This window comes from Miniopterus natalensis, assembly GCF_054644295.1.
Source record: "Miniopterus natalensis isolate mMinNat1 chromosome 7 unlocalized genomic scaffold, mMinNat1.hap1 SUPER_7_unloc_1, whole genome shotgun sequence".
NCBI lineage: Eukaryota > Metazoa > Chordata > Mammalia > Chiroptera > Miniopteridae > Miniopterus > Miniopterus natalensis.
The window spans coordinates 1-72,089 of record NW_028269915.1 but is presented as its reverse complement, the minus strand read 5'-3'; the positions used below and the strand labels follow the sequence as shown (position 1 = coordinate 72,089).

The window sequence follows — 72,089 nt, the reverse complement described above, 5'->3', positions numbered from 1 at the left end:
AGGAAATAAACCAAGATAATGATATTTCTACTGTGGGGTGAGAGTGGGGGGAGGCGGGTCTCAGAATCTCCACCCTCTGCTGCAGGGCAGGAGCTGGCAGGTCCTCAGGGGCACTGCAGTGGGGAGTGCAGGGCTGGCAGCGGCTTCCTTTCATTTTCTGCTCTTTCCTCACTGTCCCATTTTGTTTCATGTGCATATTTTATTTTGACAAAGAGACGACATGAGAACGATAACCTCGGTGGATTAAAGGTGACGGAGGACTGAGTGGAAGCTACCCTGCCACTCTCCCGGGACCAAACTGGAATGACAACTAAACTACAGAAAAACCATCCTGAATAACCAACTGCAACTGAAGACGAGCTGGACGGCACCCCCATGACCAAGGAAGAAAAGAGAAGATCGCAGAGACGTGTAGGAAGTGCGGAAGCACGAGAGGGCTGGCTGGGCTCCCACAGGCAGCAGCTGAAGGTCCAGAGGGAGATCTCAGCTGTGGGGGGTTCCCACTGAGGACTCTGGGGCCTCAACCCCTGGTGGGGCTCCCCAGCCCAGAGCACCAGACCTGAGACGGATGCCCACATAACATCTGGCCCTGAAAAGCAGCCGCATTTCTGGCAGGGAGAGATGGCTGGAAATACAGGCCCCCCTCTTCAAGAGCCAACCCACAAAGTTTGGTGTGCAGCCACTCACCTTGGGCTCCAGCAGAGGGAGGGCAGAGTGGACCGTAGCTGTGTGGGAAGAATCTAGGCCGATGGCACCCCTCTGGATTCCGGTGCAGAGCCATTCCCCAGACTACATAGGCAGACACTGACCTGTCCAGCAGGTTTTGCCTGAGGAGGAAGGAATTGCCCCCACCCTGCTAGAAAACCTCTCGCCCTACCCCCCTGGGGTTTCTAAAGCAGGAGGCTCATTAAGAGAATCAGGTTTATCAGCCTGCAGGCAGAGGCAGACCTCAGAGTGCTTTGAGTCTCTGCCTGATCTGCTTCTCAACCTGGGCCTTGCAAAAGCAGACTTAGGTGTGCATCTCGGTCCTGCCAAAACACACTCAGCCCTGAGAGAGGGGACCTCAAGCTGTGGGTTGCTGATAGCTCCAAACAGGATGCTCAAAGCCACTCACAAACAGCATCTGGCATTTGCCTGCATTAGAGACCCTCCAAAAGGACAGCTTGACCCAGCAGGCCAACCTAATGAATAGAAACTTGCCCAAATAGGCAGCTATTAGGGCAAGCTTCAGCTTCTAACAGATCCCATGCAAAACAGGTCCACTGTCCTAAGGGTTTTACCTGTTCCTTTTTGTTTTATACAAACAAAATTTATTTGAAATGCAGATGTCCAAGGCCTATCTCCAGAAATTCTTCAGCTGAATTTGGAGTAATATCCAAGAATATGCATTTTAAACATGTTTAGATATTTATATCTGGATTACTGCCTGAATTTTACAACTGCCTTCTGTTTTGTATTTGCTGAGACACAATGACAAGTAAATGGGCTTGAATTTGGAATGTCAAGATGGATCAGATATATTATATTTGAAGTTAATGTAATACTCAACATAAGATTAGTGGTGTACGCCTCTCTCGTTGCTTTCTATTTGTATAGGGTTAGATATACTTTGTATTTCTCAAGGTACTGCTTCCCATTTTAAGTCTCTTTTTGCACATTAACTCCCTCATATGTGCTGATGTCTATTATGTATTTATTTAACAAACCAATTAAAATCAGTATATTTACTTATTTACTTTATAATCAAACCTCCATTACACCTCTGACTTAGACACTCCAAAATCCTGAGGCTGTGCGTTCCTATTGCCTCCTTCATAAAGTAGTAAACTCCTACCCTATTACTTAATGAAAAAAGAACTTTCCTACATTGAAAAGGGTTATTGGAAACAAGGGGAGAGATGTACAAAATTATATAGCCACAAAGATGACGCAAGAAATTGAGCCAAGAAAGACTTTTACAAATGGATTTGTGCCCCTTTTTTGTGGCTCTTACATTATGATTATTTTCATAAGTGCTAATGAAAAATCTTCACGGAGATGATGGCATCTAACAAAGTCATGACTTCAGGGATGCTTGACCTCCTTCCAGTCAAAAGAAGAAGAAAAAGTTGCCTAACATAAAAAATTACAGGTACTAGTTAACTCCTATGCCCAAGTCCAAATTCAGATGTTGAAAACCCATAGCCCTAAATAAAAATTTATTCACTCTCTCTAGTTTTTCAGCATTGTGCCTAGAAGAGGAAGGTAAGAGAAATGGAAACAGGCATCTAGGATGAAAAAATAATGCAAATTGAAGGGAGATATAAAAATTATCAAACGAAGGCTGAGAAATTCAGGAATATAGTCTTAGATATTTATTGTAATCTCCAAAAATTAAAAGAAGATAAATCCAAAGAACAAAAACCACTTTCTATACAGAATTCACATACAAATACCTAATACAGCGCATACAATTTTTACACAATTAACTTCAAGAGAAGTAAAATTTCAAATGTGAACGCACGTTATAGCTTTAAGCCCAGGCAAGAGCTCCTGTGGACACGTGAGAGTCACGAGGTTTGCCGCGCAGTTTTCAGCTGAACATCAGATCGCCACAGGAAAGCAGGGAGCAGCTGCTAGTATTTGCTCAAGAAGAGCTCCACGGCGTCCCCAAGGCGCCCAGGGTGCCCGTCCGGGGGGCTCCAGCGCGCCCTCCCTCCCGGCCGCGGCGACCCGCACAGGACCTCTGGCGGGCGGGGCTCACCGCCCGAGTTACCTGAGGGCGAACTGCGGCTCCCAGGGCGCCCCGGCCGCCTCCACTCCCGTTCTCGGCGACTTCCTTTTCCCTCAGTCCCGGGTAAATCTCGGCCTCTATGTAACCCGGGGAGGCTCTCAACGGACGGGGCGGGGCCAGTGGCGGCTCAGCCAATCAAGGCCGCTCGCCCGTCTCCACGGCGACCGCGGGGCTCGCTCCCTTCCCAGCTGCTGAGCGTCTCTGCTGAAGGTCGCTTGCGGTTTCTGAACATTGTATAAAAGAATCTAATAAACAAAATAGACTGAAGAAGAAAAAAGATCCAGAGAAACAGAAGCAGGGAACAGTCTGATGAATCTCAGTGGGGAGGCGGGGGTGGGGGAGTGGCTGGGGGGAGATTAATCAAAGACCTTATATGCATAACCTATAGACGCAAGGCAACTGTGTGGTGAAGGACTGGGGGGGCGCGGATGCCGGGTGCAGGGGATCCATGGGGAGAAAAGGGGAGGATATATAATACTTTCAACAATAAAAGTAATTTTTTTTAAAAAAATGAAGACAGCTCAAATAAAGTCAGACCAGCTACCAAAAGCAAAGGAAGGTCCAGGATCCAGGAGACACTCACACAACTTCACCACATGGGCAGGGAACCAGCAGGCTCAATGGCCCTTTCCTGGATCCTAGCACTGGGTCCGAGTCAAAGGGGTGGTCTTGGGGGAGCATCTTTGGAAGCCTAATGACTGCACCAAGTAATGTTAATCTCAGAAATCATTCAAACCTGTGAAGATATTTTGTGAGTTTATTTTAAATGGCATGCAATGAAATCCATTGGTGATAAATTAGGGAGGCAGGAGAAAGCAAAGCAGGGAAACCTCTGTGATTGGATAAAAGGTACAATGATAGACACATACTTCTTTTATGTAGGTGGTTACAGGATAGTTAACAGTCAACAGTTAACAAGATATCAATAACAATGAGAAAATTCCTGGTCTCTGCCCTATTGCATTGAGGGCCTGGAAATTACTTTGTTTTGCAAAGACATGTGTTAGGCGTGCCATCCCAGATGCAAAAGATAACAGGTTAATGTGAAAATTAACCTTTGTCAGTGAAAAATACTGCCTCAGGAAAAGGCTACGAACCATAAGACTCTGATTGCTCAAACCGTATGTCCTCTGGCCACCAGGCCAGTGTCAAGAAACAGCCTGGGAAACGAACAAACCTGAGTTGAGCAATGGGAATGAAAGAGACAAAGTTATGGGATCAGGAAGACTGCTCTCTGACGAGGAGCAGCCCCAAATGGCTTCAATGCCTTTAGTATATAGTAAGTGACAATTGGTAATGAGGTGAGGGTGATACAAAGTAGTGCCTTCAAGGCTGCATAAACACTCTTTCATAGTAAACTCCCTGCCTCCCGTGTGAGCCCAGACCGTGGTAATTTCTTTATCTCCGCTCCTCATGGGAACTTGTGGGGAGGGTTGAGTCCTTGACTTCAAACCCTCAGGTGACATGGGCCATGTCCGGACACGTCACCAGCTCCCAACAGTCCGGGGAAAGGGCTGTTTTACTTTCCCTTCTTGTCCAGGATCGGGAGGGTGAGGCAGTAATTCTAGCTAAAAACAGAATGACTAACTGCAAGAGTAAAACTAAAATAACTATGAACACCTGGCAGTGATGAACTGGCACCAAAGGTACGAGGCATGTCTAACCTCCAGTATCTGCAAGCAGACACTCTCAGGTGACTGACAGTCTCCCTCGTGATGTGCAAGGGCCTCAGAGGGACTCTAGAATACAATTGTAACTAGACTTTGACCCATCTGGGGAGTGCATATAAGGTTTGGTCGCCCAGCATTTCGGTCCTCAGGGTTGTTTTAGACAGCCTGTGAGAGAAACCGAGGCACGTAAACTGAGCGAGGGTGACCATCAGGCTTCGCAGCCTCTGAGCACCTCCTCCACAAGCAGCACACTCTGACCCACCACATTGATCCCCAAGGATTCGGCTTGCAGCCGTGACCCTCGAACCCACACTCTCGCCGTATAATCCTATCACCCATGTGTTGTTACGATTTAATAGGCCTCACCTGCCCAACTGGTCTGTTTAACCTACACTCTCGCTGGTCTCTATGCTCCAGGAACACTGTTGCATTTGTCCCTCAGTTAAAAACTGGACAGGAACCGTTAGACAGGAATCACTTTCTAGGACAGGAAATGGACCCTCCTCTTCTTACCTGTGCCCTAGTGACATTGTAGGGAACATCGCTGGGCTAGCTCTTTATTTTTAATATATTTTTATTGACTTCAAAGAGAGGAAGGGAGAGGGAGAGAGAGCTAGAAACGTCAATGATGAGTCAGTGATCGGCTGCCTCCTGCACACCCCCTGCTGGGGATCAAGCCTGGAACCCGGGCATGTGCCCTGACCGGGAATCTAACCTCAATCTCCTGGATCCTAGGTCGATGCTCAACCACAGAGCCACGCTGGCAGGGCTGGGCTAGCTCTTTAATTGGCAGCTGATAACCTGTATCTGGAGGTGGTGAATGCCGAACTCTTTGCAGGAAAACAATAAAGCCAGTCGTCCTCAACACTGTGGCTTGAAGGACAAGGTTAACTGTGGTCTCTTTCCTCCCTGAATCTTTTCATAGCTATGGAGTTCCCTCTCTCTCCCTCTCCCTCTCCCTCTCTCTCTCCCTCCCTCTCTCTCTCTCCCTCCTCCCCCTCTCCCTCCCCCTCCCCCTCTCCCTCTCCCTCCCTCTCTCTCTCCCCCTCCCCCTCCCCCTCTCCCTCCCTCTCTCTCTCTCTCCCCCTCCCCCTCCCCCTCTCCCTCTCTCTCTCCCTCCCCCTCCCCCTCTCCCTCCCCCTCTCTCTCCCCCTCCCTCTCTCTCCCCCTCCCCCTCTCCCTCCCCCTCTCCCTCTCTCCCCCTCTCTCCCTCTCCCTCTCTCTCTCTCCCTCTCTCCCTCCCTCTCCCTCTCCCTCTCTCCCTCCCTCTCCCTCTCTCTCTCTCTCTCCCTCTCCCTCCCTCTCTCTCTCTCTCCCTCCCTCTCTCCCTCCCTCTCCCTCTCCCTCTCCCTCCCTCTCCCTCTCCCTCTCTCCCTCCCTCTCCCTCTCTCTCTCTCTCTCCCTCTCCCTCTCCCTCTCTCTCTCCCTCTCCCTCCCTCTCTCTCTCTCTCCCCCTCTCCCTCTCCCTCCCCCTCTCTCTCCCCCTCCCCCTCCCCCTCTCCCTCTCCCTCTCCCTCTCTCCCTCTCTCTCTCCAGACCGCCACACTGTGCAGGCATGGGTGAAGTATTTAAGAGCCATTAGGCACTCGCCACTCCCGCAACAGGATGAGTTGGTCATGGACCAGGGAAGTTTGCAGTAGGGACCTCGGTGACTGCAAGACAACGTCCATACACCCAGGAACACTGTGAAATCACACAAGGCCCTTCCCCACAGATTTTCCCTGTTAGGTCACTAGTTCCAATGGAGACAGAGTTTTTTGGGTTGTTGTTTTTTAATATGTATCTTTCTTGATTTCAAAGAGAGGAAGGGAGAGGGAGAGGGAGAGATAGAAACATCAAGGATGACAGACAGTCATTGATCGGCTGCCTCCTGCACACCCCTGACTGGGGATCGAGCCTGCAACTCCGGCATGTGCCCTGAACCAGGAATCAAACTGTGATCTCCTGGATCCTAGGTCGAGGCTCAACCTCTGAGCCACACCCAGCCAGGCTGGGGAGAGAGATCTTTGCCCTTTGGCTGGAAGGATGTTCTTTTCTTCACTTTCTCTTCCTTCCTTTGTGTCTGTAGTTAAACTCAGATGAACTTCTTTGAGCTTCTTGAAATCCTCAATGTAGCGCTAAGGGTTAAGGGTTGAGAGACCCTAGGCTACAGGTAAGGGTCAAAAAAATTAAGAACAGGGGGAAAAATAGATGGCTGTTCTTTAACATTCACGTTTCTGTTGGAGTTGCTTTGTGAGGGTCTCAACAGGACATGATGCTGGATAAATGAGAGCCCAAAATATTCTGACTTGGAAAATGAGGGACACCTGGCGGTTTCTAACCTTCCTAGACAAGGCCCACAGGGCTCACCCCCGGGGCCGGAGGTGCTGTCTCTGCCTGGCTGCCCAGCTCACATGCAGGGAGTATGCCCACCCTCCCTGCGACTGGGCATCTGGGGCTGCTGGGAGGTCTGCCCTCAGGGCACGAGGAAAGCTTCACATCCCCTGTCCCCCTGGGCGAAAGGGACCCTGCCCTGCTGTGGTTCTCAGGCCACAGGACTACTGCGCGGACAGCCCAGAGACTAGCAGGGACGCCTCTGACTCTCGGCTGGGAATTTACATCCTCTGCGGGCATGGACACTATGGTCGGTCCCTCACGGGCATAAACACCTGCAAGTTCATTGGTGACTCTCTTCCCTCCTCCCTCTTCCCTCTGAAACCCGTCGGTCTGACGCTTTATTTCTGAAGCCTTTTTGGACCTGCCTTAGTTAAACATAACTATTACTCACGATGCCACTTCGAGATTTAAAGTTCTCCCAGTGACTCTCCTACTATATTATTTCACCTGTTCTTTGACTATTTGAGCCCCACGCACTATTCTGTCCACGACTTGTCTGGGAGGATGTGCTGACAGTCCCCCGAGTGCAGCGCAGCCTTCACCACACACGACCTGGGCACTGTTCATCCTGAAAGGGGGCTGACAAGGAAGGGCGCCCACGGGCCCAGGAGAAAGTCCGCGTCCTGAGCACAGTCTGGCGGCAGGAAGGCCGGGTCCGCCCTCAGGACCTGCGGGCGCTCGGCTCTCCCAGCTCCTGCGGCGCCCGCGCCTCACCCACGCGGGGGAAACTAGCGGGAGAAACCGGCTGCCGCCGAAGGCTTCTTGACAGGCACTCGCAGGCCCCAGAGCAGCCAATCACCGCGCGGTGGGGCGGGTCCTTCCACAGGATGCGAAGACCCGCCCGCCAGACGCCAGACCGGAGCCAAAGATTCTGACCGCAACTGACTGACAGGCTCCATGCTATGCCCCGCCCTTTCAGCTTCTTCTGACCACCCATTGGCCCGCAGGGCCCTGTGATCGCAGCACTGATTGGTGGCTTTGCCTGACGCCTCTATAAGGCGGGAACCTAGCCCCGGGCGCCCTCACTCCTCCTGAGGGCAGGTAGCGCGAGGGGCTCAGAGAGGGTGCTCGGCCAGGGTGGGCAGCGCAGCAGGAGAGCCGGGACACTGACAGGAAAATGGGGACCTTGCTGTACGAAACCCTTAGCCCGAGGCCTTCGAATTCCAGCCCAAGACCCTAGATGCATCTCCTCCTGAGATGCTCCAAGTCCTCTCAGCATTGAAGGACCCCAAGTCTCCTCACCCAGATAAACACTAAACCCCCCAATGCTCACATCCCCAGACACCCTGAAAACCCCATTCCCCTCAGCCGGGGCACTCTAAATACAGCCCAGAAAGACCAAATCTCCCACAACTCAAACCCTAAATGCCCCCATCCTGGGAACTCAATGTCAGGAAGCCTGAAACCCCTTAATGAGAGACCCCAAATCTCCTCACCCTCAGAGGCCCCAAATCCTGTCACCCCGAACATTCTAAATGTCCTTGACCAGAAAAACCCAGATCTTGTCCAAGTCTCCTCAGGCTGAGAAGTGTCTGCCCCTTGGAGACTGCGCCTCGTTATGCGCAGATTTTTCTAGAATGTCCAGGTGGAATTCCCTCCATTGTCGCCGGCACAGCCCCTCCTAGCTGTCAGCGCGCCTCCAGCCTCGACCCTCAGGACCTCCAGACCCCAACTTTCCCCTCAGGGCCCCTCAGGACCCCACGGTCACCCCCCCCAGGCCCCTCACACACCCCGCCGCGCCCCCCAGGGCCCCTCAGGCGCCCCTGCTGAGCCCCCCAGGGCCCCTCAGAGGCCCATGAGACAGCGAGGCGGGAGCTGCGGGAGCGAGTCTGCTTCCACCGGCGGGTCTGCATGGCCGCGTCCCCGTCCCAGCCGTGCCCTGGTCGCAGCTGGGTCCCACGTCTTCCCCTCTGGACGCCCTGCCCGACGGGGAGACGGGCTGTCACCCTCTCAGCACCTTCTCGTTCCACAGGCACCTTGGCCTCAGGCTCAGGGACTCGGGGTCGCAGCACCATGAACCCCGACGGGCTCGCAGGGGAGCCCTGAGGAAGAAGGGGGAGAGCGGGGTGGAAACCCAAGGTGGGAGCTGGGGGTCCGCGGGGAGCCGGGGAGCAGGGCTGGGTGCCCCTCTCTGCGCATGGGCAGCGCGGAGGCCGGGAGAGCCCCCCAGGGGTCAGGGCCGGGTCAGGTCACGGCGGGGGCACGAGCGCCAGAGCGGCTCAGGAGCCGGGACGCGACGGGCGGGGCGGGGGGCAGAGCGCTTCGTCCCGGCCCCGCAGAGGCCACAGAGGCCTGGCTGCTCCCCGCGCGAGGCGGAGCGAAGGCCCCGCTGCGAGTTCTCCCGCAGGAGTGAGTTGTCGACGGAATCTATTATCGTCTCCAGGCCAGAGCCGCTCTCAGAGACATTTCCGTCTACTTCCCCCGGGAAGAGCGGGCACAGGTGGGAGACGGCAGAACGCGGTGCAGGAACGTGAAGAGGAGCCACGAGGGGCTCCCAGCCTAGGGGACGGCGGTGCTGGGCCGGGGGACCCGGGACACGGCGCACGGGGCTGTCTCTCCTCAGGCGCTCTGCCTGCAGCGCCCTCCCGGGTGGGCACCAGTCCCGGGGATGCTGCTCCTGCGTCGGTGCAGGGCTCGCGCTGGCCGCGCAGAGCTCTCAGCACCTGGTTCTGGACTCTCCGTCCCACCCCCTCCCCTCCCACCCCCATCGCATCCCATCCCCACCGGCTTGGTGGCCTTTGTTCCTCCTTCAAACTCTTCACTTTCAGGACCAAGGTTTTGTTTCCTTCCCGGTCTCAGAGCCCCTCGACCAGCTGTCATGTGTCACCGCAGGCAGGCCACCAAACCCCAGGCGGAGGACCCTGAGGACTGTGGTGAGGAGAGGACCCCGAGGCAGCAAGGTGAGGGGCCTGGAGAACTCAGAGGTGCCCTCCAGGAATGGACCTGGGTTTAGGTCAGGCTGCATCTCAGGAGTTACCAAGGGAACTGTGTTTGCTTGTTCAGCAAACAAGCAAGATGCAAAACTGTTATACAGGAAGGGGCTATTCATATAAACTCTTTAAATGGGTAAAAGAATTATATGTTTTTATTGTCGACACTATTACAGAGGTCCCCATTCCAATATATAGTTATATATGTTGAAAGCACACCCACGCCTTTCTGCCCCCCCTTCTTCCCCCACAGCCTACGTCTCCTAAACACTAAAGGACCCCAGGAGGTTTGCATGAGCATCAGCAGCTTGTTCCTGGATAACCCCCTGAACCTGTCTCCAAGGCCCTTTCTCTGTGAATTGACAATGGGCCAAAGCAGCCCCGCCTAGGCTGATTGCTTTCCTATAACAATGAGCCAAAGCAGCCCAGACTAGGCTCTTCTCCTGCTTCTTCTGTCCTAAGCCCTTCCTTGTTTCACTGTACCCATCTTTAATAAACATACTCTCAAAATAAAAATAAATAGATAGCCCTGGCTGGGTGGGCCAGTCAGTTGGAGCATCCTTCCCTACACCAAAAAGATTGCAGGTTCGATTCTGGGTCAGGGCACAAACCTAGGTTTTGTGTTCGATCCCCAATAGGGGTGCATGCTGATCAATGTTTCTCATATCAGTGTTTCTCTCTCTCTCCCCCTCCTTCCTCTCTCTCTAAAATAAATAAAAACATATCCTTGGTTGAAGGTTAAAAAACAATAATAATAACCCTGACCATTTGCTCAGTGGTTAGAGCATCAGCCATGGACTGAAGGGTCCCAGGTTTGATTCCAGCCAAGGGCAGGTACCTTGCTTCCAGGCTTGATCGCAGGCCCCAGTCAGGTTGCGTGCAGGAGGCAACCAATCAATGTGTCCCTCCCACATAGATGTTTCTCTGTCTCCTTTCCACTCTCTCTGAAAAGCAATGGAAATAATATCCCCAGGTGAGGATTAAAATACAACAATAATAATAGACACAGCGTGGAGGTGCAAGAGGGTATAGGGGGGATAAATGGTGATGGAAAAAATAAAAGAAAGAAAGAATAAATAAATATATATTTATAGATAATTAATAAGCATTAAGTATATAAAATACAAAAGTGAGTAAGAACTAACTAATTCAGGACAGCTGTCATCACAGAGGAGGAAGACCTGGCTGCCTATTAGCTTGCATAGGGACATATGAGAAAAATTAATAATCATGGTGATTAAGGGGGTTGGGCTGTGGGCCTGGGTAGAGAGTAGTTCATCACTTAATCAGGCCTTGATGTCTGCCATGGCATCATTCTGTCAACTTTCATGAAAGTGTGGTCAGTAGGGTCGTCCCGCTTTCATGGGTCTGGGGTTTAAACACCTGAAGTCAAGATGTTATCTCTAACTTACCCAAAACTCTGTGTCTATGGCCAACAGCCCTGAGTCTTTGTTCCTAAGACTGTGTGATGCTTACCAGAATCTAATGATTAACAAAGGGGGTGGACAGCCAGTACATGCAAAGGTGGAAGGACAAGAAAGGAATGAGGCAAAGTAGTCATGGTGCCATTGGACTGGACAAGGCCAGTGTGAATCAAGAAGACAGAAAGGAGAAACAGAGTTTGTGAATGGTTATGTGGCTTTTATTACATTTCTGTCATGAATAGGCCAATTTTTTACATAAACGTAATAGATAACTTATAAACATAGGAGGAAGCAGAGATGATGCTTTGTCTTTTTTTTTTTTTAACATTCTAAAATAAATGATGTCCCCAATAGAATCATAGGCCTTAATGAAACCTCAGAAAACATTTTCCAGTTATCCTTGGACTATCTTTGTATTACTCTCTGATTTAGAATTCTCTGTCTCTCATAAGAATCTCCAGATTTTGGAAAAAATTACCAACCAAAACACTGATTTCTCGTCATCTTTTAGTCAAACCTTCTTGGGCGACCTTCAGAGTAGAACAGAGTAAATACCAGAAGGTGTGTATTTCCCAAATCCTGTTGACAAGAAAATCTTACTCATGGGTGCAATTCAGGTAAGAGTAGGAAAATGCAGAGAGTATCCTAGGAACCGCTGCCTTCCTCTGCTGATCTCCTCAACACAATGTCCGATATTATCATCTTAATAGTTCATGACAACAGCAACAACAGTAGCTACCACTCATTTTATTTTCACAATGTTTCAGACTTTAAGAATTCAACATGAATAAACTCACTTAAACCTTACCCCACTCCGATGAGCTAGGTACTATAACGATCACCGTTTCTGATGAGGAAACCAAGGTTTCAGACATATAGAAATGTTTGATTTTTCTGAGATCGCAGTATCAGTGGTAGTGCAATATAATCCACAGCCTCTTCTCTAAACCACTTACAAGCTCATTAAACCAGTCATACTTCTATACATTTTACCCTGTCTTATTCATATATCACTACATCATTCATCTGACTGGTGATTCCAAACTCAGCTCTTTTCTGCTATGCTTCAGTGAGAGGTGCACTAAGACCCTCTAACTAACAGAAGCTCACTGACGTATAGGCAGTTTGTGCAGTGGGTGGTCCCAGATGAAGGGCACAGGATCCCCAGTATCAGAGCCTCCCACTCTAATAAAAGAAAGCATCTCCCATCCCTGAAAAGCTTCAGGTTTGATGACTGAGGAACAACAAATAAATAATAACGTGACTTAAGGACTTCATCTATGTTACACACTATTCAATAGAAACTTATCCATCTGGAACTGATTTCAAAGGTCCACTCCTGTAGGAGGAAGTACCAGCTTCTTTCTCTGACCTCTAATTAGGCCACTCTCATCTTGTTTAGAACCATTTGTTCAGCCTGCCTGGCTCTGCATTGTGAGCTCTTTGAGAGGCTGATTCTTCTAGAAGTCCCAGGCTCAGCTCAGGGTCCCTGAGGGTCCCCTGAATGTTTGCTGAATGAATGATTTCATATTTACAAATTAAACTAGAGGAAGATCAATGAATACTAAAGATAATTAATGTGCAATTTCAAATATGGAGATGGCTGAGGGGTAAACTGATAAGAAGACTGTAATCTCACAGTCAGTATTAAATAGCTCACGAAACACTTTGGTGTGGACATCATTATATTTCATGTTCACTATAACATTAAGAATTAGCATGCGCCCAGCCGGGCATGGCTCAGTGGTTGAGCGTCGACCTAGGATCCAGGCGATCAGGGTTCGATTCCCGGTCAAGGCACATGCCCGGGTTGCAGGCTCGATCAATGAATCTCTCATCATTGATGTTTCTATCTCTCTCTCCCTCTCCTTTCCTCTCTGAAATCAATAAAGATATATTTTAGAAAAGAAAAAGAAAAAAAGAATTCGCATGTTATCGATCAGGAAACTGAAGAGAACTAGCTAGTGATACAACCTTACTCAAACATAATTGATGGGAGCCAGCTAAACTAATCACAAATATTCTTTCCAAGATACAACAATTTGCAAATTTCAACACCAATTTCTGTATTGTTTAGATATGTTTCTGCCAACAATTTCTTTTTTCTCTCCCCAGTACCCCTCACTTTCACTACTATAGAGAAAACTGAAAGGAAAGAGCCTTAAGGCATGGGTTCCAATCTTGGATTCACTACCCACATGGCCCTTTCTTTTCCCTCTAATATTCATACTTCCCAGGTATTTCCAAGGGTTGTTGAAGTATTGATTAAAGTCATGCATGTAAAATATATCATAAGTCTTAAAGCATTAAGAAATGAATGTTGTCTTTTAACGTGTGACTTTTACATTGCAGGCAATGTCCAGGGCACCATTAAGTAATGATTCCAGTTGGAAGGAATTGTCAGGAACAGCAAATCTGCTGACCACAAGTGGTTCATAGCCGGCCCAGAAACCAGTGTCCCCTCCTGGGGAAGCAAGTACCTCTGGACAGCACTCTAGACCAAAATTGGGTAAGAGAAAATAATTTGGAGGTTTCAGTTCCACTAAGTCCTCTAGAAAGGCTGATAAGTATGGCTTATGTATGTGGGGTAGACTGCAGAGGCCTGGATTGAAGCTGGACTAAGCTGAGACAGAAGGTAGCACTGGAACTTTGGGCAAATCTTATAAACCCTGAGCTCCTGAATGCTCATGTGTAAAGGGAACATAAGGATACATAACCCATATATTGTTTGAGAGCATTACATTATATTTAAAGTAACTGACACATGCAAGTTTTCCAATAAATCCATCTGTGATAATAGCAACCATACTTTCTTGGTGTTGTACGCCCAAGCCTTTACTCAATACCTAACCCATAATGTGCCCTCGATAAATATTTTATGAATGAGTAAAGATTGGGAAAGATTTTCCCTGATAATGGGAAAAATCTAGAAACTAAAATTGAATCCGTCTTTGGTAGTCTTTGTGGAGCCTTAGTCTCTCTTACTTAACAGAGGAAAATACCAAGAGTATATAGAAGAACAGGTAATAATTTTTTTAAAATATATCTTTATTGATTTCAGAGAGAGGAAAGGAGAGGGAGAGAGATAGAAACATCCATGATGAGAGAGTCATTGATTGGCTGTAGCCCGCAACCTGGGCATGTGCCCTGACCGGGAATCGAACCCTGATCGCCTGGATCCTAGGTCGACGCTCAACTGCTGAGCCACACCTGGCTGGGCAGAACAGGTAATAATTTAATGGGAGGAGATTGTGTGTTTTCTGACAAAACAGGGACCAACACTCCACACCCCACCACCCTCTCTCACCTGCTCTTCTCCAACTTAGAATTCAGGAGGAAGGGGATGGAAGTGAAGATGTACAGCTTACAAGAAAGAAAGGGCCACATGTACCAAGAGGTCAGCGAACACCCAGGACGGCGACTACCTCTGTAAATGACCCTCACCAAGAAGCATGTTATATCTTGATACAATAATTTCATCTGGTCATTGGGTGCCCAAATCATTCCTTTCTTCTAGTGACCTGGAGTACAGGATTGAGGCTCAATTATGTGAGTGCCTGGGTTCTCTCTGAAACTCTTTACGTCCAGGAACATGCACTACACCTTTCCTGATCCCTGTTCCTCTTGCTTCCAGATTGTGAGAAGTGTCAGAACTTCTTCATTGACAGCTGTGCTGTGCATGGGCCCCCTATATTTGTAAAAGACAGTGCAGTGGACAAGGGGCACCCCAACCACTCAGCCTTCACTCTGCCCCCTGGGTTGAAAATCAGATTGTGAAGCATCCCCGAGGCTGTGCTTGGAGTGTGGAAAGAGGAATCGGATCTGCCGGTGGGTCTGCACTTTGGCCCTTATGAGGGCCAGATCACAGAAGATGAAGATGCAGCCAACAGTGGATACCCCTGTCCTCTGGCTTCACACATCCCTCCTGTGGTTTGGTGGGACCCCACCTTCTACATGCTAGATCATGGGTGGGCATAATATGGTTAGCTCTGTGTACTGAGTGGAGTTTGTATGAACAGGGAGCTCCTGTTTGAGGATCAGACCGTGAGTGGGAGCAAGGTGGTACAGACACAAAGGAGCGGCTCCTCCCTGTGAGACTCCTGCTCTGACTGAACAAATGGACTCAGACATATAGATTATGAGTCAGAAAAATATCGTGTGGTCACCATCGACAGTTGAATCCCCATGCAGGCTGAAGGAACCCTAGCCCTAATGCTAACAACCCTAAACCTAGCCCTAGCTCTAAACCTAGCCCTCACCCTCGCCCTCGCCCTCACCCTAGCACTAGCCCATTTCAAAGAATGGATGAATGAATTTGTTAGTCTTTTGCCAATATTTCCCAATCCTTAAGTTTTTAAGAGTGACTGTCCTTATTTTACAATTAGTCTTTATAGGGCCACAGGTGTGACTCCAAAATATCCAAACCCACCAAATCTTTTTACCTCCCCAAAACCTCCTCAGTTCCTCAGATTCACATAGATAATTGGCTTTATGAAACCCAGTCCTTGGACCTTTCAAATGCAAATACCTGGTCAAAAACTCTTATCTAGATAATCTTTTAAAATACTAAAATAAAATACAAGTTTCTGGGAGGTGAACCTTTTTGAAAGGAAAGAAAAAGGAAAAGAAAAAGGAGAACCTTAGCAATCTATGTAAATCAATTTAACTTATTTCAACTATTCCTTTTTAAATTTCAAGCTGTTGATTTAATGTCTTATAATTTGTGGGAGGTGTGCTTTTTGAAACTGAGAGTATGTTTGAAATGTGTTCATAAAACTCAATCTAAAGAGTAGTAATTGCTTACTTTAGAGGAGTCACTAAAATCAAAGGTTTTAAAGAGTTACGAATTTTAATTAATTGGGAAGAAAGTGTATGCTTTGGATAACAGAAGGTATAAGGTACGGAAACATATTTTCAAGGGAAAAATAAAGTGAGTTGTTCTAAAGCTGCTTGTTTCAGAATGGGTAAAAAGGTCTGAACTTAATAACACACTCAAAGAATATAAAAAAGACTTACAAGGGAAAATAGACAAATTGATAATCGTAATAGATTTAACACACCTGTCATTCAGGGACAGAGCCTACCTCTTTCAGAACCAACAGACGGCCACTAAAACCTCAATGTGATGTAAGAAACTTCAACAACATGACCCGCAAATGGAGTTCAACATTCACAAATAATCCGCTCTACCCCCAGGTTTGCCTGATCACCTGCGCCCGGGTGTTATTCCCAAGGTGCCCACGAGATGGCAGCATTCAACATGCAGGTGATGCCCTCTACCCGGCGCTTTTCCTGAGCTCCTGCGCCCGGGTGTTATTCCCAAGGTGCCCAGGAGAGGGCAGCAGAGAAACACGCTTGGAATGTCTCTAAAGTGACCGTGGCCAGGGCGCAGAGGGGGCAGAACAAAGGCGCTACACCCTCTGCGCCCCAAGGATCATGATCTCGGGAACTGAATCTGACCGGGGCCTCCTGGGTGAAACGCGCAGGGAATGCTGTTGGCCGAGGGGCTCCCCAACTCCGTCTCCACTTCACGGACAGAGGCCGAGGCCCATGAAGGCAGCCAGTCCGCAGCCAGCTCCGTCAGGAACCTGGGTGTCCAGCCTCTGGGCCCCAAAGATGCGACGTCAGGCCGGGCACCAAGCAACATCACGTGGGCTAAGACGTCACGTTGGCGTGATATTGTTGGGGGCAGAGATGTGGATCACCCTCTGTTAACCGTGATTATGAAATGGGGAGGGCACCTCGTAGGAACAGGACCCTCGTTTAATGATGATTCACCGTACTGACTAATAGAGGATTTTCCTACAGACCCCGGGAAACTGCCGGATGTGCTACGGCGCAGCCCACATCGAGCCCACTGAATAAACCTCATTTCAGCCTCAGGACATGTCCCAGTGGCTGCCAGGGCAAGAGGGTTTAAAGATCACTTCCACCGCAAGGAGACGTGAACTAGGCTGCGATGACAGAGGGGTTGGCGTGTCATTGGCAGCCCGGCAGAATACCGCGGTTGGTTAGAGGGCCCTCCAGACTAGGACAAGGTTGCGGGTTCGATCCCCACCAGGGCACATAGAAGAATCAACCGATGGGTGTGCGTCACGGAATATGATGCACCGGCTGGGGCCCTAGGACATGGCCTGTGGCCCACAAAGTCCCCCAAGTTACAGGAGCCGCTGTGACCACAATGCCAACCGCATCCTCCCCCACGGTCAGCACCAATGGCTCAGGGCACAGAGGGCGCCCGGGGCGCCGAGGCCACCACCCCCTTCCCAGGGAAGAGGGCCTGCAACCACAGACCTGACAGCTTTACCACCCCGAAGCCCCACCCTCGATGCTCAGACTGGGCGAGCCCCGTGGAGAAAATGAAATGACTGAGGTGAACGAGGAAATTGCCAGGTAGAAAACTCCTCCCACCTTGAGATGGGAATGACTCTGGAAAAGAAAGGAAAGCATCAACGGGAAGTTGCAACTCAAAGGCATCCTTGGCCCACCTGGAGACAGACGAAAGCATCCTAATGAGGAGACAGAAGCAGATTCACTGCGGGAAGAACACCATGGCCTATGACCGCAGCATTAGAGTTCCCGAGGACCTTCCAAACATGGCATGGGCCAGAGCCCCCACAGCACTTCTCAGCAGAACAACCCAGGGAACTCAGGAAATCTCCCATTTTCATCAGGATAAAGCTGTCACTTGTGTTGAATGGACGAATGGCCACACCTGCTTCCCTAGGGCACTGGCCTGGCTCTGAGAGGTGGCTCAGCCCAGGCTTCCCCCTGAAAGCTCAAGGAGCATCCTGGCCCCCCAGAAGGCATCGCTGCAAGCCTGGCTGTCAGCCCACTGTGCCTGGAAACCCACACAGCATTACTCAGGCAGGTGCCCTCTGCCTGACTCCCCCTCCCCCCTGAACAACCCTGCTCCCCACTGCACAACCCCCAGCTCCCATTCCATTGACGTCCAGCCTGGAGGCCTCATGTCCTGTGTTCATCTTTGGCTAGCTGATTCACTCCAGGAGTTAGGAAGGAAGCCCACACTACCTCCTAGGAAAGCCTCACCTGGCTGGATGGCAGGGGCTAGAGCTGGGAAAGGTAGAGGGGGCAGGTGTGGAAATTCCTCGCCACACTCCTTGGTTCCCCCTGTCTGCATGCTCCTGGACTGTTGCTCTGGATGCTGCTGGACTGTTGCTCTGGCCCCACACACAGCCAGTCCACAGCACCCAGGATCCCCATGGCCCTCCCAAGGCCCTTTAAGACTACAATCTGGATATGAATCCAGGATCTTTATGCTGCTCAGAAACTCTGACAGCCTTTATCTGGGGAAAGAAAAGGCCAAAAAGAGGCTGCAGGAAAATCCCAGGACAATCTCAGGAAAAGGCCTGAGCACCATCCTTGGGACAGATATCCTGTCTGCCCTCACGATTCGGGATGTTTGTCTGAGGGAAAAAACACCCTCTTCTTTTTGGGAGATGCTGGCTGGGGACTGTTGTGATTTCCAGAAACAGGTAAGCAAAGGACTTTATTGGCACTGTCTTGGTGGGCATCAGTAAACCAGGTAAGACTCCCCCCGTAGCCTGTGGATAGTGTTGCCTGAGCCACAAGGCGTTGCTGCCTTACCTCTGATGGAAGGCAAATTCTGGAGCCTGCAGTGGGGGCTGTGTCACCAGGAAGCTGCCCGCCTGTGTGCCTGCCTGGCTAACGCCAGTGCCCTGACCCTCCTCCCGGTATGTGCTCTGGGGGTGCTGCTGGGTGGGTCCGCGAACCCTGCACACAAGGAATGTCCACAGCCCAATGTTGGGGGGTGGGGCCCGGCTCACATACAGCACAACCAAGGCAGACCTTGGAATTCTCTTAAAATATAGAATTGTCCAAAGAAAATATTGGAAGGCAGATTTTAAGAAACACCCTCAAAAGCATGTCCAATAACAAAGAAAAGAAGACCTAAGATACAAGGTAACCATTTTGGAAGATTGGTCCAGGATTTCCAACATCCACATCACATCTGTGCTCGAGAGAAACCGGAGAACACGGAGGGAAGAAATTATCAAAGAGTCAGATGACCAAAAAATGCCCAGAGCTTAAAGGAGACCTTGATGTCTTACTTTAACTCAAAGGTTTAGCACCAAAGTGAATTACAAGGTCTCTTAACCTAGGGCTTAAAACTCAAAACAAAACCCTCCTTTTCAGCCTTAGACATTCATGGTGGTTGGAATGTAAAACAAAAGGAGTAACCAATGAACAGACAAAACCAATTCAACTCATAGATCCAGATCCCAGAATGGTGGTTACGGGGAGAAGGGGGCGGGGGAGGGAGAATTGAGTAAAGGACTCAAAATATTCGGTAACAGCCCAGGTGGGGTGACTCAGTGGTTAAGCGTCAATCTATGAACCAGGTGGTCCCAGTTCCATGCCTGGTCAGGGCAACATGCCTGGGTTTCGGGCTCGATCCCCAGTAGGGGGCGTGAAGGAGGCAGCCCATCAATGATTTTCTCTCATCATTAATGTTTCTCTATCTCCCTCCCTCGATCTCCCTTCTTCTCTGTGAAATCAAAAAAATCATATTACAATACATATTACAATACAAGACAACCTGAGAACAATTTATCAGGAAATTTATTTTTCACTCACCCTTTACTGTAAAATTAACTGAACATGGTCTCCAACATAAGACATGTGTCAGGAAAGAGAGGGGAAGACCTATGACTTGGGACACCCTGGAGCCGACCCAGGGAAGCTACTGCAGGGGCTGTCAGGAGGACGGCCTCACCCCTGCCTCGGGGACACATCCCTGGGATGGGGACAGGGAGGAGGGCTGCAAGCAGCAAGTCTTCACTGGGGACACTTCAAACACTAGGAAGACTAAAGGATGTGAAGAAAATCAGGTGATGGAAGAAGAAAAGGACAATTAGAAAACCCAAGAAAACATGTCTGTAACCACAGGAGACTCAGAAAAGTGGGGGAGGGGCCGCAGTCATAGCCCAGGCACCTTCCTGAAGAGGTGGGAGGTCTCACAATGCTACTGTACTAGAGGACAATCAGAGACACCTATTGCAATGCACATTCTTTAAAGGGACTGATGACGGCAATTACCCCTAGGAAATAAACAAAGATAATGATATTTCTACTGTGGGGTGAGAGTGGGGAGAGGCGGGTCTCAGTATCTCCACCCTCTGCTGCAGAGGTAGGAGCTGGCAGGTCCTCAGGGGCACTGCAGAGGGGAGTGCAGGGCTGGCAGAGGCTTCCTTTCATTTTCTGCTCTTTCTTCACTGTCCTATTTTGTTTCATGTGTATGTTTTATTTTGACAAATAAAAGACATGAAAACAATAACCTCGGCAGATTGAAGATGGTGGTGGACTGAGTGGAGGCTACCCTGCCGCTCTCCCAGGACCAAACTGGAATGACAACTAAACTATAGAAACACCATCCTGAAAAAACTGCAACTGAATACGAGCTGGACGGCACCCCCATAACCAAGGAGGAAAAGGGGGAGATCGCATAGAGACATGTAGGAAGTGCGGAGGCACCAGAGCTGGCTGGGCTCCCACAGGCAGCAGCTGAAGGTCCGGAGGGAGAGCTCAGCTGTGGGGGTTCCCACTGAGGACTCTGGGGCCTCAACCCCTGGTGGGGCTCCCCAACCCAGAGCACCAGACCTAAGACAGGTGCCCACATAACATCTGGCCCTGAAAAGCAGCCACATTTCTGCCAGGGAGAGATGGCTGGAAATGCAGGCTCCCTCTTCAAGAGCCAACCCACAAAGTTTCGTGTGCAGCCACTCACCTTAGGCTCGGAGGGCAGAGTGGACTGTAGCTGTGTGAGGAGAATCTAGACCAAAGGCACCCCTCTGGATTCCTGTGCCGAGCCATTCCCCCAGACTGCAGAGGCAGACACTGACCTTCCAAGCAGCTTTTGCCTGAGGAGGAAGCAATTGCCCCACCCTGCAAGAAAACCTCTTGCCCTACCCCCCTGGAGTTTCTACAGCCTGAGGCTCATTAAGAGAATCAGGTTTATCAGCCTGCAGGCAGAGGCAGACCTCAGAGTGCTTTGAGTCTTTGCCTGATCTGCTTCTGGACCCAGGCCTTGCAAAAGCAGACTTAGGTGTGCATCTCGGTCCTGTCCAAACACACTCAGCCCCAACAGAGGGGACCTCAAGCTGTGGGTTATTGATAACTCCAAAGAGGGTGCTCAAGGCCACTCACAAACAGCGTCTGACTTTGGCCTGCACTACAGACCTCCAAAAGGACAGCTTGTCCAAGCAGGCCAACCTAATATATAGAAACAAATCCAAACAGGCAGCTATTACGGCAAGCTTCAGCTGCTAACTGATCCCAACACAGAACCCTAACACAAAACGTAGCACAAACTTTCACCCTAACACTAACCCTAATCCTGGCCTAAACACTAGCCCTAATCCTAACCTTACCCATAGTCCTAACCCTAGCCCTAAACTTAAGCCACAACCTAGCCCGATCCCTAACCCTAACCTAAACCTAACACTAGCCCTAGCCCTAATCCTAAACCAAACCATACCCCTAACCATAACACTAACCCTAAACATAACCCTAGATATAACACTAACCCTAACCCTAGCCCCAACCCTAACCCTAAACCTAGCCCTGATCCTAAGCCAAACATAACCCTAGCCCTACACTTAACGCTACTCCTAACTCTAAACCTAGCCCTGACCCTAACCCTAATCATAACACTATCCTTACTCCTACCCCTAACACTAGCCCTTACCCTAACCCTAAGCAAAACCCTGACTCTAAACCTAGCCCTAAGCCTAAACAAAACCCTAATAACAATAACCCCAACCCTATCCTAGCCATATCCCTAACCCTGAGCTAAACCCTAACCCTAGCCATAACCCTAACACTAGCCCTAGCTCTAACCCTAGTCATAACCCTAAAAGTAATCCTAACCCTAGCGCTAACCCTAGCCCTAACCCTAATCATAGCCCTAGCCCCAACGCTAAATTTAGCCCTAAACCTAACCCTAATCCTATTCCTAACACTAAAACTAACAGTAACCCTAAACATAACCCTAACCCTAACAATAGCTCTAGGCATAAACCTAACCCTAGCCCAAACCCTAACCCTAAATCTACCACTAATCCTAATCCTCACCTTAAACCTAGCCTTAAACCTAACCATGGCTTTAACCTTAGCCCTTAACCTAGCCCTCTCACTAACCCTAGGACAATATCTAATTCTATTCTAACCCTAGCCCTAACCATAACCCTAACCCTAAAACCCTAATCCTAAAACCCTAACCCCTAACCCTAACCCTAACCCTAACCCATTTCTTCTAATTTGTGGAAGGTGTGCTTTTTGAAATTTGAAGATGTGTGAAATGTGTTCATAACAGTCAATCAAGCCCATGGAATAAACGTCATTTTTGCCTTGGGACATATCCCAGTGGCTGCCAGGGCAAGAGAGTTTAAATGTCACTTCTGTCTCGAGAAGCCGTTAACAAGGCTGCAATGACAGAAGCGTTTGGGTGTCACTGGCAACTCGACATGGTAGAGCGGTTCCTTAGAGGGACCTCCGGACTAGGGCAAGGTAGCGGGTTAGATCCCCAGTCATGACACATAGAAGAATCAACCAATGAGTCTGCTCGAGGAAAATGCCACACAGGCTGCTGCTCCCGCACATGTCCTGTGGCCCCAGAAGCCCCCCAAGGTATCTGAGCCGTGGGCACCACAATGCCAGCCCTCCCCCTCCACCACAACCCTACACCAGGTAAGATGGAGCCTCAGAGCTGAGGCCTGCACAGGATGGCTGAGGGCACCCAGGGGCCCCACCCCCACGAGCCCGCAGGCGACCACAGACCTGACATCTTCACCAGCCCCAAAGCCCCGGCCTTGATGCTCAGACCGGGTAAGTGCCCTGGAAGATGATGAAATGAGGACTGAGGTGAACAAGGAAATTGCCAGATAAAAAAGAAAACCCCTCATAAATGACTTTGGAAGAGAAAGGAAATCAGCATGGAGAAGCTGCAACTGGAGGATATCTCAGCCGACCTGGAGATGGATGAAAGCGTCCTGATGAGGAGACAGAAGCACATTCACCAAGGAAAGAACAGCATGGTCTGCGGCCGCAGCATTAAGGGTCCAAAGGCACCTTTCACACATGGCATGGGTCAAGGAGACTACAGGGCTTCTCAGCAGAACCCCCAGGGAACTCAGGAAATCTCGCCTTTTTATCAGGATATAGCTCTGTAACTTGTGTTGAATGGCCAAATGGCTACACCTGCTTCCCCAGGACACTGGCCTGGCTCTGAGAGGTGGCTCAGCCCAGGCTTCCCCCTGAAAGCTCAAGGAGCATCCTGGCCCCCGAGAAGGCATCGCTGCAACCCTGTCTGTCAGCCCACTGTGCCTGGAAAACCAACACAGCATTACACAGGCAGGTGCCCTCTGCCTGACTCCCCCTCCCCCCTGGACAACCCTGCTCCCCACTGCATGGCCCCCAGCTCCCATTCCACTGACATCCAGCCTCGAGGCCTCACGCCTTGTGTTCATCTTTGGCCAGCTGATTCACTCTGGGAGTTAGGAAGGAAACCCACACTACCTCCTAGGAAAGCCTCACCTGGCTGGATGGCAGGGGCTTGCTCAGCTCCGCAGCGGGCACAGGGTAGGGAAAGTAGACGGGGCAGGTGTGGACATTCCTCACCACACTCCTCAGTTCCTCCTGTCTGTGGCCTCCTGGACTGTTGTCCTGGCCCCACAGCCAGTCCACAACACCTAGGATTCCCATGGCCCTCCAAAGCCCCTTTAAGACTACAATCTCGATATGAATCCAGGATCTTTATGCTGCTCAGAAACTCTGATAGCCTTTATCTGGGGAAAGAAAAGGCCAGAGAGAGGCTGCAGGAAAATCCCAGGACAATCTCAGGGAAGAGGCCTGAGCACCATCCACGAGACAGATGTCCTGTCTACCCTCACGTTTCTGGATGTTCATTTGTCTGAGGGAAAAACCACCCTCTTCTTTTTGGGAGATGCTGGCTGGGAAAAGCTGTGGTTTCCAGAAACAGGTAAGCAAAGGGCTTTAAGGGCACCATCTTGGTGGGTGTCTGTAAACCAGGTGAGACTCCCCACATAGCCTGTGGACAGTGTCACCTGAGTCACAAGGGTTTGCTGCCTTACCTCTGCCAGAGGACACATTCCGGAGCCTGCGGTGGGGGCTGTGTCACCAGGAAGCTTTCCCGCCTGTCTGCCTGCCTGGCTAACACCGGTGCCCGGACCCTCCTCCAGGTATGTGCTATGGGGGTCCGCGAATCCTGCACCAAAGGAAAGGCAACAGCCCAATGTGGGGGGTTGGGGCCTGGCTCACATGCATTGCAACCAAAGCAGAGCTTGGAATTCTCTTAAAATATATCACTGTCGAAATAAAATATTGGAAGATAGAGTTTAAGAAACACCTTCGACCCAGCTGGGCGTAGCTTAGCGGGTGAGCGTTGACCCAGGATCCAGGCAATCAGGGTTCAATTCCCGGTCAGGACACATGCCCAGGTTGTGGGTTCAATCCCCAGTCGGGGGCATGCAGGAGGCAGCTGATCCGTGACTCTCTCATCATGGATATTTCTCTCTCTCTCTCCCCCTCTCCTTTCCTCTCTATGAAATCAATAAAGATATATTTTTAAAAAAAGAAAAAAGAAACACCCTCGAAAGCATGTACAATAACAAAGAAAAGAAGACCTAAGATACAAGATAACCCTTTTGGAAGATTGGTCCAGGATTTCCAACATCCACATAGCATCTGTGCTCAAGAGAGAGACCCGAGAACACGGAGGGAAGAGATCATCAAAGAGACTATCAAATAAGATGACCAAACAATGCCCAGAGCTTAAAGGAGACCTTGATGTCTTACTTTAACTCAAAGGCTTGGCACAAAGGTGAATTAAAAAGATTTTTACCTAGGACTTGAAAATCAAAACAAAACTCTCCTTTTCAGCTTTAGCCATTCACGGCAGATTGAATATAAAACCAAAAGAGTAACCAGTGAACTAACAAAAACAATCCAACTCATAGATCCAGATCCCAGAATGGTGGTTACCAGGCGAGGGGGTGAGGGAGGAAGAATTGGGTAAAGGGCTCAAAATATAGGGTAACAGCCCAGGGGCGTGACTCAGTGGTTGAGTGTCAACCTATGAACCAGGTGGTCGCAGTTCCATGCCTGGTCAGGGCAACATGCCTGGGTTTCGAGCTCGATCCCCAGCAGGGGGCCTGCAGGAGGCAGCCCATCACCATCAGTGACTTTCTCTCATCACTGTTTCTCTCTCCCCCTCCCCCCTTTCTCTCTCTGAAATCAATAAAAACATATTAAAATATATATATATATATATATATATATATATATATATATATACAGTTAAATAAGGTTAAGCACACAACTGAGTATACAGATACCAAATTATGATGAACAGTACCAGCCAATTACATGATGTTAGTAACCAGTGTTACCTCCATAACTTTAATCTTTTCAAAAGCTCCAATAAAAGAATCGCAGGTTGCCTGCATAGAAGGAAACGTCAGAGTGATGTGTGACTTAGCAAGGACCCTGGCTGCCGCAGTGATATGAGGCCTTCAGGTTTCTAGTGGGAAAAGTATTTTAAACTCTGAATTCTGTCCCTGTCAAATCATTAGTCCAATGTGAGGGCAGATTAAAGACCACCTGAGAACAACTTATCAGGAAATTTATTTTTCACTCACCCTTTACTATAAAGTTAACTGAAGACAGTCTCAGACATAAGAGAGGTGTCGGGACAGAGAGGGCGAGACCTGTGACTCGGGACACCCTGGAGCCGACCCAGGGAAGCTACTGCAGGGGCTGTCGGGAGGATTTCCACACCCCTGGCTCGGGGACACATCCCTGGGATGGGGACAGGGAGGAGGGCTGCAAGCAGCAAGTCTTCACTGGAGACCCTTCAAACACTAGAAAGACTAAAGGATGTGAAAAAAAGCAGGCTATGGGAGAAGAAAAGGAAGACAATTAGAAAACATGTCTGTAACCACAGAGGACTCAGAAAAGTGGGGCATGACCTGCAGTCATATTCCAGGCACCTTCCTGGAAGAGGTGAGAGGTCTCACGATGCTATTGTACCAGAGGACAATACAGATACACCTATTGCAGTGCACATTCTTTAAAGGGACTGATAACGGTAATTACCCCTAGGAAATAAACGAAGATAATGATATTTCTACTGTGGGGTGAGAGTGGGGAGAGGCGGGTCTCAGAACCTCCACCCTCTGCTGCAGGGGCAGGAGCTGGCAGGTCCTCAGGGGCACTGCAGAGGGGAGTGCAGGGCTGGCAGAGGCTTCCTTTCATTTTCTGCTCTTTCCTCACTGTCCTATTTTGTTTCATGTGCATATTTTATTTTGACAAATAAGAGACATGAGAACTATAACCTGGGCAGATTGAAGATGGTGGCAGACTGAGTGGAGGCTACCCTGCTGCTCTCCCAGGACCAAACTGGAAGGACAACTAAACTACAGAAAAACCATCCTGAATAACCAACCACAACTGAAGATGAGCTGGAGGGCACCCTCATCACCAAGGAGGAAAAGGGGAGATCGCATAGAGACATGTAGGAAGTGGGGAGGCACCAGAGGGCTAGCTGGGCTCCCACAGGCAGCAGCTGAAGGTCTGGAGGGAGATCTCAGCTGTGGGGGTTCCCACTGAGGACTCTAGGGCCTCAACCCCTGTTGGGGCTCCCCAGCCCAGAGCACCAGACCTGAGACAGGTGCCTACATAACATCTGGCTGTGAAAAGCAGCCACATTTCTATCTGCCAGGGAGAGACGCCTGGAAATGCAGGAACCCCCTTAAAGAGCCAACGCACAAAGTTTTGTGTGCAGCCACTCACCTTGGGCTCCAGCAGAGGGAGGGCAGAGTGCACCATAGCTCTGTGAGGATAATCTAGGCGGAAGGCACCCCTCTGGATTCCTGTGCCGAGCCATTCCCCCAGACTGCAGAGGCACACACTTACCTTCCAAGCAGCTTTTGCCTGAGGAGGAAGCAATTGCCCCACCCTGCAAGAAAACCTCTCGCCCTACCCCCCTGGAGTTTCTACAGCATGAGGCTCATTAAGAGAATCAGGTTTATCAGCCTGCAGGCAGAGGCAGGCCTCAGAGTGCTTTGAGTCTTTGCCTGATCTGCTTCTGGACCAGGGCCTTGCAAAAGCAGACTTTAGCGTGCATCTTGGTCCCGTCCAAACACACTCAGCCCCGACAGAGGGGACCTCAAGCTCCAAACAGGGTACTCAAGGCCACTCACAAACACCGTCTGGCATTGGCCTGCACTACAGACCCTCCAAAAGGACAGCTTGTCCTAGCAGGCCAACCTAATATATAGAAACAAATCCAAACAGGCAGCTGTTACGACAAGCTTCAGCTGCTAACTGACCCCAACACAAAACCCTAACACAAAACGTAGCACAAACTTTCACCCTAACACTAAACCTAATCCTGGCATAAACACTAGCCCTAATCCTAACCTTACTCATAGCCCTAACCCTAGCCCTAAACTTAAGCGACAACCTAATCCGATCCCTAACCGTAACCCTGACCCTAACCCTGACCTCTGGACCCTGACCCTAACACTAACCCTAACCCCTAACAACCCTAACCCTAACCCCTAACAACCCTAACCCACCCCGACCCCAACCCCTGACCCCGACCCTCACCCTAACCCTAACTCTAGCCCTAGTCCTAGCCCGAACCCAAACCCAAACCAAACCTGAACCTCGAACCTGCACCCGAACCTTAACCCCTTCTAACCCTAACCCACATCCTACCCCTAACCCCCTAGCTCTAGCCCTATCCCTAAGCTCCAAGCCTAGCCCTAAGCCCTAAGCCTAAGCGTAACACTGACTTTGAGCCTAAGTTCCTGACCCTTACACCGACCCTGAACCCGACACTGACCCTGATCCCAACCCTGACTCTTACTCTTGACCCTGACCCTTTTCCTTCATCCTTACCCTCACCCTAACCACTAACTTCAACCCCTATCCCTAAACCATAATCCCTAACCCTAATCCTGACCCTAAATCTTGACCCTCTAAACCTTGACCCCTTGACTTCTGACCTTTGACACTTAACCTTAGCCTTTGTCCTGTGGTCCTCTAACCAATGAACTTTTTACCTTTTACTCCTGGCCTTTGACCCTTGGCTTTTGATCCTTAACCCCTGATGCTGAACCTTTGAACTTTACCCTTTACTCTTTGTCCTCTGAAACCAATCCAAACCCTTAACTCATCACATCCCCAACCTCCTGACCCCAATTTCAACTCTAACCTTAACTTTTATCCTGTCTGATTCTCTAAAATTCTAATCTAACTTAAATGGCAAAAAGTATGTCATTACAGTAAATCAGATACAATAAAATGATGCCATGATGACACACAGTAAGCATGAGGTAAACGGTCAAAGGTCAAGGGTCATGGTCAGAGGTCAAGGGTCATAGCGCTGAGCACTATCACAAAAGACAGCTACTATCTAACAGACAGCTTCCTAACCAGGCGCTACCACAAGAGGCAGCCATTATCTCAAGAGGAAGCCAGTATTGTGAGAGGCACGTACTATCACGAGAGGAAGCCAGTATGATGAGAGGCAGGAACTATCACGAGAGGCAGGAACTGTCGCAAGAGGCAGAAACTATCACGAGAGGCAGGAACTGTCGGGAAAGACAGGCAGTATCGCGAGACAGGAACTATCGTGAGAGGACGCCAGTATCGTGAGAGGCAGGACCTATCGCGAGAGGCGGCCAATATTGAGAGAAGCAGGGACTATCACAAGAGGCAGGAACTATCGTGAGAGGAGGCCAGTATCCCGAGAGGTAGGCACAAAATATGGGCCTCCTTAAAACCTGGAGGAGTTGGAAACAGAGTCAGAGGCATGTAATCCAACTAGTAGAGGCCAAGGGTTAGGGTTAAAGACCAGCACACCCCTGGCAGATGGGCACCAAGCCTGTATGGGAGCTACTGCAGGGATGGGAGCCTACTACTCCCCGGTGCCTCTCCTCATGCACCCAGCACATTCTGGGTATTGACAGCCCTGTTATTAAAAAGACCTTTATCCTATTGAGACTGTTAACATAAGAAAACATTCAAACCTGTGAAGCTCAATAAAGCGGGGTCTGCCTGTAATCCGGGCATCATCAAAAGACAGTTCAAACAAGGACCCCAAAGTGACTGACTGCTCCCTTTATTTTGGGTCCTAAAGTTATCAGACCACAGGTAAACAGGACAGTGTGCAAAAGAATGATTGTACACAGGCACCCTGAAAAGAGAGGGAGGCGCCTCAGTGAACAAATCAACTAAGAACCCTACAGTGCTTACAACTAGAAGTTTTCACTCATTTGCTTTTCCTCCCTTTTTTTTCTCCTTACCCAAGGGTATTTTTTCCATTGTTTTTTAGAGAGAGTGATTGCCTCCCACACCTGTCTTGACTGGGGCCAGGGATCGAGCCTGCAACCGAGGTAGGTGCCCTTGACCAGAATCAAAGTCAAGACCCTTCAGTCTACAGACCAGTGCTCTAACCACTGAGGAACACTGGCCAGGGCCCCCCAATTTTTTTTATTGTGGCGAAATTTACATAAACTTTACCATCTTCCCTGGCCGGCATGGCTTAGCAGTTGAGCATCGACCTATGGTCCAGGAGATCCCAGTTCAATTCCCAGTCAGGGCACATGCCCGGGTTGCGAGCTTGATCCACAGTATGGGGTGTACAGGAGGCAGCCAATCAATGACTCTCTCGTCATTAATGTTTCTATCTCTCTCTCTCCCTTTCCTTTTCTCTCTCTGAAATCAATAAAGACATATTTTTAACATGTTATCATCTTAACTATCTTTAGCACAGCTTAGTAGCACTAAGTATATCCACATGGTTGTATAGCCATCACCACCATCATCTCCAGAATTTCCTCATCTTTGAGTTGCACATCAAATCTGGGGCTGGTCACTCCACACTTGTTTAACCTGCCCCCTGAGGTTCACAATTTTCCTAGCTCTGTGGTCATCAGTAATTTCAAATTTGCCAATGTGACCATGCTTCATCATCACAGTTAGAAACCAGATGACAACTTTATAGCATGGCTTAATAAGAACCTGACGTTTGCCTCTCTTTTCGGTGTTGTTGGTGCTCTTGAGAGTGTCAGCCAGGACATTCACACACCATTGTGACAGCACAGGAAGATGTCTGATTTTGATGAGTCTACGTACCTCACATAAAGGAAATCATGCAGTATGTGTCTTGTGGCTTATTTCACTGAGCATAATGGCCTCCAGGTTCATCCATGTGCATGTGTCAGGGTTTCCTCCTTGTTAAGGCTGAATAATGTTCCATTGTGTGGATGGACACATTTTTCTTAGCCATCCACCTGCCCATGGACACCAGGGTTTCTTGCATATTCTGGCTACTGTGGGTAATGCCGCCATGAACATGAACATGGGTGTACAAATGTACTCATGTGCTTTTTACTCATACTCAGTGTCGTAGGTACCAACCAGTATGGCTCAACTATGAAGTACACGTGTCACAAATAAATGATGTGCAGTAAGGCCCCAGTCACACATGGGTGATGAGGTTAGGAATGGTTTTCTTCCTTGTGTTTTTCTGTATTTTTGCAAATTTTCCAAAGTTAATGTGTATTCATTTCGTTGTTTAAAAATGTAAGTGGTGCGTCATCTAACAGTGTGACAGTTGGAAAAGTGATTAGATTGAACTGACCGTTGAAGTCACTGTAGAGTTGTTGCTGTCATTGTTGAGGGGCTGCTTGAATGAGCCAAATTTTCTTGGGAGTTCAAGAAGCAGAGAGCAGGTCATCTGGTTGGCTGTTGATCACTCCCAATAGCAAAGTTCTAGGATAATCAAGTAATTAAATGCCCTTATTACCTTTGAAACTTGAGTGTAAGGAAACAAGCAGGACCTTATAGGAACAAGTGCTCCTGCCAAAACCAGCCTCATAAAAGTGTTCTGGAACTGTTTTGTTCCTGCTCTGCTTACACTCACTAAACAAAAAGGCTGCAGGTATGGACTTTGCAGCATTTCCAGGATGTTCACAGAGGTGAAGATGCCCCCATGGCTCCCCCACCCTGCCCCAGGAGTCGAGGGTTGGAGACTGTCTGGGGAGGTGGACAAGCAAGGGGACAGAAGACAGAAGAAAAAAAAAATTCTGTCTAGACACATATTTAATGTTTGTTGAAAAAAAGCCTCATCAAATCTGGCAAGTTTGAAAAATTCTATCTGCCAGGCCCAGTCACACCCCCTGCACTGCCTCTGGAGATGGGATTGCCAGTGACACTTTCTCCCGCCTCTTCTCTGAAATTAACATTATGATTTATTCTCCATATATTCTCCATATATATATGTGCAAGCCTCTGTCTGATGCTAGAGATGAAGCAGTAATCTATGGAGCCCCCAACCCTAAGTCGTAACTTGTGCTATGTCTGTACTGCAGGATCAGGGAGTTCTGAACCAGAAGACGTAGGATCAGAGCCCGAGAAGCTGACAAGTTCTTGCCATAATTTTGCTGAGTAGATACACTTGATATTACTCACATGGCAGTATGTCTGTATACTTGCATCATACATACAAGACCCATGACAGGCACATGATAAGTGTTCCAGGCATCCCACCTGAGCTATAAGTTTATCTCTGCTTTTTGTTAGCACTGATGTTGCCTCTGTTATTTAGAACACAACTGAAGAATACCATTAAAAGCAAAGAAAATGCTTTTATTCTTTGATATATAAAACCAAGAAAACTTTAACATGTAATACAATATTGTTTGCTTCTTTAAGAAAATGGCAGAAGTATAGACCTGGGTAGAAAAATACAACCAAGCAGTTATTCCAAGCAGTTCATAACTCCTAAAATTCTGAATAGCGTACAAATCTGAGTAAGCCTCTTTTTTTCTTTAAAAAAATTATTCACATTTGCTTAACAACTTAAAACATGGTAAGGAATACAATTTCCTTTCTTGGTTACAGACCCAGTTATTCAACAAGATACTCTTGAACCAGCAATAACTTAGTAAAAGAACATTTCCTTTGTGGTAGTAAGTTAGCATTAGAGTTTTGGTTCTATAATACTTGTCCTAGGAAGAAAAAAAACAGAAAAAAAACTTCTGACTGCAGGGGCGCTAAACGAGATGCTCGTACAGTTCACTGGAGCTCATAAATTTAGAAGTGTGTGCACTTTCACTAAGACCTCAAAGGGGGTGTATCTTTGGTCTTCCCTGTGACTAGGAATAAAATGGATAGAGAGACTGGCATTCAAATAAAAAAAATCAAAGATAGGTGCAGGGACCAACTAAGCAATAAAAGCTATTTTTGAACAATAAATACTTTCTGCACAAAAGAAAAATAATTTGCTTTTCACTTAAGTTCAGAAAAAATGAAAAGTGAGATATAGTTTTCCATTATCAGACTTACTGACATCCATGAAGGCAGGACAGTTCTGCCAATAACCAGCAGGGGGTGCTGGGCCACAGGAGAAGCAGCTGCATTGAAAGGCAACCTAAAAAAATATTTTTACCTGTATTTATATGAAAGCTTTATTTGGTCAAAGTTTAGTTCTCAAAATATAACTATAACATTTTCTCCTCAGCATCAATTCAAACAGAATATACACTTCATATAAAATTTCATTGGTATAAAGATGGATAAACATTCAAAATTACTAAATATGTAAATATTGCTAGAAGATCAAAGGGAAGCGACAACGAATTTAATCTGTGTTTAAAACCATTAAGTTTCATATAACTTGTTATTTTAAAATGAAGATAACAGACTTATATGCCCAAATGTCTATGAGCTTTTTCAAAGGCCTGTCTGGAGGTGTGGTAGGGTTGTCTATCATTTCTGTGGAAATGTTTCAAAAATTGTGCTCAGAGTCAATGGAGGGGTGGAAAAGACTGGTTTTTATCTTCGAGTGAATACTGGCTTTTGATCACAAATGGCACTGCTGAGCAGAGCCCTCAGGGTGTCCCATGCCCCACAGCAGGTCCTCAGAAGAGCTCTTTCCCCAGTGAGCTCTGAGGGTTCAGCACCCATTTGGCTATTTGAAATAGGACTATAAACAATGACTATTTGAAATTTGTCCTCTACATTCATACCTATTACAGGTGTGGTGCACCTGTTCTTAAAAACCAGTCTCTACCTTCTCCACACGTACCTTCTTCACAGCGTCCCGTCCACCAGAAGGATCTGCGCACGAAACAGAGAAGCCACGGTGCCAACAAGCAGGTGTGTTTGCATGGCTGAAGTTAAAAACATGAATCTGTCCTTTTAAAAAGTAATTTTAAAGCTTCGTTTAAAAAAATAAAGTCTTTTTTAAATTTAAAAATGAAGTATTTTCTACACTTGGTCAGAAAATACAAAGGCCCTGGACCTGCAACCGGCCTGGTGTGCGTGCGCGTGCACTTTGTTTGTGCAGAAATTTATAAAAATAAGACAGTATTTTTATTCTCTGTCCTTGAGTTGAAACATAGAGTAAGGTTGTGGAAGAAAAGGGAGGGATAAATAAAAACACAGGAGGAGGGGTGACGTATACAATTATTTTCTTTTTTTAAAATGAGCACAAACTCGGGAAGTGGAGGGGGCTGGTCCCTGCCCCGGACTGCGCCGGCGCTCGGCCGGGCCGGGATGCTCGGGGCCGCCCGCCTACAGGGTGACGGCCGGCCCGTGCTCCTCCACCCCGCCCGGGGGCAGCGCCAGGCTGTGCCGGGGGTCGGAGCGCAGCGAGCTCAGCAGCCGGCGCATGCTGCCCTCGCGCCCGGGGCCGTGCAGTCCGGGCCCCGGGCCCGCGCCGTTGACCCGCGCGAGGCTGCCCGGCGGCCGTGGGCCCGGCCGCGGCTCCAGGCCGCCCTCGAGCACGACGTCGAGCTCCTCGTCGCTCTCCATGTCGTCGGGGGCGAGGCCGGGCGGCGCGGCGGCCTGCAGGCTGTGGCGGCTGGCCGCGCTGTCCGAGGAGCGGCCCGAGCTGCCGGACGCGCGGCCGCCGCGCAGCACGTTGTTCCGCTGGTTGGCCGGCTTGACCGTGACGATGAGGTTGTGGCTGTTGGCGATCATCATGTCCGTCACCTGGTCCAGCGTCTTCCCCGCCACCTCGATGCCGTTCACCTCCAGCACCTCGTCGTCCACCGCCAGGAGCCCCGTGCTCTCGGCCAGGCCGCCGGGCACCATGCGCGAGATGAAGATGCCCGGCACCTTCTCCAGCCCCTGCGGCGCCACCCGCACGCTCGTGCCGTCGCGGATGTAGAAGCCCAGCGGCTTCTGGCAGCCGTGCCGGTACAGCCGCACGCGCCGGTGCGTCTCGGGCAGGATGTCCACGTCGATGATGGAGGACACCGGCCGGAAGTCGTGCGGGAGCCCGATGTGCAGGTGCGGGCGCCGGCGGGGCCCCTCCTCCCGCAACGCCAGCGCCTTCTTGCGCCGCGACAGCGAGCCGGTGGCCAGGCCGTGCTCGGCCTCCTCTGGAAGAGAAGACAGATGTCAGGACGGAGGCGCCGGCCAGGAAGCCGTCGGACGCGCTCGGACCGCGCCGTCTGCGGCCCACCTTCCGGCCGCCTCGCCCACACCTCGGGGCCCCGCGAAGTGGAGCTGACCGCCGGCTCACTGTGCCCCAGGTCCCCGCCCCGGGAAGGACAAACAGCCTGCGGACGGGCAGCCTTCCTGGCCCCGCCGCGCTGGCCCCGCTGGTCGCCAGGCCGGGCAAGTGCAGCCGCTCCCGACAGTTACCTTTCCGCAAACCTCCACCCCGACCCGCGGCAGCCAATGGGACGGTGGAAGGTGAGGGTAGTAAAAGGGCCCCGCAGTAAAAGAATGCACAATGGACGGAAGGGCGGGAGGCCCGTCGGGATTCCGGGAGGACGGCAGAGCGGGAGCAAGAGAGCTCTCCCAGCAGGACGACTGCGGGGACGGTCCGTCTGACGTCACCGCCCGTCTGACGTCACCGCCTGGGGACTCTGGAGTCTGCACCCAAGGTCGGCAACCTCCAGAGAGCAGCGGGACAGACGCAGAAAATCATTCTGGAAAATCCCATCAGCTGGCACCGCAGCGGCGGCCCCGGCCCGCCCGCCCTGGCCGGCGGCTGCGCGGTGCCCTCGGAGCAGCCTGCGCGCGGCGGGACCAGTGCGGCCAAAAACTCCCAACACCGGAGTCGGCGCTGGCGGCGAAGCCGCTTCCGGCTGAAGAGTGGAGGACGAGGCGTGGGCAGCCCTGCTGCCGCCGCCCCAGGTAGCAAGCGCCCCCCCCCCACACACACACGGGCTCGCGTGGCCCAAAAGGTTGCAGGTTCAGTGCCTGGTCAGGCACATACCCAGGTTGCCCGTTCGATCCCTGTGCATATGGGAGGCGGCCAGTCCATGTTTCTCTCGCTCTCATTTAAAAAAATACACACACACAAAAATAAAAAACTACTGCACATAGAGGAAAATTAGAAAGTGATAATATATCTCCAGGGAATGGCTCAGAAAAGGCCTCAGGAGACATTATGGTTACATCTCAGGCTGATCCTAGGCACAGAGAGAACCTTTGAAAACTTATTTTAAAATAACTTAAAAAAAACACAGCAAACCCCGGGGAACGGGGAGAATCTAATTTCTAGAGTTAAGTTATTAGACCAACTGTCCAGTGTTCAATAAAAAAATAAAATAAAATAAAAACAAGATAGTCAAAGCAACAGGAGAGAATGCCCCATTAAGAAACAAACAAAAAACCCAGAAACCCTCTCTGAAAAGACAGGACAAGAGTGTGTGAACAAAATGGAAATATCAGTAAGTGATAGAAAACCTAAGAGGAAATCAGATAGAAATTCTGCAGCTGAAAGGTACAGTAAGTGAAATGAAAACTTCACAAGAGGGGTTGAAAGGCAGCTTTGAACGAGCAAAAGAAGGAACCAATGAACTTAAGATAGGACAGTGCAAATTATTATTGCTGAGAAACCAAAAGAAAAAAATTGGAGAAAAGTGAATCCACAGCACTTCAGGGACCAGTGGGACACCACAAAGCACACTGTAAACAGTAATAAAGCAGAACCCCTTTCAAATGGAGCTGGAGCTGCCCTCCTAGAGAAGCTGCCTTGCACATCTTAATGCTTCAAATCTTTGGATGTTAAGGGCAAAATAACCTTGGACTGGGCCTAAACAACCTTGAGCCCCCCCAAAAAATGTTTGCAAAGATAACAAGAAAACAGTTATTATGACAACTAGATTGATGACTACCAGACTGAAAATTTAAAACATTATTTAGATTTGGCGTCACTATGTTATGTTATCTGCATCTATAGAAATGCCTTCCTTTTATGGATATAATTGCGTCCCTTCCCTTTCTCATAAATACCCACTGCCTTTGTCTCCTAACCAAAACACTGTTTGGGCTTCTGCCTGAATCAGTGCTTCCTGAATAGTTGTGCTTACTGATCTCAAATAAACATGTGTTTGCTTCTCATTTTGAAAGGCCTTTTATTTTTAGGTTAACAAAACCAACTTCTGCATCGTAGAGTTCTGGAAGAAGAGAAAGAGGTGAAGAGAATATTTGAAGAAATATTTGAAGAAATATTCTTCCCAAATTGGATAAAATGCATGAATATAAACATCCAAGAAGCCAGTGAACTCGAAGTAAAATGAAGTCAAAGAGACCCAAACCAAGACACATTACAATCAAAATTTCAAAAGACAAAGACAGAGAATATTGAAAGCAGCAAGAAAGAAGAGAGTCATCCCATACAAGGGAGCCTCAGTAAGATTATCTGCAAATTTCTCAGCAGAAAATTTGGAGAAGGCAGAGGGCTGATACAGTCAAAGTGCTAAAAGAAAAAGAACTGTCAACCAAGAATCTTATATCCAGCTATACTGTGAGAAATCAAGATATTTCCAGATAAACAAAATCTGAAAAGTGCCCTGGCTGGTGTGGCTCAGTGGTACACAGCAATAGTGAAAGACTAAAAGCTGTTCCTCTAAGATCAAGAATAAGACACGGATGTCCACTTTCACCTCTTCTGTTCAACATAGTACTGGACAGTCTAGCCAGAGCAGTTAGACAAGAAAAAGAAATAAAAGGCACAAAAAAGGGAGAAAAAGAAGTGAAATTCTCTCTATTTTCAGATACGATCCTATACATAGAAAATCCTAAAGACTCAACAAAAAGTTCTTAGATCTAATAAAAGAATTCAGCAAAGTAACAGGATACAAAGTCAACACACAAAAAGCAGCTGTACCCCGGCCAGCGGGGCTCAGCAGTTGAGCATCAGCCTAGAATCCAGGAGATTCCATCCCCGGTCAGGGCACATGCCCAGGTTGTGGGCTCGACCCCCAGTCAGGGACATGCAGGAGGATCAGTGACTCTCATCACTGATGTTTCTCTCTCTCTCCCTCTCCCTTCCTCTCTCTGAAATCAATAAAGACATACTTTTTTTAAGAAAGCAGTTGGATTTCTATACACCAGGAAGGAACAATTTGAAAAGAAAATTACCAGACTGAAGTAAACATTTTCTCATGTCAGAAAAACAGCCTGTTTGGTTTCTTTCTTTTTTTATTTTTTTATACTATGCTTCTCATTTTTTTTGACATGAGGCTCTTTAAGAAAAGCATTGGGAGCAGATGGAGGAGGTTTATGGGGCAGGAGATGAGGGCTGTCCACACAGAACCACTGGGCAGGAGGAGCCACCCTGGAGGTGCACTCGCAGGGTGTAGCCACACTCGCGGGTCTGTGCTCTACATGTTCAGTCCTGTGGAATCTGCTGCATCCAAGACTCTGCCCTGTTTGGCGTGGAGGCCATCTCTGTTGCTTTGCTAATGAAAAACCTGACAAGGGTGCTATTTCTTCTCCACGTCCCCATGTTTTGCCAAAGGCTGACCATTTCTCTGATAGGTGCCCTGCAGCAGTCATCGCGAGAACAGCTCACGGGCACCCACAAAACAGTCTGTGTATCAACACTGGCATTTCCTCATTCATGAGTCTGTGAGACAAGAGATTGATCGATTGAAAAGAAATAAACCACCACAGAAAGCATGAATGGGAAAGTTGGGTAAGAGAAAAGAAAAAATGGGAGGAGTGATTTGAGAATAATCATGGGAACTGCCAAGAGAATGCCCTCGAATTCATATAAACAAGGAAATTTCTCCTGGGTCAGTTCCCTCCAGAAAGGTATTAATACTTCCCTTACTTTGCAGGAACCTAGCACATGCCCTCCCCGGGGTCCACATCTGTCCTGCTCAGATCTGTGATACAAAAAGACCCACGGGCAGCTGGGTTTTGCACTTCAGTGAGCAGGCTCACCACCTGAGGTTTCTCCTGGGGACTGCAGAACACTGGTCACAGCTCCAGAAAGGACTTCACAGACAAAATAAATTCCATGTGCAAAACAGAAATTCAGGCAGCGTGAAGCCGAGGCCACTGACAAGCCCTCATCCAGGCACAAGCTGAAAGCCAGGACACCTGGGCGTGAGGAGGACCCTGTCCTTGGAGCCAGGATCCTATACCAGCCTTCAGCTGATTGATCGATGAATTTATTACACCGTCAACTACATTATCATCTCTTTTTAGTTCTCACCCAAGGATGTGTTCTTATTGATTTAAGAGAGAGAGGAAGGGAGCGGGGAAAAGGGAAAATCATAGATGAAGGAGAGCAACAGCGACTAGTTGCCCTCCGTACACACCCAACAGGGGACTGGACATACAACCTGGGTATGTCCCTGACTGGGAATTGAACCTGAGACCTTTTGGTGTATGGGATGATGCTCTAACCAACTGAGCCACACTGGCAGAGCAAATTACCATTTTGTATTCCACGCTGATATCACAAGGTCCAGAAGGACTTCTGAAATAAGGTGATTTTTTTAAAATTATACTGGTAACATATGAACATATTCTGCTCTGCTCTGCTCTGCTCTGCTCTGCTCTGCAGATGTGCCCCCAATGGGTGGATCTATCGGGACCTTTCCACACATTCACGGGGCACACTATGGCTACCTGTGCTTTCATTCCCTTGATTTCCAATGCTGAAGACTGACCAGGGTCTGTTCCCGGCCAGCACACAGCCTCTGTGCTCAGCACATGCTCACTGAGCTCCTACTGGTGTCAGGCCCTGTGACTTTAGCGACACAGAGATGAGTTAGAGATAATCTGTCCTGAAGAAACCATGAAGCTACTAGAAGAGAGAGACCCAGACATAATTTTAAATGACACTGTTTGGAAAACTCTGTAAGAAGAGTATGTTCTGGACTTGATGGCAACAGAGAGGGTGGGGCATCCTGCCTTGGTTCCACAGGACTCACCTCCCTGTAGCTATAAGGATGAGCCAAATGGAGTGACAGAGGCTGGTTAATAGTAATAGGACAGACAAAGACAGAGCCACACAAACATTAACTAAAGGAAAGCATGAGGCGCTCCACTGACGTCAGATAAACTAGACTTCAGGCAAAGGGGCTGAGAGGAACAGGGACAGGGAGGGACACACAGCGACAAAACCTAACCCACGACATTATCAGAACAATGTGCAAGTTATGTGAAGCAAAACTAACAAACTAAAAAGACAAGCAAAGCCCTGAAGAGCTGAAAAGAGAAACAGACCCACGGTTGCAGTTGGAGATGCCGACCCTCCTCTCAAAAACTCACAGAACAAGTTTGCAGAGAATCAGCAACACACTCGACAGTAGTCAACCAAAAGGACCCAGCAGACACGTCAGAACAGCCAACAACAGTGGGACACGCATTCGAGTGCCTGTGGAATGTAGACATGAGAGACCATATCCTGGGCCACACACAGCTCAACAAATCCTTAAAAACTGAAATCACACCCAGTGTGTTCTGAGAGCATGCTTGTGAATCATGAGATCAACCTAAAATCAATACCCGAGAGACCACAGGGAAATCTCCAAACACTCAGGAAATAATCTGCACACTTGTAAATAATCTGAGCCCAAAGGAAGGCTCCAAGGAAGAAACCACACTCACCTGGATGGACACGAACCGTGGCCAAGGGAGCTGAGCTGACAGGCACTGGGGGGAGGGGGGGGGTGCAACACATCAGAGGAGAGGGAAAGTCAAGTCAGTAATCTAGGCCCTGACCTTAGAAACCTAGAAAACGAGCAAAATGAGCCCAAGAGAAACAGAGGAAGGAAACTGTAAAGATAAACAGTGACTCAATAAAACTGAAAAAGACCAGAGAAAATCAACGAAGCTGACAGCTGGGTTGTTCTGCTGCAATGGGACGGGGCCAGAGCTGGGGTCCTGGGCCATGTCCCATCTCTGCTGCCCCCGTACCCAGCTCTGCGGGGGCCTGTCTTCCACCTGCCTCACACGCTACAACACCAAGTCCAAACCACTGCAGGCGTACCTGGTCCCTTTCCTGGAATCCAGATCCTTCAACTTCAAGGGAACTCCCTCCATGACACGTTCTCTTCTTGTCTAAAGGGCCACAGCTTACCACTTCCATCTCAGTGTTTCTGTGGGGTCCACACTGCTCTTCCCTGCTGTCCTGCCTGAGTGTCGTGTCCAGAGCAGGGCTCACCATCGGGTCCGGGGCCGCCTCGGACCCTCAGAGAGGAAGAAATACCACGGAGCCTCAGGTGCCCATTTGACAACAACATACAATCCCAGCCAACTGCCCATTTTAATACTCGCTTGTAAGTGGTGCTGAATTGCTAACCTCTAGGAAGTTGCCAGAACGTACTGTCATTTATCATTTCCACTTATTTCCAGAGTGACAAACCTACCACTTTGTCCCCATCTGGGCCTGTAAACAAAGGTTGTGGCACTTGCTTTGTATTTTTCCTTCTGAAATGAAGGCAGAGACACCCACAATGCTACCTGACACACAGCCTGGCTCCCCAAGGCTAATGGACAGGTTGGTGAAGACCATGTGCCAGCTACCACACCAATGACTGTGTTCCTGCTCCGTCCAGCCCCAAATGAAGCCAGTGAGTGTCTCTCAACGGGAGTCCTGGCCCCATGTCCCAGGAAACCCCACTTCATTGTGCCAACGAGGCAGCACAGTCTGGGGGCGTCAGCTGCTGATCTCAGCGGCCCACGTCCTGTGGGACATCAGGACTCCTCGTCCTGGTGGGAACATCTGGAATTAGATTTTTTTGAGAAGGGCAGAAAGCTGGCAGGAAGGCCGGGGAGCCGTGTGGGCGGGTGAATGATCAGAGCCCCCAGGCTGGCACTCTCGGCCTAGGATGACAAAGCAGGTCAGGGAAACAGCGGAGTCTCCCATGTCCTTACTTTCTACCAATTCGCACACGGAAATATTAGTGATTTCTGATATTTGCCTAATTATAAGTCAGAATGTAACTATAATCAAAACCAGCCCTTACTTTTAAATGCTATGCTACCTTTTTTTTTGCTCAAAATACTAACTCCATCCAGCAACTATATCTGCATGGAGGTAGCAGTCTGAGCTCCTCAATCATCCTATCAACCTGACTTTTTGGTACACAATTTTGATTTTGAAACTCTTCTTTGACCCACATGTTATTTATACACTGTAGTTTTCAACACAAAGACAGTTAATCTGTTTTAAAGGGTAAAATATTCTACCTGTACCAGATAAATATTTGAAGCTGAATGTTGGCAGTTATCAGACTAAATGCACATACGTACACACACCTCCCTGTCCATTAGAATCTCATGACTTCAGCAGTTTATTGTAAGCAATTAATGTCAACCTCCCGTCTCGGCATGACCCCAGAACCTCCCTTCCAACATAAGAAAACATGCAACTGCTTGGTAGAAGCTTATTATTTGAAAACAGTATTTTCAGTTTTCCACTAAATGGCCTCAAGTAGAGACTATCAGAAAAGTGAGGGAGACACTTGTGGATTTTAGCCTGTTCTTACAGCTACAGATCACTTGTGGTTTATAAAGCATGTCTCCAGTTTCTCGGGGGTCAAAGCAACACAAGCCCAGCAGACCAGGTGCCCAGGTGCTGGGGCTGACAGCCCAGGCCCAACGGTGCCACAGCCATGTGCACAGCAGGGACGTGAGCTTTGTTCCTGCTGCCTGTCACCCTTGTCCATCCCTGAGGTGCGGAGACTGGAGGATAAGAGGAGGTGGGGCTGGAGCTCAGTCCCTCGTCCACACCTCGTGCCTCCCTTCTTTAGGGACCCCACGAATGCAACCACTGGAAGGCCCAACACACTGGGGCCCCTAACATCTGGACTTCATCATAAAATGATCATTCCTATGTGTCCAGCAACCCTGATTCATCGAACTAAACGTCCAAGGGAGTCATAGCAAATGGGAAGCTAGCCCAAAGTGTTGCCGTGCTGGGCGCTTGCTGTTTCAGTAAAAGACATAGTCAATCATAACACAGAAAAGACAGCTACTACTGGGACCCTAGTCTGCTGGGAATCTTGTGTCCTCCTGGCTAGTCTGGGAAACTCAGTGGGAGAGGACCCAAGACAAGTGTGCTCAGGGGACTTTTGAGGTGCTGCTTTGTAAGTGGACTGATGCTTCTCCCTGACCTTGCAACAGAGCAAGGTGGGCTGAAATGCAGAGCCAGGGGACAACTTCAACCCCCCAACAGTTTTCTTAGTTGAGGCAGTAACATTGACTACTAACATTTTCTAAGTTGGAAAAGAGTTTCTTAAACTGAAAGGTGAACAAGTCTAGGCATCTGTCAGAGTAGGTGCCTCAGAGGTGGTGACAGGTGGACAGCCTGGTGAGGAGGAGGGACAGTGACCATGACTCCAGCTGTTCTACCGTGATGATGGGTGGGGTCAGCTACTCGGACTCCGGATGAAAGTGTGAAGGTGTGAAGGTGCACGGTGCCCTCCTGGTCCACCCAGGGCGGGAGGTGCCAGGAAGGAAGTGACAGGTCAACCTGAACTAGCAGCACCTGGGCTGCATCACCAGCGCTGCACACACAGCTCACCTGCCGCTGTCTACACAGGAGCCCTGCGTGTGCACTGTACTCGTCAAAAATTCCCAACTTTCCTAAAAACAAAATTTCTTCTAAAGAACGTCTCATTCCTAATATTCAAACTTTGGTTCCTAAAATAGCTTTTTACAAGAGCAAAATCGTCACAACTTCTCTATCAAGCACTCTTTACATCTTGTTTTTTCACAAAGTAAACAATTTGGACAGGTACCTATTGTTTAGGCAAATGTCCACCCACCCTCTCCCCATCCTGTTTCCCACCTCCACTCCAATTAAATGATATTTTCTTCTCTATTTCCAACATCAGCAGCAGGAGAAACAGAAGCCAGCCCGTGTAGAGCATGGCACCACAGGTCCATGTCCTCACTCAGGCTCACATGACACAAGGGAACTCCCCTGTGAAAAAGTGCTTCTTAGAATCATCTTCACTTTGAAAACCTAAAATGTCACAGCGTCCTAGGACCAGCTGACCGGCAACCTGATGGATGCTGACTTGCCCTCTCACAGTGGGAGCTTCCCCTAGGGATCAATTCCTAAAAGACACACCAGCCAAGCAAGTCCAGCAAACGAGAGTAAGATGGCCATGCACCATCGGAACCACGGAAGGCCCAGGACGAGACACCTCTGATAACCCAGCTTTTCCCACCAACATTTGCTCAGAAATCATTCTGCTCTACGATACTTTTAAAGACTCATGAGATCCCAATAGATGGACCTGCCTGAATTTATTTAACTTCAACCTTGCAGCTGCACTTTTGCTTTGATTTTTCTTTTTAATCTTACAAACGGCAGTAAGGCTGCTGTGCGAATCTCAGGCGGGCTGCGACCAGCTCTGACTGTGGAATTGCTGGGTCAGCCAATGAGAATGTCGCAGGGACTCTTGGTGTCATATGACATGACCACAGCCATGGTCATATGTCTCACTCAACCAGGCATCTCAGTGACAACATGAAAACAAACAGGAGAAAGCACCATCCACAGAGCTAAAACGTGCAATTACAGGCGTGGTCGTGCACACACAGCAACTGTCAGACCACAAAGGAGTGGCTCGGAGCAGAGACTCAGCAGAAATGACAGAGAGCCAGCCTTTGTGCAGAAGGGTGGCAAACCGTGGGCATGGCACCCTCCTCAGTGTCAGGGTGCGCAGGGCAGGGGGCAGGTGCTCCACCCACACACTTGATTCTTGGAGCAGAAATGGCAGCGCAGGGCAGAGAACCCGATCAGTCCAAAGGGCGGCTGTGGGAGGAGAGGGCGTCACAGGCATCCGCTTCCACCTGACAGGCTGGCCCTGCCGCTGACCATACCCATCCTCTCCTCCCAGGAGCAGCTAACAGACTTCACAGCATCAGGAAGAGAAGAGCTTCCTAATCAGCCAAACTTGGCATCAAGGTCACAAGATGAGAGGCAGGGAGCCCATCCCACCTGGTCACCTGGGAGAATCATCGAGGCCAAGTACCACAGGAAGTGAGCACGTAAATGGCTGCTGGCTTCAAAGCAAGGGAATTCTAGAAATAAAAAGGGGGGCTGTTTGCCACGGTCTGTGATGCAAACCGCATGGGACCTGAGCGCTCCCACCAGAGACTAGAATCAGCCTTCAACACAGCCGCTGCGAACGTCTGCTCTAGTCTCAGCTTGTCCAGGGCAGGCAGACCACACAGCTCCCCTTCCTACACCTGAGCGAACACGCAGACACACGCCAACCTTCTGGAAGGACTGCTCAACTGGATCGAAGCAGGTCAGGACAAGACTTCACTCTCACCGACTCCAGCGATGTCAACACTATCGAGTCTGCCACGGAAGTCAGAAAACAACATGTGCCATAAAGGAATGCAAGACTCCCAGCAGTTCTCTCCCCAAACTTTGTCTTGAAGCCTTAAGCTGTCTCCTTACTCTATAGGCTCCTGAGGCCCCAAAAGGTGCAGTGCTCACAACGAACTCCCAGAGGGCCATGCAGCCTCCTCACCCAGCTCCTCGTATCTGTGGGATGGAGGGCACTGTTCTTTGGGGATGTCGGTGTGAGATCAGGATGGCACTCTGAGGAGGCAGGCTGGTCAGGTTCTCCCGTCTTTCACAAGCATAGTCCCTTCAGGTGTGCTGCCCCTGAGTCTGGAGGTGTCTTCATGGGATGTCTCACTGCGCACACGGGCCCATGCATCGCAGGAAGTGACTACATGTGCTCCAAGTATCTGCACCGTGGTTGCTTTCATCAGGAATGGTTCCAGATTCAAAGAAAGTCTAATGAGCGTTTTTATGAAATGACTCAAACTGAATGCAGATACAACATAGGGTAGCAAGTCCACTGGGACCTCTAGTACAGCTCCAAGGACAAAGGGAATGTGTAATAAGCAGCTCTTAGCTGAAAACTGCAGGGCTGGGCAGATCACCTAACCATTCATCTGTCCTTTCCTGACCTGAGGGCAGGTGCTCCATCCTGAGCCCTCTGCAGACATCTCCCTGTGGTCCCCCGAACTGACTCAGCCCACTCCCGAATCAAGGACTTGGCTGGGGCGGCGATCACACGGCTCAGGCCATGTACTTCTAAATGCTCACCTCACTCTAGCCCTGAGCAAATACTGATCGCTTTCTCTCTAGATCTGCAATTATGGACAATTCATAGAAGTGGAATCGTACACTGTGGCCTTTTGTGTCTGACTTCTTTCACTTAGCACAGTATTTTTAAGGTTCATGTTGCAGCATCTATCAGCACTTCATTCCTCTTTATGGCCGAATAGTTTCCATCATGTAGATGGACACATTCTGTTTATCACATATTCCTGATGGACACGTGAGGTGTTTCCACTTTTTGTCTATTGTAAATAACGCTGCTATGAAAATCCGCGAACAAGGTTTGTGTGTGTTCCTTTCTGTTGGGTAGATACACAGCACTGGAACTGCTGGGCCCATGGTAGCTGTCTGTCTGTCTCAGGTATCCCCACCAGCAGTGTCTGAGGGTCCGAGTTCTCACAGCCTCAACATTTGTTTTCATCTGTATTTCATGTTTTCATGTGCATATTGGCCATTTGTGTATCGCTTGGGAGGACTATCTATTCATGTCCTTTGCCCATTTTCAGTTGTGCTATGAGTGCTTTTTTATATATTCTAGATGTAAGTTCTTATATATGACTTGAAACTTTTTCTATACTCTGGGTTGTCTTTTCATTTTATTTAAGTGTCTTTTGACACCCAAAAGTTTTAAATTTTGATGAAAACCAATTTACCTAGATTTTCTTTCAATTCCTGTGCTTTCAGTGTTATATTTAGGAAACCATCCCCTAATCCAAGGTCATGTCCCTGTGCATTTCTAAGTAAAGTAACAAACAAAAGTAGCTGTGGCCTGGTTTTAAAAAAAAAACAAAAACATAACACCCTGTGCTTGGGGTCTGGTCTCATGAGATCCTCCTGTCTGCCCTGGACAAGCGGCCCTGCCCAAAATAGCAGGCATTAGGAGATGTAGCCCGGAACCAGCGTGATGTAAAAATGAACAAACCAAGCGCTCAGTGAGGACAGTCCTAATTTAAAAAATTAAGTCCCATCAAGTTCAGCTACCAGTTTCCCCAACTTCGTACGAGCGGGATACACGCCTAGAAGTATGTTGCTCTGGGTTAGGAGTCTGTCACGGAGAAGAAAAGATGCCACCACACACGCCCACAGAAGTGGCACCTGCTGGGCAGGGTGGCTGACCCTGGGCAGACACCACCTGCAAGAGGAGGAGAAGGCACAGACCTATCTTCAGGTTTTCTGTTAAAAGTTTCTTCAAACAACAATCCTTCCTGAAAGCCCCTCAAAGTAAGAATAAAGTCAACTCTGACTGCTCTGGGTGCTTAGCAGCATTCCAGGACACACCCTTCCAGCCCAGCATCCCCCCAGGTCCACAGATAAGGGGCAGACACAGGCCCAGCAGCTACTCCCAGGGGACTTTCCTGAGCCTCGAGAGCCCAAGTCAGCTGAGCACACCCCTGCTGGAAGCTGGGCCCAGATCAGAACTTCCCACCCCCTTCCTCTTGGCCCTCCCAGTCCTTGAGGCCAATGACACCTTCCTTCAACAGATGAGGAAACTGAGGCCAGAGGCCACTAGTGCTGGGTAACAGGACTACCAGGTGCAGCAGCTACTGCATTGTGCTGGATGCAGGAGGAAAACCTCAAGAGGCATGTGCTTCTCTGTTAAAATGAAGTTGTCACTGGAAAACTCACATCACCTTTGTTCACTTGTCACTCATCTCCACAACATACAAAGAAAGCGCTCAAATCCATGTGTTGGGAGCAGAATGTAAAGAGATCGGATCAAATGGTTTAAACAAGCAAAACAGAAAGAAAATGCCCCAATAACCTGTCCCTTCCGAGTAACAGTCTAGTGCACACTTCCCCACACTGTTTAGCGCAACCAAAACACATGTGTCAGTCAGGGTTCTCCACAGACACAGAACCAACGGGAGATACACAGATGAATACAACAGATTTGTCACGGGAACCAACTCAGGCAGTTATGCAGCCCGAGTCCCCAGATCTGCCGCATGCAAGCTGGAGAGCCAGAAGCTTCGATGTCCAAAGGCTGGAGGACCAGACGCGCAGCTCAAGGAAAGAGAGGATCCCCCCTCACCTGTGTGTTCCGTGCAGGCCCTCGACAGACTGGATGCGGCCCAACGTCGGGTGTACTCTGTCTGCTGGCTGAAATGCTAACTCTCCTGAAAACAGCCTCCCGCACACCTAGAAGTCATGTCGCGACAGCCATCTGGGCACCCGTCAGGCCAGTCAAGTTGGCACATGAAATTAGCCATCAAAACATCCCATACAGATACAAAAAGAATAACTGTTTAATAACTGTTTTGTTGCAGAATTGGGGACATACAAGGTTACCTCCAGCTGCTATAACAGAACAGCAGAGATGGGTGGTTTTAACAACAGACATTCACCTCTTGCAGTTCTGGAGGCTGGAGGCTGCTCTCAGGGCATCAGGTGCTGGGGCTGGGCGAGGCCTCCCCCTGGCTGCAGGTGGCTGTGTCTTCACTGTGATAGCCAGTGAGACGGGCTCTTTCTCTTCCTCTGAGGACACAGCCCTGTTAGATCTCTTTCAACCTTAAATACCCCCTAAAGACCCTCACACTGGTGTTAGGGCTTCCCCATGTAGATTGTGGGCACAACTCAGTGCCCTGTACTGCACTTGCTGTTACAGCCACCTCTTCACTTTCCGTGTCAGGACAGGGCTCCCAGCTGTGACAGCCGTCAAGGGCACACTATGCTTCTGATGGGCTCTCTCTGGAGTGGGGCTGCTGGGCTGTGGGTCAACATACAGGACAAGACATTCTCAGGCCTCCTTCAGTGAAGGCTCTGCAGGCTTCTCTAACTCCAGTGACTCCAACTGCCCACCAGCCCCAGCAACCCACTGTAATGACATTCTGTTCAGAGGACAATAAATCCCGAGAGACTTCCTGGAGGAGGCGTGTTGGAAGGAGAGGAGAGGCTTGTTGATTCACGCCCAGGGTCTGTAGTAAGGACTGGCCCAGGGTGGAGGAGGGGAGAAGTCATGACAAAGAGAGAAAGTTGGGAGGAGATCAAAGGGGATGGAGGGGAGCTAAAGGACACTTCTCAAAACTATCAGAATTCGCGTTTTAACTGGAAAGTACTGGTAACAGGAATATGTGAAAGAGGAGGGAATAGCGGATACAGGGACAGGTGACAACATAAACCCAAGCAGATACTTGGCCAGTCTTAAAGTACGTGCATATGTGCCTTTCAACCAAGATTTTCCTAATTTCTCCACCTGGAAAAGTTCAACACACTGAGAAAAGACTGATGGATGTGCCCATATATTAAGTTTAAACTTAGAATGTATTTTCCAGAACCAGTCACCCTACTTATAATGTGTATTTCCTACTCTCTTCAAAACTGAAAATAAAGCCACCCCAAACACCAAACCAGCAGCTGCTATGGGATCTCAGCTCCATGGGCCTCAGCCTGGAGGAGGGCTCAGCACTTACGCGGCCAGCCTTCCAGGTCTCTGCTGCTGCAAGGCCCTAAAGAAGGTAGCCCAGCCATGGGCACCCCGGGAGGCACTCAGGAGGCCGGGTCACAGGCAAGACTGCTCAGGTAAGTAGCCCTTCCCCAGCCCTAAAACCAGAGGAAACACACGGGATAGATTGCAGTCCCGTGAAACAGCGCATGCTGCCAAAGAGGGGAAGCAGTGACTATTTTGTGTTCAATTTTACCAGATAGAGTGCTGTGCTCTGTTCCTAAAAAAAACCACATGAGCCCACAGTCCTGAGGAATGGTGGGAAATCTGACAAGGTGGGCAGAGTGTACCAATGTGTGACGTCCTGCAACAGCTTTGTTGTACGTCACCATTGGGGGAAACGGCAAATGCACAGGGATCTGTGGATTATTTCTGACAACTGTAATCTTCTAAAAGAAAATCTCAATAAAAACCCCACCCCAGCAAAGGGTGGTTCCCTTGCCCACTGGGGACAAGGGCAGAAACTTCTGCCTCTGGCTGAGGCACTTACAAACTTTGTGACTTTGAGGCCAAGTCCTCCCTGAGCTCGCTGAGGCTATGAGCACAGCTCCAAGGCTCCAGCTTCCCAGCCTTGGAACTCCCACTGGCTGCACTCAGGCAGGAAGACTTCTCCACAGCCTTCTGTTCTCTGGGATGCAGAGATGAGCACAGGCACAGAGAGCCTACAGGGAGCTCCCAGAATTCCTCACGTGTCCTGCGGGCTGGCGGGCCCCGCACTGCACACTCTCTGGTCATGGGCCATGGTCCCTCTAGGGCTGGCCCACCTCAGGACAGCGATTCTCAAGGGACTAGAGGGTGGAGCACTGAGTTTGAAGGCACATCACCTTCAGCACAACCCTCCTATCATGGTCCTTTTAGGAAACCAAGGAGAGTATCTCCACAACACAGGCGCTGAAAACCAAAGTCAACAAATGCAAGTGGAGGGAGACAACCCTGGTGAGGGGGACGTGGGGGCTGCTGGGGGCCGGCTGTTCTCTGCTGCTCAGAAGGAATGTGAACCAAAGACGACAGGGTGGGAAGACACCGTTTCAGGGGCACCTGGAGCTGCCCTGACTTCCCTGATTGTCCTTCCCTAAGCCCACCCTGTCCTCCCACATACAGGACCATGTGGACTCCAATGCAGCCCAAGGTTTCATTTCATCTGCACCTCGACCTGGAAGCAGTGCCAGTGGGAAGGGGAGGGGCCAACCTGAAAAGACAGTGGATGAGTAACATGCAAGTCCATGGAGCAAGAGAGCTAACCCTCCAATTTCCTACAGTTTTGCAAGAGCCACAAAGGGTAGGACTTCTCGCCAAACCTCCAGGCACTGTGCCCACGGCCAGGCCCACAGGGCGTGGCCCCCTCGCCTGTAAGGGGAGGGCTGAGAGGATGCCTGCAGTCACATTTTTTAGCCAGAGGGGAACACTTTTACTCAGTAATCCCAGGAGCTGAAATCACTCAGGTGTGTCTCAGTGAAGCAGCCTCAGACACAGAGTGAGGCCAGGGCAGGGTGAAATCACCTGCAACGAGGCTGGCATGCCCCAAAGTGCAGCAACACGCCTCCTGCCCACTCCACCCATGAGGAAAACATTCCTTTCCTTACAGGGCCATGTCCTGGTACCACTAGCAGCTGAGAGTGGGGCTCTGTGATGATCCTGGTACAACAAGATTCCAACAGTAAGGTTCTGTGATGGTCCTGGTACAACCAATATTAGGGACTGGGGTTCTGTGATGGTTCTGGTATACTCTGCAGCTAAGAGTCAGGGCTCTATGAGGTTTTGGTAGAATCAGCAGCTAAGAGCCAGGATCCCTACGGCTGTGGGTTCAGCCATGCCCCAGCCTTGCAGGCTCACTGTGCCCTACATAGCTGCCTGATCCGGAGGCAGAGGTCTAACTGGAGTGCCCACTGTGTCTCTGGCTGCAATAAAAGTCCAGTGTGCTGCAGAGGGGGGCTGCAGATCACTATGAGTCCCCAGATGAAGGACAGGAAGACTGGCCTGCTGGGTATAGTGAGGGCCTTGAGCTCTGTCTGCTCTGGACGGCAGAGTCCTGGCAGCCCCACTAACCAGAGGCTGGGGCAGGGTGTGGACAGTGAAGCTGGGTGACTGTAGGCAGGGACAGGCAGCAAGGCCCACAGTGCAGCACTCGCTCCGTTTCTGGGGAGCAACTCCCCCTGCACGGCTCCCAGCAGTGCTGAGAGCGAGGGCACCCACCTGAACCACAGCCTGTGCCCGGCTGCCCTGGGCACTCCCTGAACTGATCAGACCAGCCCGAGGATGTGGCCCAGTACACAGTGTCCCTGTTCTTCCCAGTCCCTGTGATGTTAACTACAGCAGAGCTGGGAGCCACCCGATGGCTAGGGCCTGCACTACCCTCAGAGCTTCCAGAAGGACCATTGCAATTTTAAACTTACTCGTCTCTGTCACACCAGTGACAGGTGCTCAGAGTGATTTAAGAAGTGGGTCTGGCCCAGCTCCTGCTATCACTTGCCCAAGACCCTGGGACCAACCTCCAGCCTGCAAGCCCAGGGACTAGCCATGACTGGCCCCAGGGACACGTGGTGATGGTGAAAATGTTTGTGGTTTACAGACTGGGGATGCTCCTAGCATCACGTGGGTGGGGCCAGAGGTAAACACCCCACAATGCTCAGGATGCCCCTTGGTAAAGAATCACTCACCCAAACTGCCCGTAGTGCTGTGGGGAGAACAGCACTATGCAAGTTTCCAGTAGGCAGGAGCCCTGCAGAGTCTGTGGTCCTAAGGCTGGCCTGAAACTAACGAGCCATCGTCAAGGGAAAACAGGGTCACAGGAGAGAGACAGTGGAGGTCGTGGGTGGGGTAGGTACAGCCCAGCACCTCTGAGTGGGGACGTGGAATCCCATGTCCTGGAGTAGTGATGCCTGGAATAGTGACCCTCCTTCCCTAGCGTCCCTCACATGGTGCCAGGCCCTGGGCACCCTGGGCCCCGCTGCAGGCTGGGCCCCGTGGGTGCTGAGAGGAGGCCTGGCCTCGCTTCTCACTCTGCTCGGCAGGGGCTGCCTGCCGCTCAGGCCCTCTTGACACTACCTTGTCCCTTCCTGTGTGAGCTGCTGTAGGGCCTTGCTAGGCAGATGGGACCATGGAGCTGTCCCCCTGAGCTGGATGGCGGAATCCCAGCCCACCCAGACCTACACCGCAACAGGACCCCAGGACCACAGCATGTGGCAGCCCACATGGAGCTCCCACATACCTGTATCTGACTCCACCCCTCCCCCTTGTTAGCAGGAAACCTGAGAATGGAATCAGGGGTCACCCGGGCACTCAAGGTCCTCCTGCACCACAACATGATGTAACCTTTGACTTGTACTACTATGTTCCTCTCCTGAAACACCTGGGCCACCTCGGCTGCTGTTGCTAAGGGGCTCAGAAAAATAGCACCACCACCCCACCCCCGCCCCAGCCCTGCTTTTCCCCATTCCCTTGTCCTCGGAGAGGCAGACACACAGCAGGTGAGTTGTGACGGCTGGAGGAACAGGCTCTGTCCAAGTCTAGACTCTGGAACTGCACTGAAAACTATTAGCTTCCATGGACACTAAACACACTCCCCTGTCCTTGTTAACGGCTTGAGGGATCCATCTCCAGGTGTCCACACCTCAGCTCTGAGTTTATTTCCAATACTGCTGAAAATACACACTAAAAATTAATTTTAAGGTAATGTTTTTGGCCAAAGTCTCTGAGAACAAACACAAACTGCATAAAGACAGCTTTCATGGGGGCAAAAAAGGTGCTAGTCCAACACTTCCTTCAATTACCCAGAAACCATGTAGGAGGCGGCAAATGGCTCAAAGTCCGGTGTGCACCAGCAGAGGCTCGGACATCGCGCACACACACAGCTCACCAATGCTTGGATTAATTGCTTTACAAAGTAGTTATTATTTGGGCAGGACAAACATCCATGGACAACTCTGTAATACAATGTCACAGTTTTATTTTCTAGTTCTGGGTGCAGGGCTGGATGTTTGGCTGAAGCTGACGGGTGCCAAAAAGCTAAGGCGCCTTATCTAATGGCAGAGGTCCCTGCTTCAGCCTTCCCCCTGCCTCATGCATCCTGGCCTCCCAGAGGGGCCGGTGGGGGGAGGGCAGTCTGTGCAGGCTGTCAGGGGGCCCAGGTGTCCTTCCTCGGACACTGCATCCCAGCCCACCCTGTGAGCGCCCTGTCTGAAGGAGGAATCTAGAGGGAAACTGAGGAAGAAAGGGGCACTGGCCATGTGAAAGAGGGTGACAGCCGATTTCTGTGAAACAGGCCATGAATGAGCAGACTTGGGGGGGCGGGCACATAACAGTCACAGTGGAAAAGTATGCTGCTCTTGCCAGTGCTGCTTCTGAAAAATAAAACTGAAAAACCCAAGGACAAAAACTGCCAGCATCATTCCCCGCCCTTTATTTTACAGTCAGAAAACTCCCAGCAGCCCTGAGGGCGCAGGCTGGCCCCAGCCAGGCAGGGTGGGACCCGCTCACCCCCACTCAGAGCTGAGCCAGCCTCACGCGCCCGAGCACCAGGCAAGTCTGGTGAGGAATCCGGTTCCTCGTCTCCGTCTCTGTGCTATGAATAGCAAGCACTTCTCGCTGGGGCTGGAGAAGCCGCCTTTGTTTCTGCGCATGCATTCCTTTGGCCGCAGCACTCCACTGCGTCCCAGACCACGAAGACGTGACTGTAGCAAAACATTCAGTGGTCTCTCTATTCCAAAACCAGCCGTAACAACATTTTATACAACTTTTAAACAAAAATGCAATACAATGAACCCTCTAAATAAAGCTGCGGTATGAAGTTTAAACTCCCCGAGTCAGGAAATCAACTCAGACGGCCTCACGTGGGCAAGTGCACAGGGGACACGAGGAAACCGCACGGACAGACACAGCCAGACTTCATCCCAACGCGACGCGCGCGGTGAGCGCGGGGGCGGCTGGAAGCACCGTAGCTGCTGCTTGTGGGGACCTTCCTCCTATAACACGTTCGCGGGCAGGCAGCTCTATTTCCTCTGATCCTTTCTATTTCCAAGACAGGATGAAATCAAGAGGGCCCCTCCCCAACGCACTGTCCTGCCGTCGGAAACAAAGGCTACATCTCCAGCCTGGGCGGCGGCTTCAGAGAGGCCGCGAGCGCGTGCTCAGCCGGGAGACTGACCGCTCCCACGCCCAGATCCGGGGCTGCGGGGCTGGGAGACGGCGCCTCCTGGGCCCAAACGCAGCGGCCCGGGCCGGCCGCGTGTCCACAGGGCGCCGCCCATGCGAACCGCGCGGTGGAGCCGCGGGGCGGAGCGCCCGCCGGCAGCCTCACGGAGGGCTCGGGCCCATTCCCACCAATAGGACCGAGCTTTCCCCAGCCGCTCGGGGCGGTGCCTTCTACTTCCCGCCCCCAGCATCTTCACCAGCCAATCAGAGTGGCCCCACCTGACCGGCCAGGCAGAGACCAGGAGCAGGGGCTCCTCCACGCAGGTGGTACCTTTCCCTTTCCACCCAGGGCTGGAGGCTGCGCGGGGCAGGGCAGAGTAGAGCTGTCTGGCTGTGGAGGGGCCTCCTCGCCTGGGGCTGCTTCATAATTGAGCTGTTTGCACTGAATAAAGCTTACTTCGCTGCAGGAAACTGGGAATTCCTGTTGGGTCACCTGCTCTTCTGTTTGGCACTGCACTGGAGGTTCCAGCCAGGGCACTTAGGCAAGAAAAGGAAATAAAAGGCATCCAGGTGGGAAAGTAAAAAGTAAAACCGTGTCTAGGAGCGGAAGTGCTGAGTCACATGGCAACCCTGTTAACATTTGGAGGAACGGTCAAACTGAACGGAACACGTGTGTCTACACAGAAACTTGTACAAGAATGTTCACAGCGGTGTTACCCACAATAGTCAAAAGATGGAAAAAACCCAAGTGTCCATCAACTTAGGAATGGGTAAACCATGTGTGTTCTCTCCATATAATGTAATATTATTCAGGCGCGAAAAAGGAATGAAGTACTGACACATGCTACAATATGGATGAATCTTGAGAACATGATGCTAAGTGAGAGAAGCCAGGTGACAAAACATCACATATTACATGATTCTATTTATGTGAACTGCCCAGAATAGGCAAATCCATAGAGACAGAAAGCACATTAGTGTTTTGCTGGGGACTAGGGAGAGACAAGTTAATAGGCTCAGGGTTTCTTTCTGGGGTGAAGAAAACATTCTAACATTGACTGTGGACATTCAATTCTGTGACCATCCTAAAATCCACTAAATTGCACACTGATGGGTGAATTATATCTCAAGGTTTTTATTAAAATTAATTAATTAATTAATTAAAATAAAATAAAATGGTTCCCTCCAGCTTTGGGAGGAACAACCCTAAATACTAGGTCCCACAGGCCTAACGGCATAGTGTTTTCTGGTTGCCACCACTCAGAACACCTCTTAGGAAGAAGTCAATGGGAGTCGAGCCTTTTCCCTACTTTTGATCGATTCTTCTTCCCCCAATTAGGCCAAAATCCACATCGATGCATTCAAGCCTGAAAGCGTTTGTCTGTACCACACTAGCACACGCTTTGCTTCTTAAGTTCACATTCTCTACTTCAGGCTCACCAGTACCTGTGTCCCGGGACCAGTGCCTTGCAAGAGCAGAGACAGGAGCTGCCCCACTCCCACCCCGGTTCCTGGAGACCCTGCTCGGGAAGTCCAGGCTGGTGGCAGGCGGCTGGTGAGATGGCAGGAGTCACAGTGTAACTGATTTGTGATGCATTTCCGTTTTTGTTGAAGGCAATTTTTCCTCCTGACTTTTTGGATTGCTTTCATTTTTGTTACAAACTTGGAGTTTTCAGTCATTCCAAATTGTTCCGTCTTGGCTTCTGTGCAGGTCTCTGAGGTGGCGATGGTGAGGACACAGGCTTTGCAGAAGGAAGGAGCAGCAATCCAAACACCTGCCCTGATTCCAGTTCACAGGGAGAGGCGAGGGGCAGACGAACCTGCTAATTATCACAACTCCAATGATGCTTCAAACACACACCTTGCTTTCCAGAAGCTGTAGGTCATCTGCCCACGTTATTTCATTAGCTCTAATAGCACCTGTGTCAGATGAGCATCAGACAACAACATCATCTTCGTTTGCAGAGGGCAGAGATTAAGGGGACACGATGGGTAGGAGTTGACTCAAGTCCGAGACGATGATCCCAAAGGAGACGCGTGCTCTGTTCCCTCTGAATTCACCACGTTAGTGACACTCTCACCTCGAGCAGCCCTGGGAGCTTGTGTCCACTCCTTGTATCCACTGAAAGCAGCGTCCACTCAGCTGTGCTGCCATCTCACTCTGTGGGGACAGGTTTGAGGCAGAGGCCCTGCTGGCCACCAGCACAGTCCTCTGAGGTGGCTCAGTGAGGAGGAGCGTGGGATACGAAGCAGAACCAAGAATCAGAAAACAGCTTACCTGTGGCTCAGCAGGAAGACAGAGGCTGGGCGGAGCAGGGAAATCCAGAGGACATGCAGGCTTATTTGCAGGCAACCACCTCAGCTGTCTGCCCTGGAGCTCAAGGTGGCCTCCGAGGGTGCAGTGGGTCTGGTCAAGCTCAGAATCTGCATAAAACTGTGCATGTGTCTTATCAGTTCCTCTGATCCTCCTGGTTCTGCTGTGGGCACAAGGAGACTATTCTTTCTTGTGTATAATTAGAAAATCATATTGTCTACAATGACCCAGAGGGTCCAGCACTCAGGTGTGTAGCCTGGGTGTTTTCCAGTAACTTCCCTGATTAATAAAGTCTAGAAGGTGCCCACTCACTTTGCTGAGCTGAGTAATTAATTCCCTTGGGCATACAGGTGGCAAAGTCACAGCGTCTCTACTTACAAACCCATGTGGATGGCCAATCGTGTCCTCAGAAGGTGGTTTAACTTGTAATGGGTTAGGAAGAAGTGATGTTAAAACTGATTTTAATGAAAGTAAACTGACTTTCACTGTTTCCTATTTAGCCAAACTTGAAACCAAACCCACATGACCCTGAGGCGAAAGTATTCTAAGCACAAAACCAGGAACACCCAGTGCCCACGAGAACACAGGCAGGACAGACTGCACATGGCCTCTCGGGAGCCCGTGTCAGGGCTGTGGCCTGGTCACTCTGTCCTGGGGGCGGAACCAGTGATGGGCTTAGGAAAAGTCAGCTTGTCCAAAACATGGGCGGAGCTGGAGGGTCGCCAGGATCTCAGCAGCAATGTGTCCCCAGTTCACGAAGGGGGTGATACGAGTGACTTCAGTGTCTGAGCAAAGGCCTGCACGGCTCCATCTCCCCAGAGACACTCCTGAGAGCCTCTGGGGCCCCGTCGCTTCCAGGAAGAGCGTGGCCGTCCCTGTGTCCACGTCCCAGCCAACTCCACAGCCCAGGGCTGTGACTCACTCAGCCTGTATTTACAGGACACTACAGTGGTGACCAGAGAGGACAACTATAATCAAACAGCCAAAAATAACTGCTGGCAGGAAAGCCCCTTACTTAGAGCAGACCCTCCAGCGCCTCACACAGCGGCAGTCAGCAGCCCTGGTGTGGCGGGTGCACCAGACAAACCGTCTTCTTTCCTTCCAAAGGAGATGGAAGGAGCCCCACAAAGAGGCCCAGGGTGTGCCAGGGGGGTTCCATCCCTTCCCAATTCGGCGAGGGCCCCTGCCCACCCTCAGCTGGGCCCCCCACCAGCCTACCAGCAAGTCCAGTGCAAACACTGCAGCAGGCCCTTCCTAAGCAGAGGGCCGCTGGGCAGTACCAAGTGCCAACGGGCCAGCGTCTGGTCCTCTGAGCCTCACAAGACGCTGCCGACATCAGCTGTCCATCACTGCACCTGCTGCTCCTGCGCACAGAGGCCAGGAAGTTCCCCACAGTGCCCTAGGGTAGAGCCCGGCCTGTGTCTCCCACTCAGTAGATCTTGAAGACCCCTAGAGGGGCACAGCTTCCTGGGCGTCCCTGCAGTCATCACCATGAGATGAGACCCTCCTTCCAGAGAAGGAGAAAGCACCCTGCTTCAAGACCAGGCTCTAAGACAGCTGGACTGAGACATCATGTCGTTCCTGGCTTGCCTGCCACTGAGCTCATGCACGACTGTGTACATCTACTGCCTACTACCTGAACTTCATTACTCCAAAAGAAAGCCCTGGGTAACAGTACTCTACAAGAGGCGCCCCTGCTCGGGCACGTGCTCCTGAAAGGCCAGCAGCACCAACACACACTCTTTTTCGGTGGCCTCTAAAACTTGAGCTCTCCACTGAGGTCATGTGGGGGATGGGCAGGGGACATTTGGGGCCCATCTGCGCAGGAGCCCAGGAGAGGCCTCAACCAACCGCCCACCCCAACTGTAGACCACACCATGGGTGAGCCAGGGCTGGGAAGGTCAGATCTGACACCGCTGACAGCAAACTACCCAGCCTGTGGGGCTGGCTGTCAGGACGTACTAAAGGGTGTGCCATAGGGTATCCTCTGCACAGGGCCCACTGACACCAAGACAAGCTAGACAGGAGGGGACAGGAGACACCACCAGCACATCACCTTGGGCAAGGAGGGTTGCCAACCCCATGCCTCCCTATCTGACTATTCTTATCGCTGTCAGTACAGAATCTCTTGGCTTAACAGCTGCAGGAAGGGACTGTGGGAGCTCGACTGTCACCAGTTGCCCCTCACCTGGCTTTGGGGGGCAAAATGGAAATGTTTGGAGGAGGGCAGATCTGCAGCTTCTTTGTTGCTGCACCAGCAGAACATGTGGGATTGTCAGGGTCTCCCACCCCAACACACACAGCACAACACAAGCATCTCAAGATGACACCATGGGTGAGCCAAGGCTGGGAAGGTCAGATCTGACACCGCTGACAGCAAACTACCCAGGCTGTGGGGCTGGCTGTCAGCTACTAAAGGGTGTGCCATAGGGTGACACCTCAGAGAGGTCTCAGAGAGGTCTCAAGGAGGTGGAGGACAGGTTAGCGTACTGACCCCTCCAAGTCTCTGCTGGTGCCCTCGCATGTCCAGAGGAGCTGGTAATTTAACTTGAGACTCACCACCTGCCATGTAAAGTCCAAGACGCAGGGTCAGTTTATGGGGAACAGGGGTAGGGAAGCCTGGTATCTCTGCAGGGATGTGATGACTCCGTCCGCAGGTGACCACTGTTTCCTAAGTGCTTTGATTTGAAACCTCTAACCAGACTGTAGACACATATCAGTGGTAAATGTGCCCACCGACATCTTACAGGAGGTGCAGAGCTACTTCTTGGAGTTAGACGGTAACTCGGTAACTCGGCAAAACAGATACTATTTTACTGCTACACAGTTTCGGGCCGGAAAACAAAAAAGCTCAGGAGATGGATGGTGCTTGCACAATAGTGTGAACGAACTCAGCAGTACTGAATCACACAATTAACCATGGTTCAAGCGGTAAATTTTGTTATGGGTGCTTTGCCACGATAAAGAAATTAGTTAATATTACGGTATTAGCACCCTCCTTTACAGGGTGAGGTACCCCCAGCCCGGCCATCTGCACTCCGTGGCTCCGTGGAGGCTGCGCTGTGGCAGGGCAGGACCTCAGGGCATATCCTGCACTCACCCCCCCACAAAACAGCTGAGGAGTCAACAGCTGCAAATTCAACTGTGGGTGTCCCCCAGCTTTCTCTCTCTGCATCAGCATTTACGAGAACCCGGGGTGCAGGTGGAGCCTCCATGTTGAGTCACTTTCCCACAGGACAGGATGGAAAGTAGAGACAGAGGGAAAAACAGGAAGAGACACCCCTGTGCAGGAGGAAATCCCAGTCCTGCTTACGCTGCTGGAAAGAGAGGTCACGATGGAAATTTTTATCTCTGGACTCCAAACTGGTACAGGTAACATCCCTTACATAAGGAACTACTTTGCATGAATGGACCACGGAGTCCACTGCTTCTCAGTCAGGACCATGGTGGTGATGGCCTAGGAGCTGCATCCTCACCAGAGGCTCCGAATGTTGTGGTGCTAAGTCAGGGCTGGCTGACCAGGCACCACCATCCGGGTCGGAGGGGAATGAAGCAAGGATCGGACTTTTAGAAGGTGCCAGAGGCCAAAACCTCTGTGCTGACACCTGTGGCCACCTCCCCCCACCCCCACCCCACCCTGCCAAAAAACACAAAGCTCAAATTTAACCCCCTGTTTCCCAAAGCCAAGGGGGGCGGGCACTTCTCGTTCTGCCAGTCTTCATTGACATTTAATAAAACATTATACCAGGTTTTAACTCCAGGCTCTCCAGATGCAGCACGTCCCTCCCAAAGGGCACACCTACTGAAGGCGGCGCTGAGCAGTTTAAGCCTCTGCTTAAACTTTCCCCTTGTCCCCACCAGACTCTGCACCACCTGCAGGGATCAGCTCATCTCCAGGGGTCTGCTGCACACCCCACAACCCTCCAGTAAAACCTGCGCTTGGAGAGCAGGGAAAGTAGCCTACCTGCTGGCCATGGTGCTTAAGGGTGAGAGGTTTAGTGAGCCCAGGAAGGAATGACAGTTTGCAGCCTGCATGGACAGGTGGGAACCAGGGGTTCACCTCCTGTGAGAGGTGCCTGGGTCCCCACTCTGAGCATTATCCCAGCGGTCAGGCACACAGGAGGTTGGGGGTGTGGGGTGCGGAGTGTCCCAGGCAAAGCCATTCCAGAGTCGAAGAATCCCCCTCACAGAACCCTAGCCCACCCGACAAACAGACACAGTGCTGTTACGAGATCTGAGGAGTATGCTGGGCTCTCTGTTTCAGAGAGAAATCCTGCTAACACAGGCGGCCTGACAGCCAGCCACTCGGCTCAGGATTACGGGCTTAACCATGGAAAGAAAGTCCCAGACCGTGCTTGGCTTTATTTCCTACCAAACTGAAAAGCCTTGAGCTCATCCTTATTGTGAACCAGCTTGAATAAATGTGTTCCTCATCACAGCCACTCCACCACAGCAGAGGAGAAACAATGAGATGGCTGGTTCAGCCACCAATACGGCCTCCGTGGAAGCCACTAGGCGGCACAGTGCCCCCTCGGGGACTTCAGCTGCCCAGAGGAGCTCCCTGAACACAGGACCTGAAACACCAGGCGTTCGGGACAGGACAGTTTCCGGTGGGGGTTCCAGGCTCTAGGGATCCATGGTGGCCCAAGCTGGGTGCTATCCTAGCAGAAGGGCAGCCCCCACCCCACACCTCAGTCCAGACCCTCAGACGCCTTCACTACAGCATTCAACAGGATGAGTTCAAAGCTCAACTGTTTCCACGCAGTAGTCTCCAAAAGATGTGTTCTGAAAAGATCCAATTCAAAGGTCATCTCCTAACCCAGCTCACCCGAGGAGAGGTCCACTGGAAATATATGTCTTAGTTCAAAATGTGCACACCCTCTAATCCAGCAGAAACATGTCTGCTAACCTACCCTGACAGTATCTAAACATGTACAACAGTTCATAATGAAAAAATGGAACAGTTGAAATATAAATTAATGAATAATTGGTTACATTTTGCTACATTCATACAACTGGATCGTTCATACAACTGGATTCATTAAAAGGATCATATATATCTACATCCATGTACAGAAAGTAAAAAATATAACGCCAGGTTAAAATAATCTCTACAGGACATATGCTAGGACCCCATATGTGTGACACTAGGTCCCACTGACTGTGTCTGTACCATGGGTCTAGAGGGACTCATCAAAATGGAACAGTGATCACCTCACACAGTAGCATTGTTTCCACATTGTTTGAATTTTCTTTTACAAATATGTTATAAACAGAAAAGACTTTTAAAAACAAAAAGTTTTACAAAGAATTTAATGACATAGGACATGGTTATGATGTTAAGTTTTTAAAATGCATGAATCCAAATTCTAAATTATACTATGGGTTTGAAAACGTACAAGTACAGATGACTGGAAAATAAGAAAAGAGTAGAATCCAATTCCATTGTGTAAACTGGCCGTTTTTACACCAGGTATGCTGCTGGACGTCTCAGAGAATAAGGTGGGCTGGAGGGGAAGAGGCAGACCCAGGACGCAGGTGGACCTCGCTGGCCACAGCCTGCAGGCCAGCCCTCAGGACAAGCCCTGGATTCTTGTGGACAGTGGGTGGCTGGCCTGTGTTTTCCTTTTCATGAACTGCATCAGCACATTCTCTCCCCATCACTCCCACTCCTGGGGAGAGAGGGGGGGTGTTGCAGGTCAGGCATTTTGTTTTCTGCATGTTCCCACGGGAGGCAGTGGGAGAGGTTTTGCCCTTTTTTCAATTTAAAAAAAAGAAAAGAAAAGAAAGAAAGAAATTCTCCAAATACTCAAACTTCCAGGACACAGTGGCAATTAAAGAAGCAGACATGTCTCATAAACAAGCTCCAGATTCCAGGGCGTGGGGACATGGATGAGCCCAATCCAGCAAACCTATACCTTCACCCTGCCCTCAACTCAACAGCCTTGACAGCCGCAGCAGCATCAGGAAGACTAAAACAGTAGGGATACAGAAATTCAGTGGTGGCAGCCTCCGAAGTTAGACACCCCAAGGGACTTCCTGCTACACAGTGAGCCCCCAACTTAAAACCAAACACACCTCTAGCTACCTTTAATGAGGAATTCAAGAAAAGCCATCATAATCAGGATTTATATTCCCGGTACCTTAAGATTCTGCCAATTTCTAAGCCAAACTCTCAGTAATTCTACACATTTTACTTTGAAGAACAGCCCTTAATTACTTTTCCTGCAAACTCTCTTAAATGAAATCACAAGCAAACACCTCCCCTTGCCCCAGCTCCCAATCATGCGACTTCTGATAAATCAGAAAGTTTACAAATGTGTCTTCCTCATTCTAGGAACCCAAAGAATTGCCAGAGAACAGTCAACAGATACATGCAAGTGTGCTATATTTAGGTTAGTTTAAAAGTAAACAGTTCAGAGTGCTCTAATTGTTCCAAAGTCTTGTGCTTTAATGAAGACTTATCAACCTCCTCCTACAAGCTGGACAGCTGAGCACCAGGGACAGAGAGCCACTGAAATTCAATTAGGATCCTACCTCTATTCCTGGGCTAGGGCCCAGAGGTAAAGGGACCCATCTCTTAAATAACAAGAGCACAGGGTATGCTGGTAGTTGAAGTAATTATTTGATGGGTGTTTGCACTTCCTGTTTATTCTGCTAAAATTAGAAAGAGACACGCCAAGTATCTCGTCTGGTCTTGTCCTGCATTCTCTCTGGCCTGGGCCAGCGTCCTTGCAGGGACGACTGGGGTCCGCGGGGCACGGAGAGAAGTGCTCCCTAACACTGGCTGGGCCTGTGATCCAAACATGCTAATACAACTCCAGATTCTGCCACTATGACTTTATTCTCTTGCTAAAATGGGCAAAGCATAAAAGTGAAAGGCATAATAGCATCTGTTATTTAACCAAGGGAAAACCCCACTGCTCTTAAGAGTAGCCCAGCCTGGACAGAGGGCTGCAGAAGTCTAGTAAATGCAGAAGGGGCCTCTAGATGGGAAACCAAAGGGGTGGTCCTCCACCCCCACGGCAGAAACACCACCCAGCGTCCTCAGTAAAAGTCCCTGACTGGGTTCCCGGTCTGTGTCCGAGCTCCTAAATGCTGACTGCGACAGGGTCCTCACCCCAAGTGCCCCAGAACCCTCAGCCATCTCATGCCGCTTGGAACTGCCTTAGAGGAATAGCATTCTTAAAGACCTAAAGTAAAATACATGGGATTACAGAGGAAATGCTCACTTTGAAGACAATCATCAAAATACGGAAGCAAATGTGTGACACAATATCCATGGAGAATTGGTCCAGTACGCCCATCAGACACCAAAATCCACGGATGCCCAAGTCCCTTGTATGAGATGGTTCAGTGTTTACATGTAACCTACACACATCCTTCCATATACTGGAAACCATCTCTAGCTTACTTACAATTTGTAATGCAGTGTAAAGGCCGGGTAAATAGTTGTTACACCGTATTATTTAGGGAATGACAAGGCGAAAAAGTCTGCAGTTTAGTACAGATGCAACACTGCAGGCCTCACTGGTAGTACTTCAGCGAGGTGCTACCAGTGAGGCCTAAAAAACAAAACATTTTTCCCTGAATATTTCTGACCTGTGGCGGGTTGAACCCATGGATGCAGAACCCACAGATATGGAGGGCTGACTGTATGTGCTTTCTTACTAACACATTAAATAAGTCTTTACCACTGTGTTAAAATAATGATTAACTATAAACTATATTCAAGATATCTGGCTAAACTAACACAACATGGAAATATCTGTGATTTCTATTGCTAACAAAGTCTCAGATCCTGCTGATCCTGTGCAGTGACATTGACTCCAGTGAACATGGGAACATCTTCCTATTTAAGCCTGAAAACACCCCAAGGTGGGTGCTTCAGATGAAGACACAAGGGCTCGCTGGTCACAGCCAGGGAGAAGGTGCTGAAGGACAGTGTGCACTCAGGTTTCCCGAGCTCCTGGCTGTCACATGGCAGAGAAAGGCCAGAGCTGTAGGTGACATGCACACGCTGAGAAGAAGAGGGGTAGGAACCGTAAGCCTGCTCATTAAATTTTGGGCTGTTTCTCTGATGCCACAGGAAGGAGGAAAAGTAAATAATGAAGACAGGATGCAGGACCTCAGCCATCAGAGAGGCAAAGCCGTGCAAGTTAGCACATTCCCACCTGCAAATGCAGACCCGGAGCTTCCTGTGTCACTCAGCATCGGGGAATCAACAGCGAGGATGCCAAGTGTCACAAGGACCAGCCTCGTCATCACATAGTGCCTGGGTCCCACTCCCAGTCCAGCTCCCCACACAGAGGCACAGAGACCGTTCCCCTCCCACAGACGACAAAGCCCGTGTGTCCACAGTCCACACGGTGCCTCACACCCACTGCTCACCTCCCACACCAATGAGGGAACGTGAGACCTGTGCGGACAGAGCTGTGGGACAACAAGCAGCCCTGAGAACAGGGAGCAACCCCAGCACAGAGAAAGCAGGGGGACAGGCAAGGCGTGAACACCTGCCCATGTGATGTGTGGTGGGGCCGCGAGGACACTGCAGCCACGACAGAACCAGGCTCTGCAGAGGCAGAGGTAGGTCCTGAAGCCACAGTCACAGCCCCAGGCCACCCGAGGAAGTGAGAGCTGCATTGACTTCTCCTACATTCAGCAGGACACCCAGGCGCAGGGAGAAGGCAGATGTGGGGCTTTCTGATTTGCACCAGAGAACAGTCCAGAGTGAGGTCAGCGGTCTCCTGCTGCTCCCTCTCCATGCATTCCCTCCTCACCACCCACAGAGGACACAACAGCTCACACTCACAGAGCACTGACCACTGGTCAGCATGCTCTGAGCTGTGTATGTGCTGCCCACTCACCTCAGAACAACCTGCGAGGGACAGCGACACCTGCCCACAGTGAGCACCAGGCCCACATCCCCGAGGGCCTAGTGCCCACAGTGAGCACCAGGCGGGCATCCCCAAGGGCCTCCACCCAGCACACTGTGGCTGTTACTTTTAGTCTGTGCTCAGGCTCTGCACCAGGAAGCCACCCGCCACGGAGACCAGGACATTCCCCTCCTGCTAAGATCAAAGTCCCAGTAGCACACACACAAGTGAGCTGCAGGTGTCCCCGCCGCCACTGTGCTCCTGGAGGGCGCTCAGTGCTCACATGTGACAGGAGGTGCCCTAGGGAAGGAGGGACAGTCATGACCAAGCCACCCATAAAACGCCATTTTCTGAAAGTCAAGCGTCACCTCAGGGGGTTCTTTCTGTCAGTACAGCTGACCCTTGAACAACAACATGGGGACAACCTGTGCTGGTCCACCGGTACGCAGATGGCCTTCAGTAAACACCTGCTCTGTGTCTGATCTGAGCTGGGAATCATGGATGCGGGGGGGTTGGCTGTGTGCATTGATCTAGGCCATTCTATAGAGGGGACTTGAGCATCCCAGAGTCTGGTATCCCCAGGGGGTCCTGAAACTGATCCCCCGTAGGTGCCCAGGGAAAACAATACTCTGGGGAGTCAAAGTTCTTTATGGATTTTTGACTGTGAGGTGGTTGGCACCTTTGACCCCCGTGTTGTTCAAGGGTGTATTATTTTGAAAATTTAAGGTTCTCCTAAACTTAGTGAAGAGAAAACAAATCTAAAATGTGGCTCTGATGTTGTCACAGCAAAACTAGGCGTTCAGAGCTAAAGTTAACCAAAGTAACAATTTAAAGCTAACATCTTTTTCCAATCCCAAAAACCCAGTGGAAAACATACTGGCAACCTTAAGTTTCATTCTTGGGTTACTGACTAAGGCTTTTTCTTACTGAATTAACTTGCTTCCAGTTAAAATACTGCAAGTGTCAATATTAGTCTTTTTCCTCGGTATTTAAAAATCAGAAGTCAACACTATTTAAAGTGGAAAATGCAGTTTAAATATTTTTAAGCCTTTCTAATAAAGTAATGTTGACCAAATAAATGTGAATTCCTTTCATCTCTTGGCACTGGTGCAAACACAGGCTCTCACGGTTCTGTGACGACAGACAAAACTGACACTGTATCTCTGGCACAGGCGCGCCAAGCCCAGGCAGCCGTACCTCGTTTTTGGATGAAGACCCTGAGCAGGGGGTTCGCACTTGAGACCGCCTTGCAGAAGTTGTCGTCGTTGTTGATGGGCAGCAGGTCGCCGTGCATGTCTGCGTAGCCAATGGTCACTTCGGTGTTGGCGATGTGGTGGGTGTGCACAACCAGCTGGTAGAAGTCCTCGAACTTCCCAGGCTTTTGACGGTCTAAGGAGAACCTCCGGAACTCAGCCCCAAACTACAATGCAAGATACAGGCATAAATGAACAACAGAGAAAAGGCACCAAACATTAATAAGAAGTGTTTCCTGAGCCTCCACAAGGCCTGGGACACGGGCGATCAGGGCCCTGTCCTCATGGAGCTTATGTGAGCACGGGAGGAACAGTTCACTCAACACGTCCTGAGAGCAGGACAGGCAGGGGCCATGCTCCAGTTGTAGGGGGAAAGCAATGTCAACACTGATGTATAAGCACCATGGATGGAATGAAACAGGAGTCTCACTCCTCATCTGGTCTGAGGCCCGTGACCACATCTGCACCGCCCTGGGCAGCTCAGACACTCAGAGGCAGGGGAGGGTTAGGGCAGCTGAAACTTCTGGGCTTTTTCCCAAGGGCACGGGAAGTCCTGCAATTTTAATTTTAAGGAAGTGATTTGATATAATTTGCATTTTTAAGAAGACCACATATCTGTACTTCAAAAGGCTCAGAAGTGAAAGCAAAATTGAAAGAAAGGAACCTGGTATAAAGGATGCTTCACAAACCTCAGGGAGACAGAGAACAGAGACTCTGGAACTGGCCAAAAAGACAGGGCAGGTTCTCTCTTCAAAAGAGGTGGTCTGCCCAGTTGGGTGGCTCAGCTGGTTGGAGCGTCATCCCCTATGCCAAAAGGGTGAGGGTTTGATTCCCGTCAGGGCACATTCCTCGGCTGAGGGTTCAATCCCCAGTTAGGGCACTTAAGGGAGGCAACCGACCGATGTTTCTCTCTCACATCGATGTTCGTCTCTTTCTCTCTGTCTCTTTGTCTCCCTTCATCTCTCTAAAAATCAATAAAAAAAGTATCCTCGGTGAGGATTAGAAAAACAAAGGTGGTCCTCATGCTTCCTGCTCTGGGGACTGCCAGGGCCCCTCTCCCAGCCTCCCAGCCCTGGCCCTGGCTCAGGTACCCACAGAGCTGCCTGCAGAACTCTGGGCCACCTGCCAGGAGAGGACCCCAGGTCACCCCCCACTGGGTGGACTGTCCAGGGACCCAAAGACACCGCCTGTTTGTTTGGACTGAGGGTTCTGGCTGTTGTTCCTCACTTGGCAACAGGGACCTTCCTGCATCAGGCAGGACATATTCTGTGCTCTTCAACAAAACTACGAACGGATTCTACTGGTTCCAAAATACACAAAAATGAAATGCCTAATGTTTACTCAAAACGAGTCACTATATCCTCTGGACATGATGTCAAGAGCAAACCCACCCCAGCCACACAGTTCTGCACGGTTCTCAAATATGGGCAGGCATCAGCCACCTGGACACCCCAGTGCTGGAATTAGCAGCTTCAGAATTTGCATTTTTACAAGTTCCCAGGAGAAGCTGATGCTGCTGGGACAGCACACACAAACCACTGGTTTTAAGGGAATTAGCCTCCAGACGTCACCTTCCACAGATCTCAGAGAGCAGGTCTCCTAAGGCATTTCCCTTTTAAAAAGCAGAGGAAAACAAACTCCTCGCCCACCCTGCACTGCCCCAGGAACAAGAGAACTTCAAGGCACACAGCTGTGGGACAGCCCAAACACTGGTCTGGGAAAAGCTACCTAGGGAGGAAGGCTCTGAACTCAGCAGGGCCTGGAAGGGGCCAGGGGAGGGCTGGGGCGGTGCCCAGAGCAGAACAAACCTAGAGCCTGCCCCCATTATTTACAGATAAGCATTATTTTTCTTCTTGAAATTTATTCTAATGCACAGTTGGCTGGCCCACACCAGGGCTACAAAACTTTTCAAGGCAGAAGAGATCAAGCCTACAACATAGGTTTACTGTGATTTTTTTTCAGATTTGGTTAGCCAATCACATCACATGTTTGCTTCAACATCAACCATCATCTTTCCTACTGCATGTGTCTAATATATGCTAACTTCCTGAGCAATCAGTTTTTGAACAGTATAAGCCTCTTTTTCACTAAATACACAAAATGACTTTAATCATGTCTGATAAGACTAGTAAGAGTACTTCTGACTTTTCTATATAATTCTTAGTTGAATATTCCCCCAAACTGGGCACAACACACTCATTTTGACTTGGGGGACACAGGCCACCCTCATTCCTCTCGCATCAACCAGACGTGTGCCTCATCCTGCAGTTGAATGAACGACAAACAGCAGGCATCAAGTAACTTATTCTGCAATGTTCCAGTCTCACTGCATCTCATTTTGTTTCTCAGTTCTTTTACTAATTTTCCTCAAAATGCATCTTAACAGGTTAAGTTTTAATTTTTTAAAATTTAGCTATAGTTGGTATACAAACTTATATTGGTTACATTAGTTTCAGGTGTACAGTACAGTGGTTTGAAGTGAAAATGATTTCAGGTTTTTCCTGACAGAAGCAGGTCTGATCTGCATTTGACCATGAGGCTGCACGGTGAACGTGCCTCATACACTGAATGAGCTCCAGAGTCTGGAAAAAGAGGTGTGAAATGTGATAAGATAAAAGCATTTTTTCCAAGTTTTTTTTTATTGTGGCAAAATACACATAACATACAAGTTACCATCTTCACCATTCTTTCATTTCACTGTTTTACTTTTCAATATCAGGTAACACAATATTATATTAGTTTCAGGTGTGCAACATAGTGGTTAGACAGTCATACCCTTTAAAAAGTGACCCCCTAGATAAGTCTAGTACCCACCTGGCAGCATCTATAGTTATTACAATATCATTGACTATATTCCCTGTGCTGTACTTTACATCCTTGTGACTGTTCTGTAACTGCTAATTTGTGCTTCTTAATCCCTTCACTTTTTCCACTCTGTCCCCCAAACCCTCTCCCATCTGGCAACCATCAAAATGTTCTCTATGTCTATGAGTTTGTTTCCGTTTTATTTTTGTTTTTTATATTCCACATATAAGTAAAACCACATGGTCTATGTCTTTCTCTGTGTGACTTACTTCACTCAGCATAATACCCTCTAGATCCAACCATGTTGTTGCAAACGGTAAGATTTCATTCTTTTTTATGGCTGAGTAATATTCCATTGTTTATACATACCACAGCTTCTTTATTCTTTCATCTATCAAGGGACACTTAGGTTGCTTCCATATCTTAGTTATTGTATATTAAATATTTTTCTTTGCCTCGCCATAGTCTGTTGTAAAGCCTATTTTGTCTGATGTAGGTATTGCTGCCCATCCTTTTTTTGTTTAGATTTGCGTAAAATACCTTTTTCACCCCTTTGCTTCCAGTCTGTGTCTTTGGATCTGAAGTGGGTTTCTTGTAGACAGCATTTATAAGGGTCTTGTTTTCTTATCCATCCAGCCACCCTGTGCCTTTTTTGAAAAAACTTTTTTTTATTAATTTTTCAATAGAGAGGAAGGGAGAGAGAGAAACACCAATGTGAGCGCAAAGCATCAATCAGCTGCCTCCTGCACACACCCCCACTGGGGACTGAGCCCATAACCCAGGCATGTACACTGACCAGGAATTAACTGAACCAGCAACCTTTCGGTGCACGAGATGACATCCAACCAACTGAGCCATGCTGGCCCGGGTGCACCCAGTGTCTTATGATTACAGCATTTAATCCCTTTACATTTAAAGAAATTGTTGATAGTTATGTAGTTACTGCCATTTTATTGTTTTACTTTTTACCTTTTCTTCTTCGTAAAGAAGTCCCTTTTAACACCCCTTGTAATACCAGTTTGATGGTGAGCTCCTTTCACTTTTCCTTGTCCAGGAAGCTCCTTATCTCTTTAGATTCTACATGATAGCCTTGCTGGGAAGAGTAATCTTGGTTGTAGGTCCTTGCTTTTCATCACTTTGAATATTTCATGCCAATTCCTTCTGGGCTGCAAAATATCTGTTCAGAAATCAGCCAACATCTTTACAGAGCGCCCTTGTAGGTAACTAACTGCTTTCCTCTTGCTGCTTTTAAGATTCTCTGTCTTTAACCTTTGACATTTTAATTACGATGTTTCTTGGTGTGGGCCTCTTTGGGGTCATCTTGTCTGGTATTCTCCATGCCTCCTGGACTTGTGTATTTTTTTCACCAGGTTGGGAAAGTTTTCAGTCATTATTTCTTCAAATAGGTTCTCGATCCCTTGCTCTCTCTCTTCTCCTTCTGGAATCCCTATGATGAAAATGTTGGTAATCTGATGTCCCAGAGGTCCCTTAAACTATCCTCATTTTTTAAAATTCTTTTTTCTTTTTGCTGTTCTGATTGAGTGTTTTCTGCTACCTTGTCTTCCAGATCACTGATTCGATCTTCTGCTTCATCAAATCTGCTGTTGGCTCTACCTAATGGAGTCTTCATGTCAGGTACTGTAGTCTTCATTTTTTTACTGTTCTTATATCTTTGTGTAAGTTCTCATCAAGTTCACCTGTTGTTCCCATAAGTTCATTGAGCATCCTTATAACCAGTGTTTTGAGCTCTGCATCTGGTAGATTGCTTTCCTCCATTTCATTTAGTTATTTTTCTGGAATTTTGACCTGTTCTTTCATTTCGGACACATTTTTCCCCCTCATTTTGGTTGTTTCCCTGTGTCTGTGATCTGCTATGTCTCCTGGTCTTGGGAGAGTAGCCTTAAGTAGCAGGTGTCCTGTAGGGCCCAGTGGTTCAGACATCCTAGTCACCTGAAAGACTACTAGGGTCAAACCAACAGGACTCAGAAACTAGCTTGAATAATCTCCCAACAGCCACAGATGGGATTATTTGTGCATTTGATCATCAATAAGGAGCATAACTGTTATGGATCAGAACACATCCAGTATGTATCAATACATATGTTTATTACAACCAAATATTTATTTTTCACTTTTTGGATGACACCAAAGAACCAACCCACTATTTTGAAAACTGATAAAAAAAAAAAAAAAAATCAAGCACTTTTTCAAAAGTAACATCATTCATTATCAAAAAATTCACAGAGGTACAACTGCTTATTTTCCAGAGTTTGCAGACTAATAAACTGTCATTCTATTGTTATTTTGATAATATTTATTGTATTTTATAGCTGAACCCAACTATTATTCCTTCAACAGAATAGTAAAAATGGGGTTATGTCTTAAAATTAAAATAAAATTATCTCAAAAACAAAGTAAGGAGGCCAATAAGCAAAAGTGAATCAGCCTATAAATGTGATTCATTTATATTCCCTTTAAAAATATTAAACAAGTAATAATAACATGATCATTATACTGTAATTAGAAAAGAGAGATCCTATCTATCTACCTATCTAGAGACCTAGAGACCTACTTATCTAATTTCCTGTTGTAGTTAAGAAGGGGAGGCTCCGACACATGCTGTTGCAGTGAATAATACGAGTTACTATAAAAGTCATGTAT

At 49.3% G+C, this 72,089-nt stretch overlaps 1 protein-coding gene across 1 annotated transcript; it reads right to left on the bottom strand.

Annotated features, from left to right (window-relative positions):
• Positions 1-31,868: 31,868 nt before the first annotated feature.
• Positions 31,869-66,790, bottom strand: PARD6G (par-6 family cell polarity regulator gamma; the record flags this gene model as incomplete). Its single annotated transcript, XM_087813708.1, has 2 exons — positions 31,869-34,635; positions 66,568-66,790. Coding segments are annotated over 2 exons (1,035 nt in total), but the record flags the coding sequence as incomplete, so codon positions are not given.
• Between the last annotated feature and the right edge of the window lie 5,299 nt (positions 66,791-72,089).